The 72,089-nt window shown below is 42.1% G+C and overlaps 1 protein-coding gene across 4 annotated transcripts; it reads right to left on the bottom strand.

The window, feature by feature from the left end:
- Positions 1-29,930: 29,930 nt before the first annotated feature.
- LOC147460200 (uncharacterized) lies at positions 29,931-60,908 on the bottom strand. Of its 4 annotated transcripts, none has more exons than XR_015187944.1 (12): positions 60,747-60,908; positions 33,415-33,474; positions 32,983-33,022; positions 32,779-32,890; positions 32,587-32,656; positions 32,397-32,435; positions 32,219-32,305; positions 32,086-32,146; positions 30,965-31,089; positions 30,738-30,810; positions 30,527-30,649; positions 29,931-30,446 (listed from the first exon to the last, which is right to left on the bottom strand). XR_015187944.1 is itself a non-coding variant. In XM_086511290.1 (12 exons), exons 1-11 carry the CDS (start codon positions 60,792-60,794, stop codon positions 30,535-30,537), a joined length of 849 nt encoding a protein of 282 aa, XP_086367416.1. In that variant the 5' UTR covers positions 60,795-60,905; the 3' UTR covers positions 29,931-30,446; positions 30,527-30,534. The 4 variants fall into 4 exon arrangements, 3 of the variants coding, with proteins under 3 accessions (XP_086367416.1, XP_086367417.1, XP_086367415.1); XM_086511290.1 differs by having other exon boundaries at positions 30,738-30,829; positions 60,747-60,905; XM_086511291.1 differs by having other exon boundaries at positions 29,931-30,649.
- Positions 60,909-72,089: the final 11,181 nt, after the last annotated feature.

Below are 72,089 nucleotides of genomic sequence, written 5' to 3'. Positions count from 1 at the left end.
CTCAATATTATCCCATGCTGAAATCTACTATGTTGTATGTTGAAATCTACTATGTTGTAAGTAGAGTTGTTTTCCTTGCAAACATTTGGCCATTAAAGCTCAAATGATGTCTCTCGGTTCCTTGAGGGACCAAATATACGATATAGGGCTACGCAATCCCTGAAATACTTAGAGAGTTACATTTGGCGGCTAGTGGGAGTCAAAATTGAGAGGGCAAAGATTGCTTGACCAAGAATGGGCCATCATGACATGGGATATGATTGATAAGGCAAAGCTTTATCGCTTGTTTTCTTATGCAATAAAAGAGTACTCCTTCTCTTGGTCAAACATAAAGTCATTTTTTAAGGCTTTTTTTTTTTTGTGTTTTTTCAAACAAGTGTGAGTTGTATATTAGAAGCTCCACTAAAATAATTACATCAACAGGGCCCTCCAAGGTCTTACTAAGGGGCTTAAGCCAATTTGTGAGGTTGATCTGGTTTGGAAAACCTGACAGTGGTCCATGCATAGAAACTCCACCAAACCGCAAACCAAGTCAATCAATTGCAAGCTTGTGCTCAAAATAGATTGGTTCTCCCCATTAAATAAGTAGTAGAGGAAGCAGTGGCCAAAATCCAAATGCGCATAGGCAGCAAACGACATTTGGGACCCTGAGTGGCCCTCAGGAATGAAGATCTTCCTATGGAAGGTTCTATTGGAAGCTATCTCTTGGGAGGAAAGAGTTGGAAAAACCAAGCCATCCTTATTTACATGCAAATTATACGATTCTGTTACTTGAAACAAGTATGGAAATATAGGAACTGGAGTGTCTTCAAAAATGACCAAATATATGCACGGATTGACCATCAAACCGCGGCTGACAATAATGTTGCAAGAACATTCACAACTAATCCTCAAAAAAAAATCGAAACCTTGACCAAACCATGAAGGAGAACGGAGGAAAAATCATCCCTAGAAAACCCATGAGTCTCCATCCACATGCTAATCAATTAACAATGAAAAACCTCCCCAATTAGCAAACATCCACATGGGGGCACCCTTGTAGTGGAGGCCTCTCCCCACCTCACCCCCCTTGGCAAGTCAAGGCTATAGGCGAACCCTTTCTCTTAATTATTTGTTGTGGTTGTTTTCTCTATTTATTTGGCTCTTTATCCTTACTTTTGGCTTTGAGTCTTGAAATTTTGCACATTATTGCCAAAAATCACAGTTAAAAAACCTATGCATATATCCATTCCAGCATCACTTCCACCTGAAACGACAGATTCAATAACAAAGGGGCACAAGAGCACTGTCATCCTCCCTATGCAAAGAAGCATATAAGAATCTAGGAGGAAAAAACAAGCAAAATTAAAGTCCCTTACAGACTACTCATGCTCATTAACGTTGAATCAATGACATGTTTTCTTCTTCTTTTTTTTTTGCAAAACTCACAATCGTGAGTGAATGTATTATAACCATCAAAAGAAATACATAATGGCCTCAAGCTCAAACCGAGCTTTGAGGTTCGGAAGATGACAAACTAGATGCCTTTACAACATATTTGAGCTAACCTTTTAGGATTTATCTTATGGGTGCCAACATGGCTTTGATAGTCATAAACCAATCACTCAAGTCTTGTTTGCATCCAATCATGCACATTGTTACTCTGCTCTCTAATGACGTGTTTTCTATAAAAGGCCGTATCAATGTATAGGTTTTGTAATTTCTACTTGAACATGCATTTTTCAAAAATTCTAATCTTTTATTTCCTTTGCCATGGTGAAAGAATACGCAAGTTGTTAGCTACCTAAGTTGGCAGTGACAATGTGACATAAAGGTATTCATCTGGAAGTTGTTGTGGGGATCTTTGCCCACAGGGGTTAAGGTGCAAGCTAGAGGTCTTGGCTCAGGCACTTGCTCAACAAGCTACAGGTCAGCCTTGGAAGAACCCTCCATCTATTTTGCAAGTGTCCTACTTCGCGGGTCTAGCCACCAGAGTGTGCAAGTGGGTAAGAAGGACTTGGAAGATCACCTTTTTTTACAGATGACCTAATCTTGGGAGGGCGTGGTATCCGAATCCAGCAAGCCGGTATGATACGCACTCAAATGATCAGATTTTGCTACCTGAACCAAGCATGGAAGTCCATGAATCTGTGAGTCTTTGAGGGCAAACTAGATGTAGCTTTGTTTGATGATATTGTGCGATCAAGCAGTGAGCTCATTCACATGGTAGGTGCAAGGAGAGAGGTAGCGGACAAAGATGAAGGATGGATGCATACTTTGAGATGTTTAGAACACCCAAGAGGTTAGGAGTTAAACATCTGGTAGGTATTCTGTATAGAAGTCTTTGATGGAACCCTAGACCCCTCAAGGCACATGTTTTACTTGAAAGCTGTTGTATTCTTATCGGGTTAATATAAATTATCTCAACTCACAATTGTGAGTATGGCAAAAAAAAAAAGGCTTAGCTCTCTTTCGAAGTGTTTTCTTTGAAAGATCCCACATTTCCAAAAAGAGGCACATCTTTTTTTCTTTTTCTTTTTTCAAAACTCACAAGAGTGAGTAATGTTATATTAAAAAGATCAAACAATTACAAGACTGGTTCTGCTCACAATCCGAGCTAGGGCATCCATAGGATTAGGAAGATACAAGAGGGGTTTCAAAATGCACACAAATGACCCATGCTATCCCTAGCTTACCAACATCGCATTGACGGCCCAATCCCATTCTCTGGGGTCCTTGCTCTTACCAAATGAAGCGATCAGTTCTTTACTTTCTTGTATGATCTCCAAGAAGAAGGCACAAGAGAAATCGTTCTCAAATTCTTGCCCTTCCAAAATTGCTTAAACTAGCAAAATCTGACAATTTGTGTACAAATCAGCAACACTTGGCTTTTCAACCTCATACTGCCAACGAATAGGTCGTTCTTTTAGAACCCAATCTTCCAAGTCTTACGAATCCATTTGCATGTCTTCCCTGCCAACCCCGACGAGCACTCCTTGAAAAGGTGCACAAGGTCCTCACTCGCCACTTTGCAGCCAGAATACCTATCGGATCCAATCCCTATGGCTGAGATCTTCACTCATGTTGATAAATCCCCCCATAGCACTTTCCAAAGAAAAACCTTCATCGACAGCGGCCACTGTGGGCCCCAAATGTTGTTAATAACCACTGTCCACTTTGCTTCCGGCCATTGCTTACCCCAAAGTCTATTGAGGGGATGAAACCATTCTAGCGAGGCCAAGAGACAGTGGTAAACGTCTCTGGTCTTCGGTTTGCTTGGAGGTCTATTCTTGGGCCACCATCAGGCCTTCCATTCGAACGCAGACTCGCACACCGGCAAACAATACATGTCTGACCCAGCCAAGACTGTAATGACCAAAAATCTTTCAGTCTCGTTTAGAAGAAATTGGGTGGTCAGGGAGTCAGCATCTTTCCAAATCTTGTTCTTGTTATCCCACATATGGCAAAGATGATTGAGCCCTTTATTGTTGATCTTTCTAGCTACCTCTCTCGAGAACGGGTTGAGTTGTATACAGCCCACCTTTGATAACCATGGGGACCGGTAAGAGATGGAGTTGCAGAAGTACCTTGTCACCTCTCCCCATTCCAGTGCCTTGAATTCTCTATTACACTTTCGGACGATCTCACATGTTGTGCCCCCCAATCTTAATCTAGACCAATGACGGGCCATCCGCTTGTCGTAAACCTCTAAATTTTTCAAGTGGCCACCCTTAGAACTCAGTTTTGCCTTTTTAATCAAGTCCTCTACCATGACAGCCCATGCTTGGTCCTGTGTCGTAATTGATGTGAATAGCTTGGCCCACTTGGCCTCTGCATGGATAGAGGGGTTGAGAATCCCGATACCACCTCGCTCCACTGGCCTTGGAACAATCTCCCTGCCAAGGTGTCGTGAGAAAAAGAGGTACATCTTAAACCTCTATGAGGAGGTAAGCTAAATCAAGAAACTATTAACTTTTTATATGTATAACTCCACCCTAGGTAGTACCTAAGGATTACCATATTGTATAATATGGGGACTTTATAAGGCAAACGAGGGTCCAGGGACCAGAACACCCCAAGTAATTGCATTAGCATTATAACGGTTCTTTGCAATCAGACACAGAACATGTGAGGTGCATCAAATTTTTCACCTAAAACCCCTCCCCTTGTGGCTTTTGTTGCAATCACACTATACATACTCCCCTCAACCTCTTGATTCCCCCCATCACGAGTGAGTTTAGGAAGTAAATTCTTTGTCGATAGCAAGAAACTTGGTGAAGCTGTTTATAGGTCCCCATTGTATCATGCAAAGAAAAACACATGAAAAATGAAAAGCCCCCATTTAAAACTTCTTCAATCTGCTTTGCTAAGTTTGTCATTGAATAGAATGTTTCCTACTTACACTACATGTTGTCTAGAGGAGTAACCATTCTAAAGTCCATAAAGAGACCTTTCCTTAGGCACACATGCAATGAAATTTGACTATTAAAAAACCAATGTTTGGATGGATATGTATTACATATAAGGAACAGGCTATCATGCTTAGGGAAATACATTTAATGCTTAAAAAAGAGTTCGGCGGAGACTTGCCAAATCTATTTTGATGATATTTTATTGAAAAGATACATACTTTCTATTTGTGCAATGTAAAGAAACCACTAGAGATCTGTAAAAGGAAGGTAGCATGAGCATGAGGGGTACATATACAAAACGTGGGTAGGTATCTTGGTTGATTCCCCTTAATGAGACAATGTGACATTAATCAATGCTCCTCTTTTAGCCAAGCATTCACTTTTGTCCCTAAGGACTTTGATCTTGGTCCCATGTGCTATTTCAAACCTCAGGCAAGAATTTGTTGAACATTTAATGCTGATAGCACATGGATGTATTCATGAAAAGGATATGGAGAGAGAGAGTGCCCTATTTCTTGTGCTAATCCATTTCCTCCCCCACGTTTTTGGCAGCAGGAGAGGATGCCCTCCCAATTCCCTCTTGGGCGCAAACGGCATTCGGCTCTTCTTTGGTCCTTCGACATGGCCTGTAGCATGTGGTAGTGTCTTCCTCCCATGATGGCACTGTGGGTTTTGATGTGGTAGCATGGGCTCCCCTTAATCCCTATGTGTTGTTGTTGATTCGCCTCTAGTGGCATTGGCTTCAATGAAGCTGCATGGCTCGCCGCAATAGCCTGCTCTTTCCTAATTTTTTGCAAAGTTGGTGGATGGAGATGCTTTGTGAGGTGATGGAACTGATAGGATCCCCCCTTATACGGTCTTAGTTTAGTATGTTTTCTAGCTCCCTGTTTATCTTGTTGATGTACTATGATGCTAGGTTTGGTTATTTATGTGCACTATGGAACTTTTTGGTCTGCAAAAGACCATAGTGAGGTGGGTGGATTTTAGGTGCAAATTGTGGACCGTGGATGTAAATCGATCGGATGGAGGACACGTATACAATTTCTTGTTTTTTAATATTTTTTTAGGTTTTTGTGAAAGGTGTTGACATTTGTGTACCTCTTACTTTAAAGAGGACCATTGAAAATTGGGTCACACAGTCTTTTTTGTCCTCTTCCACTTTTTTTTTGGTTACTTTAGTCTGTTAAAAAATCATTCCATTCAAGAGCATGGGCTCGATTTTGTTTTTTAAAAAAAAATTATCTTTATTTATTTGGACTGCAAAATCTTAAAGAACAAAGCATTAGTAGTACATTCATAGATGTTTTAACCCTACTAGTATGTGACCCGCGTGTTGCTGCGGCCAAAGAAACATCGCTTCTATTTTTGTGGGGATATCTTTTCTTCCAAGTGAAACACTATCAATACTCTATTCCTACATGTATAGTCTATTGCATTTGTAAAAGTAATGCATTACACAACCTCTTGAATATTCTAACAAACATAAATATATGTAAGATTATACAAAGCATTCTTGATACCAAGCTTGGGAACTTCTCATAGACATTGTTTTTCATAAGATGCTAACCCTTGTTAAAAAAACTTAGGAGTGCTCTACTTCTATTGTGGTAGAGAGAGAGAGAGAGAGAGAGAGAGAGAGAGAGAGAGAGAGTCTTCTCCTTCTGGTGTAACTTGGTTTAGCAATGCTAGCAATGTTGATTTTATAGATTAGGTAAGTTAGCATGGTATGAAGAGATGAAAGCAGTTTGGAATCAATGTAGCAATAAACCTTTTTTTGAAAATAGAGTGCGTTCTAGAATTGGCTTCAACAGTAGGAACACAATTGAATTCAATGTCTCTACTCCACTCTCTTACTTACTTCTATCCTTGCGTCTTTCTTATGAGCAAGACATGGTAGAAGTGTACAGCATAACTTCTTATATGGAAAGAAGACCATCTTTCCCTTGGTCTACCTAGAGTTGACAAAAGTGCTACCAAGTCGAGAAGTACAAACTGGGTAAGCCAATAAGTTTTTAAAGATGAAGGCCCATAATTGCTACAGTGTGTAATTATGAAACTTTTCATGTTTAAGAGTACAGTTGTGAAAATATAAGGGCTCATAGTTTCTAATGTACCAAAAAAGCTTCAAGTCTCAAAGAGATGAGATGACGTTCTTTTAATATTAAAAATGTGCTTACATGTATACTGCTCTCTAGATGCTTCTCTTGGATCTCTATCTATGTTCACAGGCATAGTAATGGTTTACGTCATCACCTAATCACAACAATACATAAGCATCTTAGTATGATAAGGTGCACACTATTTGTTCATGTACATTTTCACATCATTTGCATCTTAAAATGTAGTAGAAATGAAAGCAAAGTAAGGTTGCTCAATTGTTTATTTTTGTAGGAGTTTTGGCCATTATGCTAAATTGAAGGACGTGGTGTAAAATTGAGGTTGTGACTAAAATCATGCATGCCATTGATATATCTATCTTTATCCTCTAATTACAAAACCATATTCCTCTTTGAGAGAGCAGATTGTATTCAACCAGCTTATACCTATTTCCTTGCACACAATCTATACTATACCAACCATTTGGCTTAATTATTGCTCTGTTAAATGTGTGATTGGACATTGAGGCAATGTAGGATAGCCTCTTTTTGTGTACACATTAGGTTCCTTGAAAATTTAAGAATATGAGTATCATACCCTACTTGAGTATACACACACACACACACACACATTATGAGCTCATGTGTGCATGTTAACCCTCACGGCACACGGACACCCTATAATCTATAAACGTTGTATTATTTAGAGTTAGGTACCGGGCTTGTCGGACCAATAGGAAAAGGGTAAGAGTGCTCGCCGATGAGAGGCGCACTCTAACTGGGACATTCAAGGGATTAGTTGGCTAAGCATGGGCGCCCAAGTGTAAATGGGGTGAGCTCCTATAAAAGCCAACTAAACCTAATTTTTACTCATTCTCTCATTTGTGCAATAGAAGAGTGCTCTTGCTCCATCTCCATCTTCTTCTTCTTCACCTCCTCGTGTGTGTGTGTGTATGTGTGTGTGTGTGAGAGAGAGAGAGAGAGAGAGGGAGAGTGTGTGTGCGATCGAGCATTACGAAGGCACGACAGCGGCGAAGCGGTTGAGCGCGGTACGACTGCAGCTTCTTCTTCATCGCGACGAGGAATCCACCACGAAGGCGAGCGTAGAGCGGTGAGTGACACACCCTTTGCTCTCTTGAGCTTGCTAGTTTAGGCTTGTTGTGTGCTTGGAGCCATTTGTGGCTCGTACAAGGTGGATCGGCAAGTCCCTTGCTTCGACAGTACGGCAAGGAGCGCACATTTTTGGCGCCGCTGTCGGGGATATGCCCTACACTAAGCTTGGTTAGCACTTTACGCTTTCTTGTGGTGCAATTTCTATCATAGGAAAGGTAGGGAATGAGTGTGTGTAGTTGTGTGGAGATTTCTGTTTTTTGCGTTTTCTACGTTTTTTGGTTTGCACTGCACAGTTAGCATTTCTTGCATTTTTGCATTTTCTGGTTCTGTCAAGTTTCAATTTCTGCAGTTTCTGCGCTTAATTTTCTGTCAAGTTCCAATTGTCTGCAATTTCTGCATTTTCTGTGCTTTTTCAATTTTCTGCATTTCTTGCGTTTTTTCAAATTTTGCGTTTTCTGCATTTTCTACAATTTCAATTTCTGCGTTTTTTGCATTTCTGTATTAAAAAAAAAAACTGCATTTCTGTATTTTTTTTATTTATTTTTTAAAAAAATTTAATTTTTTTGGAAAAAAAATATTCCAAAAAAAATTATTTTTAAAAAAAATCGGAAAATAAAAACGCGAGTGAGCGGGCGGTTAAATTTTCGAAAATAAAAAACGTGAGTTTTAAAACGGACGGGTTGGTTTGTATAAAAGATAGATCGGGATCGAGAAAAAAATATTTTTTAAAAAAAATCGGAAAATAAAAACGCGAGTGAGCGGGCAGTTAAATTTTCGAAAATAAAAAACGTGAGTTTTAAAACGGACGGGTTGGTTTGTATAAAAGATAGATCGGGAGCCCAGGCACAGGCCCAGGCTTCAGTCCTCAGTCTTATGATATATACTAAACTCACTTTTATATATATACCCTACTCCCTCAAGAGAGAATGAGAGCATGTGGGACAAGTCCTCCACTCTCCTCCTTTCTCTTCCCACTTGCACCCTTAGACTTTCTAGTTTGGGCCTAGTTCCCTACTGAAAATTGACAGTTTTAGGGATTCCGAGGGCATAGAGTGACCAAACGGAGGGCTGTAAAGCACGGCACGACCCTCTGACCGAGACGCTCGTTTTGAGCTATCATACGCTCTATTCTATAGCCGGGTCAGAAAAAAAAGGACCAAAAAGTCAAATTAAGGAAAGACTTGGGTTGCAAAACACCCAAAAATACTAAGTGAGCAGCCTTCACGGGCACTCACTGACACTTCTAGGGGATTGAGTCATATGAACCTATGCTCTGGACGAGTGTTAGAGCACGATCACATTGGTAGTGCCTCTGTTCATACGGACAGCCATTACCCATCTACGATAGGCTCTAGACCCTCAGCGGGGACACAAGGTAGCACCACCCAAGACCCTAAAATAGCCGCCAGTGATTCCTCCTCCGACTCAGAAATCATGGAAGCATACCCTACCCAAAACACTGAGAGAGAAGGCCATGCACCTCCCGAAGCTCCACAGCCTAGTACTAGTATGTTTAGCCATTTCATGGAAACATTAGGTAGAGCTACTCGCTCGGAACCTGATGCAAATGAAGCACACGAAGGGGGTGGGGAAGTGGACTCTCCTTTCACATCGCACGTGGACCCCACACCCCCAAAGAGTGTCCATGTGGATATCCTGCCAACTTCTTACCAAGAAGGCCCTGTTGAGCTGCCTCCTTCGGAAGTTCCCTCTAGAGTACCGTTGGTGACAAGTAAAACCACGGGGAGCAACATTGCTTCTACCTCACAAGAAACCGTTAGCACGTCGACTCTAGAAGGATTGTTCATTAATGATCATTGGACATACGACCTCCACACTGAGGTGTTGACGGATCTACACTCTGACCACGCCTACCATGTAGGATGGATAGAGATTGTACAATCCACCTCTAGTGCCACGAGCATCGAAGATCAACAGAAAATGATCTGTAATGTTATCCATGGCATTATTCAATCAGAAAGGCAAAACCGAGGGGTAAATATACTCTCAACTGGCCCCATGAGATTTCTGGGTACGAGCAAGGCTCAACAGCCTACTCTATCACAAATGGAGACTCCTCTAATGAGCCCCATGGACCCATCTTACGTCATTTCACCTGGGGTCTCTATGCAATCTGAGCCTCCGAGCGAAAACTTTAGCTTCCCTAACTTGGCTCAACCCTCTATTAAGGAAAACACAGTGCTCACTCCAGGGATAAGCCTGACAGAGAATGTACCGATGACATCTACGGTTAGCGCAGTGCCACTATCTAGTGTCGTAGTACCTAATATGGGGCCTCGACCGTATGTGCCTCTAGCCCCTTATGCACACATGGCCCCCACACCTCCAATTGTACCACTTGCTTATGCTCCTCGAGTGCCGCTCCCTAGCTCTTATCCGAGTGGACCTATGCCCGGTTATGTTCCATATCCTGCATCATCCACACATATGCCAAGACCGGTACCCGTCCCTCTCCCACATATGATTCCAAGAGTACCTCCACCGGCCCTGCCTCCTCACATAGGTGACTTGGCAGCGTTTGCTCAAACCATAGGTCGATCTATCGCGGAAAATATGTGTCATGCATCTAATAGAGAGCCTAGAAGTAAGGCAGTACAAATTGCCAAACTCACGCAAAAATTCAATGGGGATGAAGATGCTAGAAAACACATTGAAGTGTTTGAACAAGTATGTGATTCCTTAGGGGAACGCAACGAACTACATAAGTGCAATGCCTTAAGCTTGACATTAAGTGGGAAGGCTGGAGATTGGTATAGGACCCTAAGGGTGGACGAGAAAACAATCTACCCTACCCTTCGAAGGTTGTTTCTAAAGGAGTACATAGGAGAAGGTGTGCTTTGGGGTGTAGCATCTCAGCTACAGAAGGCCGAACGTAAGGAAGGAGAGTCAGTAAGGGACTTCATTAGTCGTCTAAAGCACTTAAACTCTCGCTGCCCTGTAAATGAGCGCTTCAACAATAACCAACTGCTTGATCGATTCATTCGAGGGTTGAGGAATGAAGGAATCTATAATGGACTAGTGATTAGAGGTATCACAACCTGGGAAGATGTCACTGCCAATGCAATCCAATTAGAGGACAACTTGATGATAGCAGGCATGAGGGTGTCTACCGACACGAGATCCACTAGCTCACAAGCCATTGAATATGAACCCATGACTGCAAAGCCCATTGCCAATGAGCCAAACGTATTTGAAACATTCTTGACAGACCTCACCAAGGCAATCTAAGAGTCTCTTAAGGATAATCGACCCCCTCAAAATAGTCACATGTATCCAAGAAGGGAGCAACAATGGTGTTCCATTTGCTTAGGTCCAAATAGCACTAGTGAGTGCCCTACGTTTAGAGTAAAATTTAATGGAACTTGCAACGCATGTGGTAGGTATGGTCACCAAGCTAAGGATTGTTTAATGATCAAACGTATAATGGCAAATAGACCACCTGTAGCCTGGACGGATGCACCTCGAGCTCCTGTATTGATGCCTGCTCCACCTATTGAGAAACTACCGCAACACATGGTCCCTAGATCTCAAAATGTTGTATAAGCTACACCGCTACCACCTCCTATGCTAGGACCGCAGCCCCCGCATCCAAGAGTCGCCCCTATGAACCAAGTGGGTTGCGAGCCATCTAATGCTTATGCAGATGGCTGTGAGGAGGAAATAGACACTAGTATTGCCTACGGACTTGATACATTGGAAGAGTGTCCTATATACTACATGGAAGATTGTTGGGGGCAAGTCAAGCCGGTTTATCAAGCTGCTGCTCTCGCATCCAGAGGTCAAAATATCAACACCCAGGCTAGGAGGCCACCTCTTCAATGCTACGAGTGTGGTGGACCACATCGGGCAGCGGAGTGCCCTATTAGGCTGCAAAAGAATGCTGCACAGATGCAAATGAATCAAGGGAGCACTTCTGCAATGCCAATACTCACATGTAATCGTTGTGGCATAGATCACTTGATTGCCCAATGCCCCTATAACCCAAATGCGCCTAAAATCACACCCCTAAATTTGGTCGAAATTGCTAGTGTGACATCGCCAATACCACCCGTCGCACCCGCTTATGCGATTACACGGTCCATGCTTCAAGGGCCAGGCCATATCCTCGAAGAGAGAGATACCGCGTCAGTTATCCAAGCAAAGAAAAAGAAGACACGAAGGAAGAGGTCGCAGAATACGGAAAATTCAAAGCCAAGTTCCAAAACAAACATAGGAACAGGAGATGACCCCGTGTATATGAATGACCTCGAGGATGATTCAGATTCAATCGAGACAATGGAGACTAGAACCAATACCACAAAGGGAAAGACCAACAAAGAAAACCGTAACATGGAACCAAATGAAAACCGAATAAGAGAAAACCATAAAGAGCCTCTGAAAACACCACAAGTGTTTCCAAATCCAATCCAAGACCCCCAAGATAAACCGCAGGGGCAAAAAGGGAAGAATCGTAAAAAGAAGATTGGGATGTACCCAAACCCAGTAGACGAGATTGAGCAAGTGAAACGTCTAAGAGGTTTAGTGGAGGAGACTCAAAGGAAACTAGAACCAGAACCCATGCATGTCAAAATTCATGACACAGTGTTTTCCACGCAAGTTCATCCACCCCACATGAACCATAGACCGTTAGCCATATCTAGTATCATCCAAGAAGGGAGTGAGGACGGGACATCAGAAAGTGAGCATACACCTTTCTTGTTGGAAAGGATGTTTAATGAAGGAATACCTGATCCCATTGAGGAATATGAGATTCCATCCTCACTAGTTCCTAGTCAAGGACCTACACCCTGCAAAACGCCAATGAATGTTGCCAAACTAGTGGACTTCATGTCTTCTGAGGTCCGAACCACGATCATAGCAAAGCTGTATGGAGATCCTGAGTTATTCCTTGCACTTCGAGCATTCCTTAATGGAGAGCTACGAACGGGATTACCGCAGTTTGCGCAACCAAATAGGCCTGACTCGATTATGATTGATGAGGAAAATCATGTGCAATCACTTGACTTAGATGGACACGAGTCTGTGATCGAGGTACCCATTAACGAATTAGGGCAGTATTTTGAAGGCGACGAGTCTAATGCGACCCTACCCATAACTATAAAGGGAATTCTTGATGGTGGTGCAAGAGTTAGCATCACTACAAAAGATTGTTGGGAATCCATGGAAAAACCCCGCCTCCGTGTTACTAACATTGTGGTAAAGATGGCAAATGGTACCATAGCCAAACCTATGGGGATGCTCAAGGATCTTAAGATCAAAGTTCTAGGACACAAGGTACGACATACGTTCATTGTAATGGATTTCTCTAAACACCTTATGTCATATGAAATGATTTTAGGACGACCATTCATGAGGGAAGCACAAATGGTTCATGATTGGTCTAAAAATCATGTCTATTTGCAATTCCAAGACTCTGTCCTTAGAGTGGATTTGGTGACTGGTAAGGTACACCCCTTAGGGAGTAAAACCATTATTGATCATCGCTCTGACACCACAGTTCACTCGGCCCCACTACAATATTGTTACACTTGTAAGAAGGATACAGACATTGGCCAAGATTCTCCTTATATGGATATCCTACCTCGGATGACTGAGTCGGACAATGTGGATTGGGTCCACCTAGCATCAACCATAGACACTTGGGGAAATAGGGGGACGACCTGGGTAACACCTGAGGGGGATGAAATGCCTATACCCTTAAATATGCTACAAGCAATGCATATCGCTTCCGACAAGACTCATCCTAAGGTAACGAAGAAAACATACAAGTGGGTCCCTAAAGCTTCCTTAGCGACCATAGCTAGTGCTAAAAAACAGAAGCCTTGTAAGAAACGTACCACTCGCTCCAAGAAAAGTAAGAAAATGTTGCGATGGATCCCTAAACGACTATTGGAAGCCCAAGGCTACTATCAAGGAAATGATCAAATCTGGGTGCCAAAACGTAGATTGTGCTCTTACCTATCACCTGACCCAAGTGAGCCCAATCCCGTAGTTCCAAAACGAATCAATGATCGTGGAAAGAAAAGAATCACAGAATGCTACACACCCGCTCCCGAGCTAGTTTGGGTACCAAAGAAGGAACGATTTGTTCCACCTAGCTCAGGAAGGGGGGAGTCCCATGAAGCTTCTAGCTCCTCATGTAATACATCCATAGAGGTAAAAGCTCCTACACAGCCTCCATCTATAGCAGTAGACCTCCATGAAGCTACAAAAGAATCCACACCTCCCAGTGTTCAAGAATCACCTGATGAACCACTTCAAGTTCGATCCTGGGAGAGTACCTTACCACCCTTGCAACTTGACGAGGCACCTAGGGTAATAGAAAACTATTGGCAAAAATCCTCACCTATTACCAACTGGAACAATTGGTTTCAAAGGGTGACAAGCTCATTTTAAACGGTATGATCTACCCAAGGAAGGGGGAAGTGTTTGCTGACAGTCATCATTCATTTGTTCCCCTCTCAACCTTTTTCCCTGACCTCTTAATCTCCGATCTTAGGGAATGTACATAGAAAGCTTTATACTCACAAACAAAAAAAAAAAAGAGCAAGAGCAATTAGCAAACGAGTATGCACATTAAAAGTCAAAACATTGACTCAGACCTACACATGTCACATCTGGTACAGTGAAACAGAAACCTATGCCATAAAACACCTTTGATCCTCATCACTTGAGTGATGGAGGGTAGGTAAGATTAGTACGATAGGAGTGTTTCTGTTTTAGAGTTGCGTGATTCTCAAAGTTCTCTTTTCCCACTAATGTGCCTCCTGGAGGTATTCCTTTTGTTTCCTAGTGTGTACAGGAACGTGTTGCTGTGGTTAGGATTTGGACCTTCATGGAATCTTTCTCTCGTTCACACTTCAAATCAAGCGCGACCATCGACCCAAACAGGTGTTTCTTGTCCATTAGCATGCCCTTATCTTTTTGCATCCATGTTTGTCTGCTTTGATTGTGATTGGTAGCATAATATTCACCGCATTTTCTTACTATCAAACATTTAGTTCAATGTAATGTTTTGTCATAATCACTTGTCTAGGTTTAAAAATCAAGCAGTCCGACTAAGCTAGTTTGACCAAGCTAGGTATTAGAAATCTTCTCTTAATACCATGGGGAATGCCTTCCTAATAAGCAATGGTTACTTAGGTTCTTAATCCGATTTAGGCAGCATTGTGTGAAATGTACTAGGGATTTCTAGTGGGCTTAACCCTAGTGACCTTTAGCTTAAGTATTATAAAGGGAGTTTACTAATGTGATGAGCCTGGGGAGGGTAACAGTGTTATATGACCCCCCAAAGTTACAAAATTAAAATGTTGAAAATGAACAAACAAAATATCAAAGTGCCACAATGTAAAATTTTAAGCTGGAAGAGAAATCCCTGCTTAAATTTGTACTTCACTCACATGTATCGCCTATGGTACTAGAGCCCTAGAGGTTCCCAGTGTGGGCGCTTTTCCTTGAAAAGCAAAAAACCCAAGGCATATAAAATAAGCACACACATCATAATTGAATCAATGTGAAAAGACTTTGGAGGGTCAAAGAAAAAGTAATCAGTCAGGCGATGATTTCATGAGAAATTCCTTTTATGGTAGCTTAACTACAAGGTCTTCTAGATATAGCCTCTAGTCAGCCCTCGAACATGAATACTTGGCTCTCGCGATTAAACAACTTAATTGACCACTGAAAATTAAGAAGCTTACCCATGGTATTAATATTCGATCTCTAGTGCTTTTCGACCGTCAAATTAGCAACCCCAGACTTGTTTAATTTTTTACCTTTACATCTGTTTATGCATTTGATTACATTGCAATTTAATGTTCATTACTGACAAATTGTTTGCAATTCTTTTACCAATCAATTTGTCTACCTAAAACTGCATATGCTTTTTAAGAGAATGCAATTACTGTGCCAATGTTGTTTGATTTTGCAGTGACTGAAGAAGGCTAAGGACATTCATCTCAAATGCTCTTCCACCTCGACGAACCAGCTTCAACTCAATAGCTTCCGAGGACGGAATCTGCATCAGGAAGGGGGGCATATTAACCATCACGGCACACGGACACCCTATAATCTATAAACGTTGTATTATTTAGAGTTAGGTACCGGGCTTGTTGGACCAATAGGAAAAGGGTAAGAGTGATCGCCGATGAGAGGCGCACTCTAACTGGGACATTCAAGGGATTAGTTGGCTAAGCATGGGCGCCCAAGTGTAAATGGGGTGAGCTCCTATAAAAGCCAACTAAACCTAATTTTTACTCATTCTCTCATTTGTGCAATAGAAGAGTGCTCTTGCTCCATCTCCATCTTCTTCTTCTTCACCTCCTCGTGTGTGTGTGTGTGTGTGTGTGTGTGTGTGTGTGTGTGTGTGTGTGTGTGTGTGTGTGTGTGTGTGTGTGTGTGTGAGAGAGAGAGAGAGAGGGAGAGTGTGTGTGCGATCGAGCATTACGAAGGCACGACGGCGGCGAAGCGGTTGAGCGCGGTACGACTGCAGCTTCTTCTTCATCGCGACGAGGAATCCACCACGAAGGCGAGCGTAGAGCGGTGAGTGACACACCCTTTGCTCTCTTGAGCTTGCTAGTTTAGGCTTGTTGTGTGCTTGGAGCCATTTGTGGCTCGTACACGTTGTATCAGCAAGTCCCTTGCTTCGACAGTGCGGCAAGGAGCGCATAGTGCATACACATATAACTTGTCAGATCTCTGTAAAGAAAAGTATAGATGGCTATGATTGGTCTCTCTCTCTCTCTCTCTCTCTCTCTCTCTCTCTCTCTCTCTCTCTCTCTCTCTCTCTCTCTCTCTCTCTAAGGTCTTGAACTTGAGACCATCGAATAGATCTTTGAGATCTCATTGGATCGCTCCTACAACATTTTAAATTCTACTTCTTTCAAAATGTGTGTGTGTGTGTGTGTGTGTGTGCGCGCGCGTGTGCGTGTGTGTGTAAGAGAGAGAGAGAGAGAGAGAGAGAGAGAGAGAAGAATAATAATAATAATAATAATAATTTTAATCCCATAGGAACAATCCCAGAAGATATATATGGCAACTTTATTCTCACCCAAGTTGCCATATATATCTTCTGGGATTGTTCCTATGGGATTAAAATTTTTATTATTATTCTTCTTCTTCTTCTTTCTCTCTCTCTCTCTCTCTCTCTCTCTCTCTCTCTCTCTCTCTCTCTCTCCTTCATTTCCATAGATATTCAAGTATTAAAGACTTGTTGTGTAACTTTAGCGTCTTTTTAGATTGTTCTTACACACTTAAACATTTTATTCTCTCTTTCTCCTCTTCTCCCTTCTGCTTCCTACGTCATTCGTTCGACGCTAAAACATTTTTCTCTATGTGTGTGTGTGTGTGTGTGTGTGTGTGTGTGTGTGTGTGTGTGTGTGTGAGGTTGATTTTTTATAGGAACCTTTGCCTATCAAAATTTAGAGAATTTATTGTTTTTAAAGCATTTTCCACGGTTTAACTCTTAAAAACGAAAAGGACAAAATATCCAAGAACTGGTAAAAGGTACGTTAACTTGACAATCTCTCTCCCTATTTGGGGTGCCAATGAGAGGGTTGATTTTTGTTTGGCATTTTATTTATTTTCTATGGGTGAAAAATGTTAACTACCCTTTTGAAAATAAACTATTATTCGAAGAAAACCATATTATCTTGGAAATCTGACTTGGTGTATCACTAAATATAAATTTTGTATATCACGTGCGTTCAAGGACTATTTTTGAACTCCTTATCTGCAAAGTTTTGACAAATAATTCAATCTATAAAAAAAAATATTCGATTAAATTTTATGGTATCTTTTTGTATGTGAAAATGTGAGAAAAAAAATTAATAACCCCTTCTGTTGTACTCACGTGATAGTCGCTTAAATATTAAGTGACTGTCCCGAGAAATTTGAAGGGCTCAAAGGGTATCCTTGGTGAGACGGAGCCCTATGACGAAAGGAAAATCTCTCTCTCTCTCTCTCTCTCTCTCTCTCTCTCTCTCTCTCTCTCATGGTCAATAACATGGATAACTACGCCTTCATTTGCATGTATGTTCTCAAAGTGAAACTACCCTAAGTAGACACCACACAAGCTGGTTGTTTTTTACAATCTCTTTAAAGAAATAAAAATTTTAAAAAAACGTATATCAATATTGGTCTTGAAAAAAACTTTTTGAAAAGAAAAAATCAAATATATCTTCAAAAATTAAATTCTCTTTAAATAATAAAATCTCCACTAAATTTATCTCCTTTTTGTTATGTGCATTTTAACCAATACATTTATTCTTTGTAGAGGAGAAAGTATTTGACTTTCTATGACTAAAGCACTTTCTACTACTAAAGAAAAAGAAATTCTTTTGATTTTACATCCTACAAAAGATGAAAAGCTGTTGTTTGTCGTTTCTTACAATCTTACTCTCCCTTTTGCATTTTAGAGAGGTTTTCTCTTAAGTGAAGCATTGAGCGACACATGGAGGGTCTCTCCTTCTTTGAAAAATTTAAGCTGCATTATAAAGAGTATAGATGATGTAAAATAATGTTTTGATTTGTAAAAAAATCTTTTCATTTAAGACCTCTTAAAAGGACATGATGTGAAATAATGTAATATTTTGATTTGTAAAAGAATCTTTTTATTTAAGACCTCTTCAAAGGACATTTCATGAAAATATTTTTTTATTTTTTATTCTTGTTGAACGTACTTTTTCTTAAGAATTTGTTTAATTATTATCTATGCTTATTAGATCTACTTTTTAGTTTGTAATGGGGTCTCTTTATTTTGTTGTTTTTTTATTTTTTTATTTTTATTTTACTTTTTTACTTTATTTTATCTTAAAATGTCAATGTGATCTTTTTACCTTGTTTAAGTAGATCCATCATAACAGACAAGGCATCTTTACTACTTCTTTATAGAGTTTGGAAAAAATAACTGTCATCTTAAGGATGTTACAATTTTTTTCATTTTGAAGGCCATAAAAAACTCCCCTTTTCTTTCAACATTTACACAAACTTTAACCTCACTATTTGTTGACCATTTCACCTCTATGTAGATGTGTGTGCATTTGTGTGGGGGGGCTGGAGACAAAGGGAAAGTGTATTTCCATTATCCATAATCCGTTGCCGAAGGCAGTGGTGGGGGCCATACCAATTGACATGCCAGTTTGGAACCGCTAGTTTCTAACACCCGTGTCACATTGGGACATGCAGACAAAGTTTATTCTCTTCCCAACCAATCAACAGATGTGCCGACGGAGTCACCTGTCACACTGGGATGTTGTCCATGTATCCCCAATTTAGTTGGCCATCTAGCTTAGCGACGCACATTTTCCAAAACTGTATCGGCCTCCCATGCCCGCCCAACTTCAATCCCAACACTAATCCTACCGTTTCATTAGACGCGTAGGAACTTTTCTAATTTCTCGCACGCGCTCACTATGATAGCATTTGTGCTACTATTGTAATCCGAACTCTTCTCACGCAAGGGCATGTTGATCATGGTCATCCAACTCATGATTGATACGCGGCCCAGTGTGATAGAGGCCTAATTACGTGTGTGTGTGTGTGTGTGTGTGTGTGTGTGTGTGTGTGTGTGTGTGTGTGTGTGTGTGTGTAGACAATACAATTCTATATCAAAACAATACAATTGCACAACTGATTGAGACCTACTTTCAACAAATCTTCCCCCTCCCCCTTACCTTCAGCAGGCCATCGTGACTTCTCACCTTGTTTGAACACCTTGTTGTTACCATTTGTTGGACATATATGGCTAAGAGCACGTGGATGCATTGATGGAGAGAATTAGAGAGAGAGAGAGAGAGAGAGAGAGAGAGAGAATAAACTTAAGGCTAATTCTAAAGAGACTTCTAGTCTCACAATGAAAGGTTCGAATCATTTACAAAGATCTACCTTTATAGGCTCTAACTCAAGGGCTTACATCATCACAAGAACGGTTCTAGGTTGATTTGATTATTGTCAGACAAAGGCTTAACACGTGGACATTATAATGTCATAAAACTAGAATAGATCATTTGTATGCTCCAAACAATGTCAAATGGATTTTTCTAGGAAAGATAACAATGGAGAAAACTTTAATATACAAGAAAAATCTATTTATGTTTTATAAAAAACTTTTTACAACTTAAATGGACACATCAATGTCCTGTGTTTTTTATCTATTTTTGCCCTACCCACTCATATTGAATGGATCTTGTTTCTAGGTCAAATGAATTTTAGTTGTCACTATACTTTATGTGCCACTCTATATACTTATAAACATCACATATTCATGTAATTCAAAGCCAACAAATCTTAAATACTAGAATCCACATGCACTTTTGTAGACATGGTATTAAAGAATCTTAAATAGTGATTCTCAAAACTACTTTGTAGTGTTTTGCTTATGAAAGTCTTCTTCATAAGTTTTTCTTATACCCATTGAGCAAGTCACACACTATGTAAGTTGGTAGAAATTCATCACTATTTTGCCTTGGTATTTTCTACAAAATGATCCAAAAATAACATTGTAATGTCTGGTTGTGGTACCAAACTAGTGTTAATGCACAAAATAACCAAATGCAAAGGTGGAGACCTAGGATAAGGGATAATTGTTATGACCAAAACCCAAAGAAAAACCAACGCTCTCAATTGGCTATGCATGTTGTTTACTCCTTTGACTCACACTTCAAAATGAAGTCTTACTATTTTATAAATCCTTCAAGTTTGAATTCATTTGGGACATTTCCATTTGACCTTATGACTTTTTCCAAGGATGAGAGAGAGAGAGAGAGAGAGAGAGAGAGAGAGGATTAAGACTAGAGAGATAAAAAAAGGGGGCCTTTAAGGTGAAATTATAGTCATGTCACAATTGAAAAATATGTGTGAATTGTAAAGATGTTGGGAGATCCCAAAGTGTATTACCAAGCTGGGTTAGGCAATTGCACCTCTTTGGGTTGCAGTTCCCCTTTCAAATTATTGAGAACAAATATTTTTACTTGTGTGCTTGAGGTGATGGGGGTAATTCCAATTGGATATTAGATTTCCCCCGTGTGGGGGGGTGTCTACGCTATGTTTACCCATCAAATTTTAGAGAGAGTTCTTGCGAAGACAATGCACAATGTCTTGAATAAGCTTTTGTATCTTCAATTAAGTACACTTTTTTTAAAAGTAGAAGCTTCCTTTTACTCTTTTTTGAAATCTATACTCTTTATAATGCAGCTTAAATTTTTGAAGGAACAGAGACCCTCCATGTGTCACTCATTGCTTCACTTAAGAGAAAACCTCTCTAAAATGCAAAAAGGAGAGTAAGATTGTGAGAAACAACAAGCAACTTTTCAGCTTTTGCCAGAATGTAAAATCAAAAGAATTTCTTTTTCTTTTGTAGTGAAAAGTGCTTTAGTCATAGAAAGTCAAAGGATAAATGTATTGGTTTAAATGCACATAACAGAAAGGAGATAATTTAGGTGGAGATTTTATTATTGAATAAGAATTAAACTTTTGAAGATATATTTGGTTTTTCTTTTCAAGAGGTTTTTTTCAAGACCAATATTGATATATTTTTTAGAAAAAGTTTTTATTTCTTTAAAGAGATTGAAAAAAAAAACAACTCATGTGGTGTCGACTTGGGATAGTTTCACTTTGAGAAAATACATGCAAATGAAAGAGTAGTTATCCATGTTATTGACCGTGCGTGTGTGTATGAGAGAGAGAGAGAGAGTCGCATTGCATGTGTGTGCGTGTACGTGCACCTGTGAGAGAGAGAGAGAGAGAGAGAGAGAGAGAGAGAGAGAGAGTTTTCTTTCAAGCTCATAGGGCTCCGTCTCACCAAAGACACCTTTCAAGCCCTTCAAAATTCTTGGGGGAGGGGGAGGGGGTCACTTAATATTTATGCGACTATCACGTGAGTACAGCAGAAGGGGTTTTTTTTTCTCACATTTTCACATATAAAAAGGTACCATGAAATGTAATTAGAATTTTTTTTTACAGACTGAATTATTTGTCAAAAATTCACAGATAAGGAGTTTAAAAATAGTCCTTCAATGCACGTGATATACAAAATTCATATTTAGTGACACACCAAGTCAAATTTCCAAGATAATATGGTTTTCTTAGAGTAATAGTATATTTTCAAAAGGGTAGCTAACATTTTTCACCCATAGAAAACAAATAAAATGCCCAACAAAAATCAACCCTCACATTGGCATCCCAAAAAGGGAGAGAGATTGCCCAGTTAACGTAACTTCTACATGTAATTCTTGGATATTTTTTCCTTTTTGTTTTAAAGAGTTAAATCGTGGAAAATGCTTAAAGTTCAATAAATTTTCTAAATTTTGATAGGAAAAGGTGCTTATCAAAAATCAACCCCCACCCCCCCCCACACACACACACATAGAGAAAAATGTTTTAGCGTCGAACGAATGATACAGCAAGAAAAAGGGAGAAGAGAAGAAAGAGAGAATAAAATGTTTAAGGGTGTAAGAACAATACGTTAAAGTTACACAACAAGTCTTTAACATTTGGATATATATGGAAAGGAGAGAGAGAGAGAGAGAGAGAGAGAGAGAGAGAGAGAGAGAGAAGAATAATAATAATAATTTTTAAAAAAATTAATCCCATAGGAACAATCTCAGAAGATATATATGGCAACTTGGGTGAGAATAAAGTTATTTTTGTTTCATCTTCTAACTCTCTCTCTCTCTCTCTCTCTCTCTCTCTCTCACACACACACACACACACACATGTCTTGAAAAAAGTAGAATTTAAAATGTTGTAGGAGCGATCCAATGATATCTCAAAGATCTATCCGATGGTCTCAAGTTCAAGATCTTAGAGAGAGAGAGAGAGAGAGAGAGAGAGAGAGAGAGAGAGAGAGAGAGACATATATATGTATATGTATGTGTGTATGTTTACACATACTATAGTATATATACACACACACACACACACAAATACACATATATACATGTATATGTGTTTGTGGTGTGTACACACACATGTATATATATGTATGTACATATCTTTATACATATATGTAGTATGTATATGTGTGTGTGTGTGTGTGTGTACTCAAGTAGGATATGATACTCATATTCTCCAATTTTCAAGGAACCCAATGTGTACACAAAAAGAGGTTGTCCTACATTGTCTCAATGTCAAATCACACATTTAACAGAGCAACAATTAAGCCAAATGGTTGGTATAGTATAGATTGTGCGCAAGGAAATAGGCTCAAGCTGGTTGAATACAATCTGCTCTCTCAAAGAGGAATATGGTTTTGTAATTAGAGGATAAAGAACCTTACTTTACTTTCATTTTTATCACATTTTAAGATGCAAATGATGCGAAAGTGTACATGAACAAATAGTGTGCACCTTATCATACTAAGCTGCTTATGTATTGTTGTGATTAGGTGATCACGTAAACCATTACCATGCTTGTGAACATAGATAGAGATACAAGAGAATCATCTAGAGAGCAGCATAGATGTAATCACATTCGTAATATTAAAAGAACATCATCTCATGTCTTTGAAACTTGGAAGCTTTTCTGGTACATTGGAAACTATGAGCCCTTATATTTTCACAACTCTACTCTTAGACATGAAAAGTTTTATAATTACACATTGTAGCAATTATGGGCCTTCATCTTTAAAAACTTGCTGGCTTATCAAGTTTGTACTTCTTGACTTGGTAGCACTTTTGTGAACTATAGGTCGACCAAGGGAAAGATGGTCTTCTTGCCATATAAGAAGTTCTGATGTACACTTCTACCATGTCTTGCTTATAAAAAAGACGCGAGGATAGAAGTAAGTAAGAGAATGGAGTAGAGACATTGAATTCAATTGTGTTCCTATTGTTGAAACCAATTCTAGACCACTCCATTTTCAAAAAAAGCTTTATTGTTAGATTGATTTCAAATGGATTTCATCTCTTCACACCATGCTAACTTACCTAATCTGTATAATCAACATTGGTCGCATTGCTAAACCAAGATACACCAGAAGGAGGAGAATCTCTCTCTCTCTCTCTCTCTCTCTCTCTCTCTCTCTCTCTCTCTCTCTCTCTCTCTCTCTCTCTCTCTCTCTACCACAATAGAAGTAGAGCACTCCTAAGTTTTTTGAACAAGGGCTAGCACCTTGTGAAAAACAATGTCTATGAGAAGCTCCCAAGCTTGGTATCAAAGAATGCTTTGTAGAATCTTACATATATTTATGTTTGTTAGAATCTTCAAGAGGTTGTGTAATACATTACTTTTAGAAATGCAGTAGAATATACATGTAGGAATAGAGTATTAATAGTGTTTCACTTGGAAGAGAAGATATCCCTACAGGAATAGAAGCGATGTTTCTTTGGCCGCAGCAACGCGCGGGTCACATACTAGTACCTTTGAACAAGAATTACTTTTCTCCTTTGCAATGCTCAAATCAACTAAAATAATAAATAAACAAATAAAAAATGGAAAATTTACAATTTCATACCACTAGTGGGATGATATATGCTAAGTCTATGGTTGAATAATTACTTAAGCTCTGCAACACGCTACCTATTTTATCTCCTAAATTTACATACCGATAAGTCTTTTCGATTGATGCTACGTGGCTAAGGTTCCTACAACTCTCTCTCTCTCTCTCTCTCTCTCTCTCTCTCTCTCTCTCTCTCTCTCTCTCTATTTATTTATTTATATTTATTTACTTATTTATTTATTTATTTATAGACACACACACACACATATGCCTAGGGTGAGCCCTAACTTCGTACTCTATCATGCGACAAACGACATTGACTTAGCAATTGCTCAAAGACAAAGTTTTGCAAACAAGTCATGTGCAACTATTGCAGCTATGAAGAAAGCCAGAATTTGGTGTGATCAATTACTTTCAATGTTGCAACAATGCCTTTCATATTGGAATTCCCAGTTGCAAGTAGTTCTAGTTAAATCTTGCTCCATTCTATCCCCATCAAATGCCTCCCATGGCATTTAGGGAACTTGTCCCTTTCACTAATTATGTTTTCTTTTCCACAGCTTACCAAAATGTGTCATCTTTGTAGTGCAATCCATTTAAAACTCACAATTACACTATCTGCACTCCACGGCCTCTTTTTAGCTTGCTACAGTTTATTTTCTTTTCATAATTAAAAACCACAAACCACTACTCAAGATTTCTTGACATTCATGAAAAAAATGAAGTTGAAAACAGAAAAAATGCAAACATTAGAAATTTATAAGGCAGAATATAAACATATATCTAGCTTGGTCTCTAGGGTAAGGGCTTTGTGAGCCTAGGAAAATTACATACAAATCATCCAAGGTTTCCAACACATTCGGATGAGTGTGTGTGCATGGATGCGTGCGTGCACGGTGTGATGTGTGTGCGGGAAGGAGAGAGTACATAGTGTGTGGGTGGAGCAAAACTTTCCAAAATGAGATGTCCCTTATTCTTTGTATATGTACACAAGAATAAGGTATCAGTAGGTGGGCGTCCATATCATGGCTGACTGGGCAAGGCACGTGTGTCTGTACCCCAACAACCTTCACTTAAAGGCGAATGTGTTGATAAGTGGGTCCTACTAGCTAAACTACTAGTATGTACAAGAAAACATGTGAGAGGCTCTCTCAACCTAAGCCCATTGGCTCGCTCAGTCGGTCTACATGCAGTCGTATCGGCTCTCGTGGTAGGCGAGCGTGTGTACCCACGCTAGAGCTTGCATGTATATCTCGCAGACTACTCTATATGGTCTGCAAAACTCCACTATGCATCATGCTAGTGTCAGTCATCACACAAATAACAATTCCTATTTTAAATGCTCCCATTGCAACTGCTAGGTCGGGCCTTGACACTAACAGGTCGTAGAAGAGAGGAGAAGAGGAGACCTTGTGTTTGCAGGGGTTAAAACTCACTCTCAATATGTGAGTCCCCTTATTCTATTATGTACATAATGAATAAGTATAGTGGACGGGCGCCTTGCCTAACCGGCCACATGGAGCTTAATCCCAACAACCTCCCACATAAAGGCCAATGTGGCCGTGATGAGAGAGAAAAGAAAACCATACCAACTTGTACAAAGCCATCACAAGTATGACCTCAGTCAACACCCATTGGCTCACTGAATATGTGTACATCCAACTCTAATTGTAAGGGAAAGTATAGAGCGATCGACCTCATACTCCTCACCAAAGCCGCACACATCTCGCAGGTATCTCACTATATGCTGCAAAGTACCCCTATGATCAAGGCCAATATCAGCCACTCCACAGACTGCTATCATTGCAAATGCACCTACAGCAAATGCAATATCGAGTCTCGAGATCAGTTTTCGTACATGAGACTCCCAAATGTTGATGCAATCCTAGCAATCTTTGTCAATCTGATCATTTCAGTCAAATCTCGCTCAGAAGTCCACTCATGGCAATCACCCTGACACCCGAACTCCAATCCCTTGAATCCATCCTCGTGTCCATCGCATATCACATGTGCACCAAGAGCATTTGTCTGTCCTGAACCCTGTGAGGCAAGAGCAATGCCTAGCTCCAACTGACACGCATCAACCTCTGGCCTAAGCATATTCATGAATGATTGAATCACGACGGAATCCTCAGCGCTCAAGTCAGCCATATCCGCATCGTATCCACAAATGACATGCCGTGTTGCACAACTGCCTCAATATGCTCACAAGCTGGAGCATCATGAAGCCTATCCACATGTCTCATCTCTCTGCATGGTTGTGTACTCACAAAGATTGTGTCGTCTCGCACGAGACGTACTCGCATCGCACGAATCGTGCCAACACTAGCACCTCTCGCTATGTCTAGCTGTCCACAATGCAATCTAAAACTATTCTCATCCAGCACTACCTAGCATACACTGTCTTGTAGCTGACTCACAGAGATCAAGCTCTGTGTCAAACCGGACACATGACGTACATCTCGCAATACGTATGATGCACCACTCGACAACAATAGTCTAACCTCTCTTGCACAAACTATGTCATGCATTGAACCATCAGCTAGACACACACATCCAAGCATACCACTAACATATGTGCTAAACCACTCACAACTCTGCGTGACGTGAAACCTGGCACTCGTATCTAGTATCCAATGCGAAAGAAATGAGTCGTCAAAAACCGACATAACAAAGTCAAGAGTAAACATGGAAGTAAAGTTGACATCTCCGCCATGCGTAGCCACATACGCTACATCTACTCTCACATCATCCAAAATGATGGCATCTCTCTTGTGTTGTCTCTTGCGTTGTCTCATCCGTCGAAAACAAGCCTACATACATGCCATGTATGACCACAAATCCAACACTAAACATCTCTGTGTTTGCAAGATCGCCCTGTGACTGTAGGCATCTCTCTAGACTCATTTATGCTAAAAGTATTACAGAATCTTTGCCAGAAATCTCTAGTTGTACATGCATCCAAACCAGTGCGATAGACAAATTCACCAAGGTGTAACATGATCATCAAACGTACAAGCTCATCCAAGTCCTCCCACTCATCGTTTGTCATAGACTCTGGCCTAACATCCATGCATAGTGGTAACACTTGGCCCAACTAAGTCAATGCATCATGCATACCTGCTTTCCAATGCTCAAAGTTTGAACCATCAAACTTCGTATGGAAAAGTCTAAACCCTTACAATGATGTACATGCCAAATCCATCGCAATAACTTGTTGCAAGATCAAGCACAAGTCGATCAATTGACATAGCCAAAACCTGGCTAACTCATACATCAAGCACTGTCAAAATACAACATAAGCTAAGAGAACTGTCAACCAATATGGCGATCAATGTAACGAAACAAGTAAAAAACCGTGCAAATGATGCCAAAAACCGCCGCTCTAATCTAAGAGCACTATGCGGTAACCAATGAATCTATCATCAACAATCTCCCTCCTAAAGAGATTACCGCATACATGTCAAATGACATAATCTAGTGAGCAAACACTCTCACAATAATGCGATACCAAAACACTATGGCAAAGCAACCACTGAGTGTCAAATACAATCAAAATACGACTGTAAACCGTGCGCATAAACAAATAAACTCGCAAGAAAAATTCTACAGAGTTTCGATAGTATTTGGCTATCTAACCATAATAACCATACATGCCATAAACATGCTCAAGACGATGAGCAAATGATGCGCAAAATCCGCACTCAAGCATACATGAGATGCCTCGAAGTCTCAACTCCCGAACCATAAACCATAACACTACTCAATGTCAATGAGTAGAAATGTGAAAATGGCTCCACATTTTCACAGACAATGGCAATCCGCACTCAACGGAGTGACCACGCATAAGCAAGTGTCAAAGAGTTGCAATCCAAAAATTTAATCAATACGAAAACAATGCTCTCAAGAGAGCTCACGGGCACTTGAAAGTGCTCGCCAAAATGCATGTACAATGGGCATCAACCATGCACCGTCACCATATACAAATCCATTCGTAAGGACCGTGAATCAAAGCACAGAATCACTACCAAAGTATCATGCAAAAACCTATGAAAGAAGCTCCACTTGTGTGCTCCAAAAACCCGCTCTCTCAAAAGACCGCTTCGAGGGTGTGTAAACACCTCCGTGACTCTTTGCTCAAATCTATTAAAAACTCTCAAACCACAAGCTTTGCATAAGCTGCAATTGCAACATCAGCTCAAAATGTATGCACCCAACTTGGAGCATCTCTCATGCTTCCAAAAGTGCATCAAACTCGCACACTATGTTAAAACAAAAAACCTACACTTTTTGTATACAGTCAATCTGAGTTGAATATCAACAAAACAGTGAGGAATTTGTAAAAAGTTTCTTCTGCAAAGTCGTAGATCACGTCGAAAGGCTTGGGTTCAGCAAGAAGAATATTCAGATCTGTCTTCTTCAAAGAGAAAAACGAACATGAAAACAATGTTGTTGCGCACAGTTTTTTAGGACAACACCTTCACTTACACACAATCTTCCACACTCATTTCTGAGTTTCCATAAGAGCGTACATCACTCTCAAATGAATTCTCAAGATCCCATTGCATTCTCACAAGGCTTCCAAGCTTTCTTGATCTCTCCACTATCAAAAGCGAGCGAGCTATCGCCTCAAAGCTCTCAAAGCCGTCGTGCTCTTCACGATCACCATGCGCTCTGATATCCGTTGAAGTGCACGAGCAAGAGCATGTGTGTGTGCAACAATGGCAAAGAGAGGAAAAGAGGAGACCTTATGTTTGCAAGGGTTAAAATTCACTCTCAAAATGTGAGCCCGCTTACTCTATTATGTACATAATGAATAAGTATAGTGGACGTGCGTCTAACCTAACCGACCAAATGGGGCTTTACCCCAACACATTCGTTCCTATTCCGGCTCGGAAAGAGAGTTCAATTACATAGCCTTGCAATAATACAATCACATCTCTAGCTTGGTCTCTAGGGTAAGAGCTTTGTGAGCCTAGGAAAATTACATAAAACCATCCAAGGTTCCCAATACATTCATTCTTACATTGCGGCTCAAAAAATAAGGTTTAGTTTCATAGTCTTGCAATAAAATAGCATCGTACCATTAGATCCATTTCTAACACTCACAACTACACAAATCCACACTCCATGCCTCCTCTTTTTATCACGCATATTTTCTATATACGATTGAGAACCTCAAACCACTACTGAAGCTTTCTCGACATTCATGGGGAAAAAAATGAAGTTGAAAACATAGAAATGCAAACAATGTAAATTTTTAAGGCATAATACATTTACACCTATAGGGGACTATATGGTTATTGGTTGCAATCATAGTTTTTCATTGCAACTAAGTTCTAACCACTGTTTTATCCCAGTGACATCAATAGATACTTTCCTATGTAAACTTGATATCATATATATTAAAAAATGAGAATTCTATTTCCATGCTCAAATACCAAAGGTGCAAGATTTCTAAACCATAAGTAAGAATTGTAAAATATCTAAAGGTAACATGAGTAAGAATTGTAAAATGAGATATTTTAAATTTTACTAAAATCCCTTCAATAGAACCCTCAAGCTCAAGCTGCTAGAATCCTAATATCTAACTGTAACAGATGGCTTTTCTTGGTCTTTAATCTGTGCAAGGTGGCAACCACACATGACTAAACGTGTGTGCACACACCTTGCTCTTGGTTTATCTTAAAGACTAACCTATGACGACACAATGACATGTCGCCATATCCTTGTCATTTCTCCTCCGTAACTACTAGTAATCATAAATGTGTCCAACTTTGCTCAATGCACGACCACAGCTTCTTTTAAAGCTTAGCTACTACAAAATTACCTTGCACTCCTTAATTCTTTCAGTAACAAAAAGAGAAGGCAGTCAACTTCCATGCTGAACATGACATTAATTTTCTTATTTAAGCATCCAAAAAAATGAAGAGGTATTGCACAAAGCTTTCCTGTAAGAAATGTAAGGTAGGCCCATTGAAAAAACTGCAACACTCACCATATATCACTCGAGGGCATTTTATCAAGCTACTGATGTTAAGTGTGTTTAGTTGACCTTGACTTCAATGAACGAGTGGGTGTAGTGCGTTGTTTTCAAAGGTACATGAAGGTGGAAGTCCTTCTCACCATCCTTTACAAAAGTATGCATCCCGCAGAACAGGCCACGATAGCTAGTTCCACATGAGTAAGTTGAACCAATAGTCTTTTCCTGAACCTAAAAAACGAGGGCTCATCATGTCATATCCAGCAACAACCCCAGGCTATGCAACCTTTCTTTTAGCCTTCATTGTGGGGAAGAAAAAAGAACCGCTCCACTTCTAGGTCAACAGCGCTACGGACCACCGGAGACCGTTTCAGCTCTGCACTTTATTCTGTATCTTCTCTCCTTTGAATCTTGCGATCACCGAATAATGAAGTGAAGCAGAGTGACAGCCCATTGCTTGACCAAGTTCTAAAAATATCATACTACTTACAGTGCAGATTAAATCTCTGTGAGAATCAAAAGATAAAGCACTATCACATAAACAACCAGAAGCGACACAGCTACATGAACTAGAAACCGAGGATTATCCCGCAAACTCGGAGCTGCGACAGACCTATTTCCATGGGCAAAGAAGGCAACGAACAAAGAAGTAAAAATCATTTTACTAAGTGAGCAAGGGGACAACAGTGCTTGATGCTTACCGGGCAATTTTGGACGCAAGACGATGAAATGGCAAACTCTGAATAAAAACAACCCCGGGTCCTGTAAGATGAGCTGCGTAGGAGCCAGCCATCTGAAGTAAAAATTGGCACAAGAGTGCAGAATGGCATGCTCAGAGGCATTAGCAGGACAAAATGCACCAAATAAAGGTAAAATCAACTCTTTCGGCAATTCATAACTGGCCATTGAACCGGTCGTGAGGCCTTACCCCAAAGACTGTCCGTCTCATACCACCAAGATGCCTAATTTGCATGTCGATAGAGGTTGTCATAGCAATTACACAGCCTGCTTCGACTATTATCACCTCTCCCTGCGCCAGATTCTTTTGCACGACTGCACGAAGAAAAGCTTATGAGAGAAACATTGGATCAAACAGCAACAATAGCGCACATAGCATGGGAAAAAACTGAGACATTTATAAGGAACTTATCATCTGATTTATTAGTTACTTTTACTCCTTGAAAGAATACCCCAGTGGAAGAACCCACAAAAGGATATCGGAAAATAAAGTAATAGGAAACAAAATCTGTGCAACGGAATGCTCCTACCTACAGAAACAAGTGCGCTGACTATCCAGCCTCCACAGTAGAGGGGGATACCGATGCATGAGAGGAAGAGGTGGATAGGTCAGTGGCTCGCTTCTTCTACTAGGACCAGATTGCCTTTCATGCGGCTTGGATTCTTATTTGTTTTAGGTCTCCATATGGCATATTGACAAACACAAAGTAATTTGAGCTGTGACACTACTCTGACTGTCTCAAGATGATAGATGACCTCTAAAGTTGGACTTGGTAACTACTAAAATAGACTAACGGAAGTTATAAAGCCACATATTGTAAACAAGATATCCACATTTACTGATTTGTGAATCACATCCAAAAATTTGCTAATATATTGGAGCAAAAAACCCACCAACTATTAGTTAGTGCAAACTTGTCTGTAAAGAGCTGGGATTGACATGCTCAAAGAATGACCAAGGCAACAAAAAGTAAGATTGACTTGGCTCTGATAACATTGTATCCTCGGGATCACAGCTACACCTTTGTCCATGCTCTCTCAACAAGCTGCCTTGACAAGCTCCTCGGTGAAAACGTCCTTATAATGGTCTTGCCACAGCAATAGAAAAATCCTCACAAGCAAAAGCATAATCACAATGACGCTCAGCTATTCTAACAGTCTATGAAGCTCCACCACATTTGCAACTAATGACACAATAGCATAATCAAACTATAGTCTATGGTTCTTCAATCACAATGAAATGGCATCAAAAAAATGAGATAAATTTGGACACTTTGTTTGAATTAAATCCAGACAAGCAGAAAAACTTACTAGACCCGCCAACAGCTATAAACGCAAGTCCTTGCCCTGTAAGTTTGTGCATAAGAAAACCCTGCAATCCAAAACCGAACCAGTTAGCAAAGACTGCGGTATTGTCAGCGCAACACAAGCTTTGTTTCGTTACCTCTCCACCAAAAATTCCTGTCCGCGCCCGTCGCATAATAGTCGGTACCACGGCAACATCATTAATAGAGCACAAGTATGCATCTGGCTGTGCCATCAAAAACGTCGTTCTGAGTTGTTGACAACTAACAAGACTTCTGGTCATGAAAGAATGGAAAGTGGTCCCACAAGAAAAAGACCTGACACATGATCTCTCCCCCAAACATAGCCAGATCAATCTGAAAAGAGGAAGAATATGAACTAAGGTACAAAATTTGCCAATTGGAAGCAGCTTCATGAGAACGAAGAACACAGAGATTGTGGTCTGCATATGAAAGCACTGAGTACACATTTGCAAAATGAAGATAACCGGAAGTAGAAAGACAGAACTGGTAATATTCTGGAAAGTGATGGTGCTGCTATGCCAATATAGCCATCTTGAGTTCCCACATTGGTGAACCTGTCGTTTGATTACTTTTAAATCATTATGAAAAATTAAGACAGCACAATCTGATACTGATTTTGCCAGAGAGGAAAAGGTAAAGTGGACGTAGAATCCACACGAACAAGAGAGAGGCATACATGGTGTTGTTTGGACTCCTTCCAAAGACCAACTGCCAAACATTAACACCAGCATTTTCAGGAGGTAGAATATTTTCCATTTGTATCATTCCCGACATGTAGCACATTGACCCTGCCAAAATCCCAAACGATAAATGTACTTGGTATTATGATAGATAAAGCCCTTCTAGCTACAATGCTTGAAAAATACAGGATGGAAAATACCTGGCTTGGCTAGTATCTTTTCCTGAAACTTCAGCATGATCTGCTAGCCCATGACAAACACAAAAACGTGGCTGAAGGAGCTTTATAATTAAGCAATGGAATAGCTGGTCTATACTCACACCAACATGCATGTCAGCGAGAAGAAACAAGATGAACAGTTAAGTGCATGTGCAAGTAGTTTTTCAAAATGATGAAAAGATAACTGTGTGTCCATGTATGTAGTTGGTTCACAGACAGTTACATGTACGTGTAGCTACTTCGTAGACAGTTGATGATTGCTATACAACAAAGATGGCTTGAGTGCATCCAGAAAAGGATCTATAATTTAAGTGTGTACAATACAAGAAAGGATAACGTCATCAGCAAGGACTCAATAAACACCCAGATAATCCACTTAATAATACATGTTTGAGCGATATAAATGCCTAAAACCTGCACAATTTGAGCTTCGCCACCAAGAATTTGAAATGGGACACATGCAGCCTGTGGACTCTGCAAGAAACATCAGAAAGCACAATTTAAGGTTGTTCAACATAGCAACATGTTGAAAAATTGTGTGCACATGTGCCCTCATATCTGTGTGTGTGTGTGTGTGTGTGAGAATTTTTCTTTTCTTTTCCAAGCAGAAAGGAGGCAGGTGTGGGGGGGGGGGGGGGGGGGGGGGGGGGGGGGGGGGGGGGTTTGTTGTCGCAAAAGGCCTGAATTACCTATTAGACCAAAAAACTACGTTGTGTCATGTAATACAAATATCTAATACAAAATATTAAGGAAACAAAAACGAAATGTCACGTGCACATCTAATGCTATGTGCATGTGGACAAGCTATCTCCTGAGAAGGTCTAAAACAGTGGCATTAGCGATTTTGCTTTGACCATCTGTTTGAGGATGATAAGCTGATGAAAAATCAAGATTAGTTCCCAAATTCTCGAACAATGCTTGCCAAAATAGACTAGTCATGCGAGGATCTCTATCACTGACAATAGTCTTTGGCAATCCATGATGTTTAAAAATATGAGCTAGAAATATTCTAGCCATGTGACCAGCTTTGATTGTCTTTTAAACTGGAAGGAAATGTGCTTGCTTACTAAATATGTCTACTATAGTCCAGATTGCATCATTTCCATTCTTAGATCTGGGAAGATCCGTAATAAAAACCATGGCAATACTTTCCCATGGCGTGTTAGGCACAGGGAGTGGCTGAAGCTTGCCATAAACTTTATGTCTTGTCATATTTCACTTTTTGGCATACTAAACACTCCCGTACATGTTTTTCAATGTCCGCCCAGAGTGTTGGCCAAGAGAAATATCTTTCGAGAGCACTAGTGGCAGTAGAAATTCCCTGATGCCCGGCATAGGGAGAATTACGTGCTTCATCGCTTCATCCATCACCTTCTGTCTTAAGGGCTGAGCTATGCATATCGCTTGTTGATGATAGAGTGTATTATCCCTAATGGAATAAGGTGGCCTTAAGTAACCAGCTTGAAAATCTGCCCAAATTGTAGCGAAGTCTGGATCTTGAGGATACATCTCACCAAGGTTGCATCCGTATGTACGTACCGATTCTACCCGTACAGTAATGATCAATACGTATTGTCATGTGACACATCCAACCCTATGTGTCCGTGGACAAGCTACAGCATTATCAGGGTTCAGTCAGTCAAATCAGTCTAGATTTAGAAGTGATCTGGCACTTTTGTGAGTCTATTCGTAGACCCTGCATGCCCAGTCACTTAGTGTAGATGCATATCCTTTGGTTGCACACAGCATGATCATAAGCATTCCCATCAAAATCCATCAGAATCCTTCAGCGGAATTTTCCAATGCATTTAGCTTATTTTACCTATTTTTGACATTTCACACTTACTATTTTTAAGTGACTTTTGTTAGAAAGTAGGTAGGGCAAATTGAGCAAGTTTGTATATAAGCAAACCTAAACTAGCACTAACTATTTTTAAGTGACTTTTGTTAGAAAGTAGGTAGGGCAAATTGAGTAAGTTTGTATATAAGCAAACCTAAACTAGCACTAAATGGCAGAAGAGGCAGCAGGAGCCCAAGCTCAACAGGCAACTTCTCAAGCAAGAACCCCTTGGCGGTACTTCCCTCCAAGCAAGAATCAGCCCTGGCGTTTCCATCAAGGTGGTCATCGCCATACCTCCCAGCACTTTGCGTTTTGCATCAGGTAGCCATCGCCAGCAAGCCTAGTACATAGCGTTTTTGCATCAGCATCATCGCCAGCAGAACCCAGCAAGCTAGCGTTTTTGAAGACCATAGACCTAGCGTTTTGATCCCAGCAACCTAGCGTTTTCAGCAGATACCACCTCAGCCTGCAGCGTTTTTCAGCAATGAGATACTTGCAGATTCAGCCCTAGAAAAGTAGCAGATTCAGACCGGAAAGACCATCAGTTTTCAGCCTAAGGAAACCTCAGTTTTCAGCCCTAAACCTGCAGATTTTCAGCGACAAAGACCCACAGAAACAGCCCCAGAATCAGTGTTTTTGGACTAGCAACAGATTTCAACCCATAGCGTTTTTGGACAGCTGTAGAAAGATTGCAGATTTCAGCCCTTAGGTCGGTCTCGTCGTCACCGTCGTCATCACCGACATAGCCTAGACTTGCATCAGTCACATTCCTGTAACTGGCCTGTTAAATCCAAAAAGGGCGGTAGACTTTACTTCAAATCTTGATTTAGCTTTCACCCATTATTAGTCGTCTATTCTACCTGTGCTATAATGACACAAGAGAGGGGAATGGGATACAGATGCTAGAATGCATCTATATGCGAGTCAGACACCAGATTGGCCCCTAAATAGGCGTCCCTTTCGGTATTTCTTTATTCTTTAAAAGAGGGAATAAAAGTTGTGGTTCCCTACAAGCTGCCCCGCACAATCTGGGCTGAATTTCTTCTGTTTCGGCCCGATTTCGGTAGCATAACTGTACTAGGACCTTTCACAGTCAGTATCCCCACGCATTAGATGACTTTCCCGACGCATACGGACACTTTGCAAAACCTGGCGAGAATCTGCAGCACGCTGAATTCTCTGTTTTCTGCCCCGAAAATGCGCCAGATCACCTGTACAACGGTCCCCTTGCGTTCCCGAACCTCCTGGGGGTATTAGGGTCCGTTTAGGGCCACAACCCTAAACCTGCAAAAATACACAGCAGGCTGTAATTCACTGTTTCGGACTCCGTTTCGCGTGCCGGTCGCATCCGTAGCAAGTCCTCGAGCTCCCGCACCTGTAGGGCTACTTGCCCTTTGAATCGGACGAGATTTCGCACGTGAAACCTCTCCGAATCACCTGTACTTACGGGGGATTAGTCGCTAGCTAATCCAGTACCTGTGCAAGAGGCTCTTGCCTTGGCAATCGCGCATGAACCCACACAACTATACATTGGTCAATTGAAAAGCCCACTAAAGGGGCATAACCATAAAGAATAGGGGAGAGAGAGAGCAGTGAGAGGTGTGCAGGTCATGACATCCTGCACCTCACTGTACATAGAGGGTAAGCCAGCACTCCATTGAAGCTCTCCCACCTGTGACAGCACTCAAAAACGAGCTCACAACTGAAAATCACGTTTTTGCCTTCTCTTTAAGTAGTAAACTGGCCTCAGAGTGCCAAGTGTCACTCATTTGTGCATTTTCCCGCTTTAGACCCTCGGGTCTAAAAATATCTCACCTGCAGCCTCTGTTGACTTGGCCACAGAGTAACAAAATGATCCCCATGTCAAACTGCACGTAATGACGCGAAGACATTTTGCCGTCCAAAAATAGCAATCCCTAAAATTTAGGAGTTTCTGCCATTACATTCTTCTAGGTCATCTGACCCTCTTTGTACACTGCAGCCACACCCAGAACTGAAATGTAGCCTATGTAGCAAAGGATTCCGCTTTGGCTGGCCAATGACCCCACTTTGGCTAACCATAGTCCTTGTCCAACCTTAGTGCTCTTTAGCCCTCAGGCCTGGACTCTCTCTGAACAGTTCCAACTCTCTCTGAACAGTTCCAACTGGCTATGCAATGCACGGCAGTTAGATTTCTAGAGGGGTATTTCCAAAAGATAAAACAAACGAAATTCCCCAAAGAAAGAGAAATAAACAAAAATGGAATTGCCACTGGCTGGTGACATACCCCCCTCTTGAAATCTCAAACGTCCTCGTTTGCACCTATGTCGTACATGGTCACAGTCAACCCTGGTGTATTCAACACCTCGTCGACACATGTATTGCCTGTGTGTGAACCCTGTCCCAATGACATAGTGGTAGCTTCGCACTCTGCCATTGCTTTGAGTCCATAACTTTCCAATGACAAAATGGAAGCGTCACATTTTGTCACTGTCTTTTAGTACACGTTGGATCCAGTAACACTTTCGAGCATACCCAAACCGACAGTTTAAGAATGCAGTTACACATGTACCCTTTAATAGAAGCAATTACTGTATCCTTGACAAACTGACAAGAAATACTCACTTCTATAGCACTAACCAAACTTTTGGACATTCCATAAGAGCAATTGCCAAACTGACAATCTGTACAGCTCTAACATTCATGTAACATGCACTTCATTTGAGCTCACTGTAAGTAACATGTACATTATTTCTTTCAGAAGCCATTGTCACACTGACAATCCATGTAGCTCTGAATCTCAAGGGGTCAAGGTAAGTTGCAAACCAAGGTTTTAAGTTCCCATACTCTTAGTGACTCTGCAAGTTCACTTTTTTCATCCACTTGACATCTAGAGGTGAATAGCTTTTGAACTTTACCAAACAGCACCTTGCAACCTTGCCTTTTCTTTTCTTTCTTTATGTGCCAAAATCTGTTCCGAGACCAAGATCTCGTCAAGTTCCTCGACTTTCGGCTGATCTTCAACTACATAGAGTCTGAGAAGACTCACATGAAACGCATTGTGAATCTTCCAACTCTCAGGCAATTTCAGCCTTTATGCAATATCACTGATTTGCATACTGAGCATCGAAAACAATCTTTCTCTGCTCTTCATCTTGATCTTTGGAGATTAACCTGTGATCTACCCTTATGTTGTCACTTTTATTGGGCTGAGAATTCTCTTTTTGACCCAATTTTGACAGCATAACTGTAGTAGAAACCTTCACAACCAAAAATCCACATATCCAAGTGATTATCCACGCATAATAGAGCACTTTTGCAAACCTGTCCTGGAAATTCAGCACACTGAATTCTCTGTTTTTAGCTCCTAAAATGCTCCAGATCACTTGTATTACTGTCCTCTAGCTTCCTCGAAGCTCTTGGGACAAAAAGACATCAAATAGAGTCAAAACCCTAAATCTGCAGAAAAATACAGCAAGCTGTATTTTCTTCTTTCGGGCTCTGTTTTGCGTGCCAATCGCACCAATTCGTAGCCTTTGATCTTCTGCATCAGTAGGACTACTTGCCCTTTGATTTATACGAGATTTCTCGCAAGAAATCTTGTTAAATCATCCTGTACCTGTTTTGAATTAGCCTTTAGCTAATTCGGTACCTGTATGAAATCATTCCAAGTGGAAGGAATATGTCCTTGTAACAACAATGTATTCCACCACTGACTTGCATTTTTTTTTCAGAAAAGTGACAGCTTTCCTGACTTTAAATGCTCCTTCCAACAAATGCTTTGTCAAACTGTTCGAGGAAAGAGAAAACCTTTGTCCTCTCATGAAAGCCATTGAATGTGTCAATGGACTCACTGATCATCTTATTTGTATGGCTTTAGCTTATCCATTGACTCCAAATTGTTAAAAGAGACAGTTTGCATAATGGGTACACCTGTGGGAGCCATCTTTACTCCCTGGCCAGTAACATGTTGATGTCCAGGTGTCATATTCACTGATGGGATTGAAAAACCAGCCATACCCAAGTTGCCTTGTGACACCCCAAACTGACCTTGTGTGCCCTGAAATGCTGGGTACAAACCAATGTTTGCATACATGGGGTTGGGCACCATGCCTTGCATACCCCTAAACCCTATTCTTGGCATGCCAAAACTGCCTTGAACTTGATGTGCTATTGATGAAGATGGTATGAACTCCATAAATCTTGGGTTCTCCATCAATAGCTTGAACATGGTCACAGCAGTAACAACCTGCAAAGCTTTCTCTGCTTGGCCTGAGCTCTCGCCAATTTCATGTGCAGTTGGAATAGGCTGTCTATCCTCTGAAGAGGAACCCTCTTCCTTGTTGCCATCCATCTTGTATCCAAAGAAAGACTCGTAGCCTTTCTCACCTGTATCCAAAGAAAGACTCTCATAGCCTTTCTCACCTGTAAATCCAAAGAAAGACTCGTAGCCTTTCTCACCTGTATCCAAAGAAAGACTCTCGTAGCCTTTCTCACCTATAAATCCACTCGATCTACTTTCAAACTCTCTATGTTTTCAAGGTCATCCCAAACTCACTCTATGTCTTTAACCCAAACTGACCAAGGCTCACTTTTTGAGGAAAAAGTGATTTAATCCCGTCGATGGAACCATGTAACCGGCCTGTTAAATCCAAAAAGGGCGGTAGACTTTACTTCAAACCTTGATTTAGCTTTCACCCATTATTAGTCGTCTATTCTACCTGTGCTATAATGACACAAGAGAGGGGAATGGGATACAGATGCTAGAATGCATCTGTATGCGAGTCAGACACCAAATTGGCCCCTAAATAGGCGCCCCTTTCGGTATTTCTTTATTCTTTAAAAGAGGGAATAAAAGTTGTGGTTCCCTACAAGCTGCCCCGCACAATTTGGGCTGAATTTCTTCTGTTTCGGCCCGATTTCAACAGCATAACTGTACTAGGACCCTTCACAGTCAGTATCCCCACGCATTAGATGACTTTCCCGACGCATACGGACACTTTGCAAAACCTGGTGAGAATCTGCAGCACGCTGAATTCTCTGTTTTCTGCCCCGAAAATGCGCCAGATCACCTCTACAACGGTCCCCTTGCGTTCCCAAACCTCCTGGGGGTATTAGGGTCCGTTTAGGGCCAAAACCCTAAACCTGCAAAAATACACAGCAGGCTGTAATTCACTGTTTCGGGCTCCGTTTCGCGTGCCGGTCGCATCCCTAGCAAGTCCTCGAGCTCTCGCACCTGTAGGGCTACTTGCCCTTTGAATCGGACGAGATTTCGCACGTGAAACCTCTCCGAATCACCTGTACCTGCGAGGGATTAGCCGCTAGCTAATCCAGTACCTGTGCAAGAGGCTCTTGCCTCGGTAATCGCGCATGAACCCACACAACTGTACATTGGTCAATTGAACAGCCCACTAGAGGGGCATAACCATAAAGAATAGGGGAGAGAGAGAGAGCAGTGAGAGGTGTGCAGGTCATGACATCCTGCACCTCACTGTACATAGAGGGTAAGCCAGCACTCCATTGAAGCTCTCCCACTTGTGACAGCACTCAAAAACGAGCTCACAGCTGAAAATCACGTTTTTGCCTTCTCTTTAAGTAGTAAACTGGCCTCAGAGTGCCAAGTGTCACTCATTTGTGCATTTTCCCGCTTTAGCCCCTCGGGTCTAAAAATATCTCACCTGCAGCCTCTGTTGACTTGGCCACAGAGTAACAAAATGATCCCCATGTCAAACTGCACGTAATGACGTGAAGACATTTTGCCGTCCAAAAATAACAATCCCTAAAATTTAGGAGTTTCTGCCATTACATTCTTCTAGGTCATCTGACCCTCTTTGTACACTGCAGCCACACCCAGAACTGAAATGTAGCCAATGTAGCAAAGGATTCCGCTTTGGCTGGCCAATGACCCCACTTTGGCTAACCATAGTCCTTGTCCAACCTTAGTGCTCTTTAGCCCTCAGGCCTAGACTCTCTGTGAACAGTTCCAACTGGCTATGCAATGCAGGGCAGTTAGATTTCCAGAGGGGTGTTTCCAAAAGGTAAAACAAACGAAATTCCCCAAAGAAAGAGAAATAAACAAAAATGGAATTGCCACTGGCTGGTGACAATTCCCATTGTACGAGATTGTGCAATCATAAGTAGACCACTCTCGCCGACGAGAGTGGGGCCTTCGGAGGAGGGTTTTACAACGTCTCTGGTGTCGTATCTCTCTTCTCTCTCTATCTCTCAGTCTCATACACTTGCACGCACAGTGTCCATTCACTTGTTTGAGATCATAGCATTTTCTCATTAAGAACGGAAGACTCTACCTTCCATAAGAACGAAAGAAACCTTGAGCACAGGTTCGGAGCACTCATCTTGAGCAAAGCGCAAACATTCATTCCGCTGCACCTAACATTGGTATCAGAGCTTTGGCAGCGTTCTGTATAACTCAAGGAAAGAACCACACGTTTTTTTTTTTTGCTTGTTGAGGTCGCACGAACCCAAGTTCACTTGGGCGTGTCGATTCCTAATCGTGTTTTTGAAGAGTGACATGAATCCCAAGAAAGAAGGGCTTGTCCAACTTCCCCTTGTGTCTCTTTTCACTCATTGAGAGCAGACCGTGCACTTAGCGGCCGGCCAATCGACGTGAGGTGGGAAAAAGCAACCTTGGTGTGAGCGCAAGGCCGCCAAGGGGTACGCCTACAGAAAAGAGTAGAACTCGGGTGAAGAGATCCTTCTCAAACACAAGTTTGCAAGCGATAAGAAAACCTCAAGAACTCAAGACCCCCAAGAACCCAAGTTCCTCGTGAACTAAGAACCCAAGACCCCAAGAACCCACAAGAACCCAAGACTTCAGAATGGTCATCACTCGAAGCGGAATGGATACTTCGCTTGGAGGTGATGAGCATGAGAGAGGCGCAGAAGAATTTTCCCCACCAAGAGGTTTTTCCGACCCTCCCCCTTCCCCATCTACATGACGGATTGCACTAACTCCTATGGAGGCGTTAGACCAGATGTTTATGGGAAGGAAGTTAGAACGCGAAGCAAGACATGCAGAAAGAATGGCAGAAATGGAACGCACACACGCAGAAAGAAAAGCAGAAATGGAGCGCAGACACCAAGAAAGAATTGCAGCCGCCGTCGAAGGAAAGAGCGACCAACACATGAAAGAGTTCTTGCGACTCGTTTCTCAAGCTCAAGCACAGATGCAAGAGATTCGAGAAAAGGAGACTCTCTCAATCTCTTCTTCTCCCAAGCATGACACACAGGATTTGCATGATTATGAGAAGCATGATGATTTGAATGACAATGACAAGCATGATGAATTGAATGACAATGATTTGCATGATGATTTGAATGACAATGATTTGCATGATGATTTGAATGACAATGATATGCATGATGATTTGGATGTTAATGATGAGCATGATGATTTGCATGATCAAGATGTGATTTCTCACAAGCATGATGATTTGCATGATCAAGATGTGATTTCTCACAAGCATGATGATTTGCATGATCAAGACGTGATTTCTCACAAGTATGATGATTTGCATGAAGAAGATGTGATTGTTCACAAGAAGGATGAGTTAGTGAATGCTTTTTCTAGCGAAGCTAACCTCGTTGCAGATTCGATCAATCACGAAGAATAGATCTTGGCTCTCGAGCCTAGGTCCACAGAACCCCTTCAGGAAGAACCGATCTTGGCTCTCGAGCCTAGGTCCAAAGAACCCTCACAGGAAGTATTATGTGTTCGCATGATTGATACGCACGCATTGTTCGAGTGTTTCATTCGTTACCGTTTCCTGTATTTTAGTCAGCGTCTTTGTGTATTCCTTTTCCTAGGCATTACATATTGTACGTTGAGCACGTTTCACTCATGAATGAGCACGAATGTATGCGGATTGTTCATGAAAAGCTAAAAAGTATGTATGTAAGGAAGTCACATTCCATGTCTCTTCCTTGGCATGACACATTCGTAGAACGAGCACATGAAAGTATGAGCACCAAGCATGGGCATTTCCGTTGTGAATTGCCACAGTTGATTGCTCTAGATCATAAGAGAAAGATTCGATCTCATTGTTTGCGTGTGTGTGGTGAACCGTTTGGCACTCTGTCTATTTGTTCATCTACATTGCATGCACAGTCTTTGAGAAAGACAAGATTTTTTCCGGTCACTTTACATGGAATAGGTATGTTCATGGTTTTGTGTTGGAAATGGTTTCAGGAATTTTCAGCCATGGAGATTCTTGAAGAAGAAAGAAGCATGACTCTCGACGAAGTTGAAGCATTGAAGGAGCCACAGAAGACTGTGTCGCTTTCGGCGCGGCCCAAAGAAGCAAGCGTTGCAGACCTTTATGAAGTTCAAGTACCGCACGACCCACACATCAGAGTGGGCCGGCAAAGAGTCCCTTCCAGGATTCTGGATGCTATTGGCGATCTCCCTCGACGCCATACAGTTCGGTACCAGTACCTCACTTTGAAAAGAAGGGGATGTCACGTGACATCAGACACATCCAAGCCTATGTGTCCGTGGACAAGCTACAACATGATCACGGTTCAGTCAGTCAAGTCACTCTAGATTTAGAAGTGATCTGGCACTTTTGTGAGTCTATTCGTAGACCGTGCATGCCCAGTCACATAGTGTAGATGCATATCCTCCGGTTGCACAAAGCATGATCATAAGCATTCCCATCAGAATCCATCAAAATCCTTTAGCGGAATTTTCCAGTGCATTTAGCCTGTTTTACCTATTTTTGACATTTTTCACTTATTATTTCTAAGTGAATTTTGTTGGAAAGTAGGCAGGGCAAATTGAGTAAGTTTGTATATAAGCAAACTTAGACTAGCACTAAATGGCAGAAGAGGCAGCACGAGCCCAAGCTCGACAGGCAACTTCTCAAGCAAGAACCCCTTGGCGGTACTTCCCTCCAAGCAAGAATCAGCCCTGGCATTTCCATCAAGGTGGTCATCGCCATACCTCCCAGCACTCGGCGTTTTGCATCAAGTAGCCATCGCCAGCAAGCCCAGTGCGTAGCGTTTTTGCATCAGCATCATCGCCAGCAGAACCCAGCAAGCTAGCGTTTTTGAAGACCATAGATCTAGCGTTTTGATCCCAGCAACCTAGCGTTTTCAGCAAATACCACCTCAGCCTGCAGTGTTTTTCAGCAATGAGATACTTGCAGATTCAGCCCTAGAAAAGTAGCAGATTCAGACCGGAAAGACCATCAGTTTTCAGCCTAAGGAAACCTCAGTTTTCAGCCCTAAACCTGCAGATTTTCAGCGACAAAGACCCACAGAAACAGCCCTAGAATCAGCGTTTTTGGACTAGCAACAGATTTCAGCCCATTGAGTTTTTGGACAGCAGTAAAAAGATTGCAGATTTCAGCCCTTAGGTCGGCCTTCGTCGTCACCGTCGTCATCACCGACATAGCCTAGACTTGCATCAGTCATATGATTGTGCAATCATAAGTAGACCACTCTCACCGACGAGATTGGGGCCTTCGGAGGAGGGTTTTACAACGTCTCTAGTGTCGTATATCTCTTCTCTCTCTCTCTCTCTCTCAGTCTCATACACTTGCATGCACTGTGTCCATTCACTTGTTTGTGATCATAGCATTCTCTCATTAAGAACGAAAGGCTCTACCTTCCATAAGAACTAAAGGAACCTTGAGCACAGTTCGGAGGACTCATCTTGAGCAAAGCGCAAACATTCATTCCGCTGCACCTAACACGTACGGATAGGTTCCGTACACTTTTTTCTTTTTTTTTTTGGAGCTGTCTATCTCGGCCGATTAGGCCTCTCTTTTTGAAAAACGCCTTGCTGTAGCTGAGAGTGATTGGTTTTAGCGGAGATACAGGTACAGTGCAGTGTGTGCTCCTCTCTTGCAGGTGCCAGCTTTGAGTGCAGTGTGCGGTTTGTAGTACTTACTACTTAATAGAGTCAAGACTTTAAACTTCAGTCTTGGATTATGATGATTCATTATGTATTTATATTGATATATTGATTCTCTTAGTTTTAACTTTTATGTGACCATGTCAGCAGACATCTGACACTATTTGGTTAGCTAAGCTCAGCTTTGTGTTTTCATTGTTCGGTTAGAGTTGTGGACTCTAGTTTTTGGCATTTGCAATGGTCTATTGTTGATTTGCTAACCTTTATTAAAAGTCTTGGTGAATGCATATATAAATGTGTATGAAGTATTCTCAGTTTTAGGCTTTGTGAAAAAAAAGTACAAATTTTTACGTACCTAAAAACTCAATCCATTCTGTACTACGTACCTTACGAAAGGAATTTGTACCGAACACTACGTACCTAACTACCTTGCATCTCACTAAGAGATTCTAGTTCCTCATGATAAATAGTTGTCATTGCATTGATCTTTGGACGCCTGAAAAAAGCATCTACAACCGCATTCTTTATTCCAGAAGTGTGTAAACTCTAAAAATGGAACATTGAAAGAAAGTTGGTCTATCTCATCTGTTTTTCTGATAGCTTTCTCTGTGTGAGAAAGTAGCGAAGACTGATGATCCATCTTGATTATAAAATCAGCTCCTAACAAATAATGTTTCCATATGGAAAGAGTATGAATTATTGCCGTCAACTCTTTCTCATAAATGGAAGCATGCAACTCTGCATCTTTAAGGCGCCGACTTTCGTAGGCTATGGCATGACCCTCTTGGTTCAAAACTGCTCCTACACAATCTCCAAATGCATCGCAATACACCTCGTACTTTACCATGGAGATCTCTCGGAGGTTCGGACACCCCAGACTGCCGCTAAACTCGTAGAGTTCGCCGGAGTATTGTTCTTCAGTGGACATCGCAACAGACATCTTCATCATTTGCCTCATATCTTCGGCTTCATACGGTTTGTTCAGCATCAGGTGCTAGAGGGGGTGTGAAGACTTACACCACTCTCTTTCACGGATCTAGGGCATACATGTATGGCTAGTATGTCTCTGGGTTGGTCACCCATAGTCTAGGTTATACCTGGTCCAGCCGCCCAAGTTTAGCCGCCCACCTTTGTCCAGGCGCCCTCATATATTTCCATATATCAATTTCTTGTCGGGTTGTGGGAGAATTTTCCCTACCTCCCCTTGGGCACCTATTTATGGGGCCAAGGGGGTATCCACTTCCAACACATCTGTTGTATTGAGGTTCTCATGCTCTTGTAGTCAGTGGGGTGTTGATCACCCCTTCTTCCCTACTCCTAGCGTTTGTGGTCTCCCATCTCTCTCTCTCTCTCTCTCTCTCTCTCTCTCTCTCTCTCTCTCTCTCTCTCTCTCTCTCTCGTGCACTCCCACACATACAACTTCCAAATCATCATCTTTTACATAAACATTTTGTGTGTGTGTCTCCTTATTTTTAGGCCCCATCTGACAGGGTCCCATAAGTTGTTGGGGGTTAGAATTAAAATGGGGGTTAGGATTTTTAATCCTAACCCTATTCGATAATTGCGCCACTTGGCGAGGATCTGTAAGTTGGTGAGAGCTTCATCTTCTTTTGCTTTTTCTTTTTCTAGGGTTTAGGCCCCTCGGCTCAAATCTACACATTGACTAGGGTTAGGGCTAGGGAGCCCTACCCCTCTGGGCCTTCAATGGCTTGACAAGTCAGCAGTTTGTGACAATGTTCATCGGCAACTATGTGTTTCTATGTCTTGTAGCATGCATATGTAAGCATTTGTGTTGCATCGTGAGTGCTATAGTCCTACTCGAGTGAGATTGTTTGGTAATGCATCGAGACACCCGTTACAAATCAAGCGGTCTATGTGTGATGGCCAAGGTGGAAAGGTACGTAGTGTACGGTACGGTTTAGGTACGTACGGAACGTACTTTCATACTGAACCAACCTTTAGGTACGTGATAGGCACGTACCATTTGTAAAAAAAGAAAATTACACTAAATTTAAGTTCACAGACCTTTCAAAAGAGAGTCTTTTGTAATCCTGGTCGATTAAAAAAGCCTAAGGCTCTCTCCCTTTCACCCTATTATCCCAATCTGAAAGCGCCCCTAGCGCGAGTGGTCCATGGAGAAAATGGCCCAAAAAAAAAAACAAAAAACACCAATAGAAAAAGAAAAAAACAACTTGCCGTACGGTACGTACTGTACGTACGTATGGATTCCACCTTGGCACTGATGGCTAAATTTTGCTGCGTCAGAATATCAAGAGCTCCGATATGGAAAATTGAATGTTGAGCCACCTTGAGTTGTTTCGCACATATAATCGCAAACGATTACTCTTCTTTCAAGAAGGGGGGATGTCACAAATTGCTGACGTGTCAAGCCATTAAAGACCGAGAGGATTAGGACTCCCTAGCCCTAACCCTACCCAACCTGTAGATCCCAGCCGAGAGGCCTACACCCTAGCAAAAGCAGAAGAAGATGAAGTCCTTACTAACTTATAGATTCTCACCAAGTGGCCTATTATTAAAATAAAGTTAGGATTGAAATCCTAACCCCCAACAACTTTTGGGACCCCGGCCATGTGAGAGTGAGCAGCGGAGAGAGTGTGACCCATGCGCGCCAGAAACGCTGCACAGAGAGAGAGAGAGAGAGAGAGAGAGAGAGAGAGAGAGAGAGAGAGAGAGAGAACGCTAGGAACACAAGTGCTCTGCAAATGATGCTCTCAATACACAATGAATGTCACAAACTGATGACGTGGCAGTGCCCACATACACGGACACACATTGTTGACATGGCAACAGGTCTCGAATTATGCATCCAGGCTGACACGTGACAGATTGTACGGATCCTCGGAATTTGCGGCAAAAATCACGCTGTTGACTTGACAGGCCGTACGGAATTGCGTAGATTGCGTTGGCCAGCTTTTGGGGCTGAATGCTTTAATTTTTGGAGAATTGCTTTTGAGTGAGAATCTGTCACGTGACACATCCAACCCTATGTGTCCGTGGACAAGCTACAGCATGATCAGGGTTCAGTCAGTCTAGATTAGAAGTGATCTTGCACTTTTGTGAGTCTATTCGTAGACCGTGCATGCCCAGTCACTTAGTGTAGATGCATATCCTCTGGTTGCACACAGCATGATCACTATTCCCATCAGAATCCATCGGATTCCATCAGGGGAATTTTCCAGTGCATTTAGCCTATTTTACTTATTTCTGACATTTTTCACTTATTATTTTTAAGTGACTTTTGTTGGAAAGTAGGTAGGGCAAATTGAGTAAGTTTGTATATAAGCAAACCTAGACTAGCACTAAATGACAGAAGAGGCAACAGGAGCCAAGCTCAGCAGGCAACTTCTCCAACAAGACCCCTTGGTGGATTTCCTCCAAGCAAGAAGCAAGATCCTTGCACTAGCGATTTCTCATCAACAACAGATCACCGCGACGGAAGCAAGCTCAGACCTAGCGTTTTCACTCAGCATCATCGCAAGAAACCCCAGCAGATAGCGTTTTTGCAGAGCCTTGACCTAGCGTTTTTGAGATCCCCTGACCTAGCGTTTTTGCAAAGATATGCAGCCCTAGCGTTTTTGAAGACCTCAGCCTTTGCAAATTTCAGACATCGCCATCTTCAGCAGTAGAAGACCATCAAGATCAGCCCCTAAAGAAGTAGCAGGTTCAGCCCAACAAGACCATCAGTTTTCAACCTTAAGAACCTCAGTTTTCAGCCCTAAACCTGCAGAATTTCAACGACAAAGACCCACAGAAACAGCCCCCAAAATCAGCGTTTTTGGACTTGCTGCAGATTTCAGCCCATAGCGTTTTTGGACAACAGATAAAAGATTGCAGATTTCAGCCCTAGTGTCGGCCTCGTCATCCCCGTCGTCGTCGTCGACATAGCCTACACTTGCATCAGTCACATGCATTCAGTTTGTACCAGTTTGTGCAATCAATAGTAGACCGCTCTCGCCAACGAGAGTGGGGCCTTCGGAGGAGGGTTTTACAACATCTTTGTTGTCGTATCTCTCCTCTCTCTATCTCTCAGTCTCATACACTTGCACGCACAGTGTCCATTCACTTTGTTTGTAATCATAGCATTCTCTCATTAAGAACGGAAGGCTCTCCCTTCCATAAGAACAAAAGGAACCTTGAGCACAGTTCGGAGCACTCATCTGGAGCAAAGCGCAAACATTCATTCCACTGCACCTTGGTATTAGAACTTTGGTAGTGTTCTGTATCACTCAAGGAAAGAACCACAAGAATCACAAGAAAATTTTTTTTTGCTTGTTGAGGTCGCACGAATCCAAGTTCGCTTTGGGATGTCGATTCCTAATCATGTTTTTGAAGAGTGACAAGAATCCCAAGAAAGAAGGGCTTGTCCAACCTCCCCTTGTGTCTCTTTTCACTCATTGAGAGCGGACCGTGCACTTAGCGGCCGGCCAATCGACGTGAGGTGGAAAAAAGCAACCTTTGTGTGAGCGCAAGGCTGCCAAGGGGTGCGCCCGCAGAAAGGAGTAGAACTCGGGTGAAGAGAAGATCCTTCTCGAACGCGGTTTGCAAGCGAAAGAAAACCTCAAGAACCTCAAAACTCTCAAGAACCCAAGAACCCAAAACCCTCAAGAACCCAAGAACCCAAGCACCCAAGACCCTCAAGAACCCAAGTTCCTCGTGAACTTAAGAACCAAAGATCATAGTGCATGGTCGTCACCCGAAGCGGAATGGATACTTCACATACAGGTAATGAGCATGAGAGAGGCGACGAAGAATTTTCCCCACCAAGAGATTTTTCCGACCATCCCCCTTCGCCATCTACGCCACAAAGTGTACCAAACCCTATGGAGGCAATGGTCAAGCAGATGATGGACATGATGGCCAAACAAGAAGAGACTCGCATGAAAATGATGGCCCAACAACAAGAAGCGAATCGAATTGCATTGGCACAACAAGAAGCAAATCGCATTGCTTTAGAACGCGAGCGCGATGAACGAAACGAAAGAAAAGCAGAAAGAAAGGCCGAGCGTGAAGCTCAAAGAGTGGCCTTGGAGGTCGAGCGTGAGGCTCAAAGAGAACTACGCACTCAAGAATTGGTTCGACAAATACTTGCCTCGAAGTCCGAACCAGCCAAAGATCATGGGAGTTCCTCAAGTGGCGCAAGCCACAATGCGGATTCCAACCATCTAGTCAAAGAGAAGTTGACTTTCAGTAAGTATGATGGTAAGATGGATGCTATGGTTATTCATTCTTGGTTGCATCAATTTAATGCTTATTTTGCGACAACTAAGAAGACAGGAAATAGCAAAGTTTTGACGGCAGCCATGTACCTTGCCGGTGATGCCATCAATTGGTACCACGCATGGCAAGAAGCACAGTTAGCCGTGCACCTAGAGGAAGCCGACGAATTCACGCCCCTTTCCTTCAATTGGGCTGATTTCCAAGACAAGCTCAAGGCGCGGTTTATGCCACCTCAGTACCTCGCACAATTAAAGGATGATTGGCGCGCTCTCAAGCAAAATGATATGCTGGTTATGTACTTTTCTAATCGTGTTTTGAAGCTAGGTACCCAATTACGCAAGTCGGATGATGAACGCAAAGAGGCATTCCTTTATGGATTGGATGAGTATATCAAGTACGATGTCGAAGTGCTCGATCCAATCAATCTCAACAAGGCAGTAGCGATTGCTCTCGCACAAGAGATGAAGCACAACAAGGAAAAGCCTAAGGAGAACAAGACTTCCACGAGTACCTCGCAGACTTCTCAGAACCCTCAGAACGGTAAGAATGGTAAGAATGGTAATTCTTCTAACCAATCTTCCAACAGTCTCTCAGAAAAGAATTCTTCCAATGAATCTAAGGGTAAGACTAACACAATTGCTAAACCTAAGCTTACTCCAAAGAAAAGGTAGCACAAGGAATTGTAGAAGGACACATCATGTCGGAAGAGCAAAGCACTTATTCTAAGAAAGGTCGTTGTTTTCATTGTCACATTAAGGGTCACATAAAAAGAACATGTCCTAAGCTTGAGTCGAATGAATCTAAAGAATCCACAGAACCCACTTCCTCTGTCAATGCAATTAATGATAACACGAGTGTGCCCCAAGTTTCTCTTGACCCTCTATCACGATTGTGACTATGTTAACAGCAATACATCTACTCCTAGTTGCAGATACGCGAAGTGCCATGCCAAGGAGGACCCCTGCGCTTGGATGGTCACACCTCTTCACCCAAAGGACGTGCCTATTCGCCAAAAGCCACACTCCTTCGACGACTGGTCACACCCCTTCGCTCTACGGGTGCGACTCTTCGCCCAATGGTTGCAGCTCTTCACCGAAAGGATGTGTCTTTACGTCTAAAGTCATGTCTCTTCACTAAGAGACGTGTCTTTTCATTTGTCTATTCGTCTCTTATATAAGGAGCCCTTGTATCACACAATCAATCAATCAAGCACAGAGTCTTCTAAGTCTTTCTTTGAGTTGAGTTCAGTTTCTTTAGTCTTAATCATGAGTTTAAGTACTTAATTAAGGATTAGCACCTAGAATCCTCACAGTGGTATCAGAGAAAAAAAATTTCCCAGGACCCAAAGGTTGTGAGCCCCTCACCCTCGTCGCTACCCTCTTCCCCCTCCCCCCTTTTTCCCGGAGTTGTATGGAAGCAGAAGAAAGATGGAATTCAACTTCTTTGCCGATGTTTTGAGGTAACTGATTTAATTCTACGCATATAAAAGCAGCATAAACAGAACGGGACAGCAGTGTGTGTGAGTGTGTGGCGTACCCAGAGTATGTGTTGCGTACCCGGAGAATTGTGCACGGCGTATACCCGAAGGCTCGTGTGTACAGCCGGTACATGGAGTGTTGTGCATTTTCGCCGCACCTTTTCCCGAGCAGTAGAGCACATCACCAAGGGGCACCTCTCCAAGCGGCACGCTGAAACGCTGGCCTGGCTGATTATTACGCTACTTGAAACCTTTCGCTGGCAGGCACCCTTCCGCACCACTGCTGAAATTCAGCAGCCAAGCTTTTGTTGGTGGCTGCACCTTTTCATCACAGAGCTTTGCACCTCTTGGAAGTGAAATACTACACCCTTTGGCATATGCAGCAGTGTACCCCTTGGAGCCAACTCTTCACATGCTCACCCCTTGCGTGGGCAGCCCTTCACACGTGCCCTTTCACACTGGCGCTGCCCCTTCTCTGGCGCACCCCTTGCATGAGTAAAAAGACCAGCGATCTGGGTTTTATTTCCACGCGCTGGCTGGCCTCTCTTTTTACGCTGGGTAATTTACTATGGCAGCAAGTCAATTTTCGGATTATTAAAGCCCTTTAGTCAAGAGATTTAAGTTGGTCGCCCAAGATCCAAATTTTTAAACCCATGTGAAAACACCCAAATTTTTTAAGCCAATGTGAATTCACTTATAAATTTAAAAAATAAAAAAACTCCCATGAGACTACATTAAAAAAATAGAAAAACCTATGCTGCCTCTCCCTTGCTCTGCTCTGTGTGCACCTCTGCGCAAGACGTATTGCACACATGGCGACGCGAACCAATACACGAGATTTCTCAACAAAATTTTGCGGGTAAATTTCCGTACTCAGAGCCGGCAGCGATAATTATTCCCGATTCCCCGACTCCAAAGCACCAACTTATTGCAAACACAGTTTCCGCTCACGGAGCACCCGTCCCAAAACCTATTCCCAACCCAGAACTTGCACCTGTTCGAGTTCATTTAAGGCGTAACCATGCCGAATTCTCAGGATGGAGGTAGTCAGTCTGACGATGCTCTTACTCTTATTAAGGAGCAGATGGCCACACTTTCCATAAGCCTCGCATCACTCCACACTCGCTTGGATGAGATGCACACGGAAAACACTTCTCGAAGTCGACCTGCTATTTCTCGAACTACTAATGCAGCATCTTCAACACATTCTTATGAAGCTTCAGTGGAGGAACCAAACGAACCAGATCCAACTGAAGAGGTAGACAATCGCGAACTTCAATTACTTTATAAAAATTTTAATGTTGCACACAAGAAGAAGCTTGATGTTAAATTGCCGAAACCGTACAATGGTCGCCGCGACAAGTGCGTGTTGGACCAATGGCTGTTCAAAATGGAGGTTTACTTATCAAACACAGATTTGATCGAGAGTAAAAAAGTTGCACTTGCTAGTTCTCTGCTCAAGGACACAACATTTCTTTGGTGGCAACGACAGGTTGCTGATGGTAAACACACCTTCTTGGGATAAATTCCGGCGTGCTATTCGCAAGGCGTTAGAACCTGCCAATGCGGATTTTCATGCCCGGTCCTCTCTTCGCCGCTTGAGCCAGACAGGTTTCTTGGCCGCGTACATCACAGAGTTCCAAAGGCTAACTCTGGAGATAGAGACCCTTAGTTCCTCTGATAAACTTCACAGCTTTATCGACGGACTCGAACCCAACCTGAAGGATGATGTGCACAAATACAACCCTACCACCTTGGATGCTGCAATTGCCTATATGGAGCGCCTTGGCGATAATCGACGCCCTACACGGAATTTTCTCCCTGGTAACAGATCTTCAAAGAGCGCTCGCTTTTCACAGCGCGATCGCAGAGACAACTATAGCCAAAGTCAGCAACATCAGTCTCAGTTCAGACGGCAAGCAACGCAACCTTATTCAACTTCAAGGTTCTATTCTCAAGATTGACAATCTCAAAGCAGATCTTCTTCACATGCTCCTCCACTTGATCGTGGTAAAGAATGTGATTTTCCTCAAGATCGGCATTCCAATCCTCAACAAGGCTCTTCGTCAAATGGATCTTCGACTTCAAAGAAGGAAGGATTATGTACAATTTGCAGTGGTGACCATAGATGGTATCAATGTCCAAAGAGACCAAATCCGTCTAATTCGAAAAGAAATTCCAGCGCGAAAACATCATCGAATTTTGAACCACCAGACTTTGCTAAGGATAAAGGAAAATTTCTGGTCAATACGATTCGTGTCTCAGAGGATACGACTATTCTTATGAAGCATGCTCAGTGCAATTTGTCAATTTTGGAGCCTCTCTCAAAGCAAATTTTGAGCCTTCTTGGAACACTCAATGGTCGCTCCATCAATATTTTGGTCGAAAGCGGATGCTCGAATAATTTCGTCAGCACTCAGATAGTTCAACAGCTTGGCTTACCAACTCAGAAGACATCTCACTTATATGATGTGGAATTAGCAGATGGATCAATTTTGACTTGTGATCAGACAGTTCGACAGTTGCAGTTTGAGATTCAAACTTATGCAGATCAATTGGATTTCGAAGTCATGTCTTTATCTTACTACGACATGATTCTTGGTCAACATTGGTTATTCCAATACGATCCAGTAATTAGCTTTCGAGGACATACTATCAATTTGTTCAAAGATGGACGTGAATCGACTTTACACGCGCTTTCTCATGCGGAAAGAGTGATTCAAGCCTCACGTGTACTAGTCAAGCGACATGATACAGTGGATTATGAAGAGAATATGATTTCCGATACAGATGCAGATATTATTATTGATGAATTTTTGAATTCATTAACTTCTCCTGAATCAATTGATGAAGACAAAGATAAAGATATAGTTGCAAATTCAGAGTCTGAAGACGACTATGCTTTCTTTGATTCTTTACTGGATGATGATATGCCAATTACAAGTCATGAAGTTACAGTTCCAGAAGATGATTCTGAAGAATTTTGGGATTCATTATTGGAAGATGATTACACTCTCAAGCCAAAATCCTCTCCAGTGATTCATAAAGTTGAAGTTACCCCTTCTGAAGAGTACCTTGAGAAGATTTCCTCTTCCCCAAATATTTCACAGTTAGTGGAAGATTTTCAACCAGAAGGCTTACATCACACGAAAGATTTTGAAGATCAACCTCTTGTTGCAGTCAACCTGATTAAGCCAGATTCCTCTAAAAAGTCTTTGAATAATGCAATGATATGGGACTTAGCAGTCAAAGCAAAAAGGTTTCGCAAGAAGCAAAGGTTCAAGACAAAGGTTTTAGATAACTCAAAGATTGAAGATTTTCGAAGATTCAATGCTTTTCCAGAGTTCTATCAACATCAGAAGTCATTTCTTTGACATGGGCTCTCATTTTAAATGGGAGGGAATGTCACGATTGTGACTATGTTAACAGCAATACATCTACTCCTAGTTGCAGATAAGCGAAGTGCCATGCCAAGGAGGACCCCTACGCTTGGATGGTCACACCTCTTCACCCAAAGGACGTGCTTATTCGCCAAAAGCCACACTCCTTCGACGATTGGTCACACCCCTTCGCTCTACGGGTGCGACTCTTCGCCCAATGGTTGCAGCTTTTCGTCGAAAGGATGTCTCTTTACGTCTAAAGTCATGTCTCTTCACCAAGAGACGTGTCTTTTCATTTATGTCTATTCGTCTCCTATATAAGGAGCCCTTGTATCACACAATCAATCAATCAAATACAGAGTCTTCTAAGTCTCTTCACCAAGAGACGTGTCTTTTCATTTATGTCTATTCGTCTCCTATATAAGGAGCCCTTGTATCACACAATCAATCAAATACAGAGTCTTCTAAGTCTCTCTTTGAGTTGAGTTCAGTTTCTTTAGTCTTCATCATGAGTTTAAGTACCTAATTAAGGATTAGCACCTAGAATCCTCACACCCTCCCATTGATGATTCTCTCATTAAATGTTATGGTCAGGTGTCGGGGCAGCGTTTTGTCATATTGTTTGACCCAGGTAGTATGCATGATGTGATCAGTCCCTCTTGTTGAGAGAGTCTGCCTAGAAGTTAGTCAGAAATCTCCCTCGAGGTTTCTGGCCTTGTTCCCGGTATGGACTCTCTCATCACGCAAGAGTGTCTTGGTGTGTTGTTTGCAATTCAACAAGCTGCCTTCACTAGAAGATTTGTTGTCTCTCCTCTCTCAGGATATGATATGATTTTGGGCATTTGATGGTTTCGTGATCTTAACCCTCTCATTGATTGGGAGGCTAACACTCACTCTCCATGCCAAAAGTGATTCTCCCATTGTCATTCGTAGAGAGGACATTGTTCATTCTCCATCTCTCATTGCTAATATGCACGACAAGATTGAACGGATTCAGGAGAAGGAGACTCTCTCAATCTCTTCTTCTCCAAAGCAAGACACACATAATTTGCATGATGAGTTGAATGACAATGACAAGCATGATGATTTGCATGATCAAGATGTGATTTCTCACAAGCATGATGAGTTGCATGAAGATGATGTGATTGTTCACAAGAAGGATGAGTTAGTGAATGCTTTTTCTAGCGAAGCTAACCTCGTTGTAGATTCGACCAATCACGAAGAACCGATCTTGGCTTTCGAGTCGAGGTCCAAAGAACCCCCTCAGGAAGAACCGATCTTGGCTCTCGAGCATAGGTCCATAGAGCCCCCACAAGGAGATTCGATAGATCCCGACGAAGAATCGGTCTTGGCTCTCGAGCCTAGGTCCAAAGAACCCTCACAGGAAGTATTATGTGTTCGCATGATTGATACGCACGCATTGTTCGAGTGTTTCATTCATGATCGTTTCCTGTATTTTAGTCAGCGTCTTTATGTGATCCCTTTTCCTAGGCAAGACATATTGTACGTTGAGCACGTTTCACTCATGAATGAGCACGGATGTATGTAGATTGTTCATGAAAAGCTAAAACGTATGCATTCAAGGAAGTCACATTCCATGTCTCTTCCTTGGCACAACACATTTGTAGAAAGAGCACATGAAGGTATGAGCACCAAGCATGGGCATTTCCGTTGTGAATTGCCACAGTTGATTGCTTCAGATTCATGTGCTCTTTCTACAACTATGTCATGCCAAGGAAGAGACATGGAGTGTGACTTCCTTGAATGCATACTTTTCAGCTTTTCATAAACAATCCGCATACATTCGTGCTCATTCATGAGTGAAACGTGCTCAACGTACAATATGTCATGCCTAGGAAAACGGATCACATAAAGACGATGACTAAAATAGAGGAAACAATCATGAATGAAACACTCGAACAATGCGTGCGTATCAATCATGCGAACACATAATACTTCCTGCAAGGGTTCTTTGGACCTAAGCTCGAGAGCCAAGATCGGTTCTTCCTGAATGATCGACGGGGTTCTTTGGACCTCGACTTGAAAGCCAAGATCGGTTCTTCATGATTGATCGAATCTACAACGAGGTTAGCTTCGCTAGAAAAAGCATCCACTAACACATCATCCTTATGAACAATCACATCATCTTCATGCAACTCATCATGCTCGTGAGAAATCACATCTTGATCATGCAAATCATCATGCTTGTGAGAAATCACACCTTGATCATGCAAATCATCATGCTCATCATTGTCATTCAAATCATCATGCAAATCATTGTCATTCAAATCATTATGCAAATCATTGTCATTCAAATCATGTGTGTCTTGCTTTGGAGAAGAAGAGACAGAGAAAGTCTCCTTTTCCCGAATCTCTTGCATCTTTGCTTGAACTTGAGAAAAAAGTCGCAAGAACTCTTTCATGTGTTGGTCGCTCTTTTCTTTGATGGCTTTGTTCGCGCGATCAAATTCTGCTTGTCTTGCTTTGTTCTCGCGATCAAATTTGGCTTGACTTTCTTTTTCTTCCAAGTCGTACTGACGGTCTATGGCTTCCATTCTTGCATCGTATTCACGATCTATGGCTGCCCATCTTTATTCATAGTCACGATCTATGGCTGCCCTTCTTTCTTCGTGTTCTAACTTCCTGTCCATAAATAACTGCGGCAACTCCTTCATAGGAGCTAGTGCAATCCTTGTAGATGGGGAAGAGAGAGGGTCGGAAAAACCTCCTGGTGGGGAAAAGTCTTCTTCGCCTCTCATGCTCATCACCTCCAAGCGAAGTATCCATTCCGCTTCGAGTGATGACCATTCTGAAGTCGTGGGTTCTTGTGGTTTCTTGCGGTCTTGGGTTCTTAAGCTCACGAGGAACTTGGGTTCTTGAGGGTCTTGGGTTCTTGAGTTCACGAGAAACTTGGGTTCTTGGGGGTCTTGGTTCTTGAGGTTCTTGAGGTTTTCTTTCGCTTGCAATCTGTGTTTGAGAAGGATCTTCTCTTCACCCGAGCAAGGTGGAACCATACGTGTTGTACAGTACGTGGAAGTACGTACTGTACATAGTCCCGTATGGGTAAATTTTTTATGTACGGAAAAATACGTTGCATTGGTAAAAAAGAATAGAAACCACAAAAATGACTATCAGTTTCAGAGACAAAGCTATCAAATTGGTCAATACAACTTTGATTATGTCTAAATTCTATATACAACAGCTAGAGACTCAAGATCGCATACCTAACGTGCGATATGCGCTTGCAGCGGGCAATGAAGTTTGAACTTGTACGGTGTACCTGTTTACCTATTAGACTCATCACTTATAGACTGCTATCATGAGTCATGACATCAAAAGAGCAAGACAATTATGAGTTAAGACAACTGGACAGTCACAAGACAATGAATATATGGGCCTCAAGCGAATACAAACGGCTGAAAAAATCCCAAAAAAAAAAAAAATTAAATGATGCACGTACGGTACGATCTGTACGTACACAATATGTTGTGTACGGAACGTCCGTCCGGATTCGTACCGTATGTACGTATTGGTCGTACCTTGCACCCGAGTTCTACTCTTTTCCGCGGGTGCACCCCTTGGCGGCCTTGCGATCACACCAAGGTTACTTTTTCCCACCTCATGTTGATTGGCCGGCCACTAAGTGCACGGTCCGCTCTCAATGAGTGAAAAGAGGCACAAGGGGAGGCTGGACAAGCCCTTCTTTCTTGGGATTCCTATCACTCTTCAGAAACACGATTAGGAATCGACACACCCAAGTGAACTTGGGTTCGTGCGACCTCAACAAGCAAAAAAAATTATTGTGATTCTTGTGGTTCTTTCCTTGAGTGATAAAGAACACTGTCAAAGCTCTGATACCAATGTTAGGTGCAGCGGAATGAATGTTTGCGATTTGCTCAAGATGAGCGCTCCGAACTGTGCTCAAGGTTCCTTTTGTTCTTATGGAAGGTAGAGCCTTCCGTTCTTGAGAGAATGCTATGATCACAAACAAAGTGAATGGACACTGTGCGTGCAAGTGTATGAGACTGAGAGATAGAGAGAGAAGAGAGATATGACACCAGAGACGTTGTAAAACCCTCCTCTGAAGGCCCCCCTCTCGTCGACGAGAGTGGTCTACTTATGATTGCACAAATTGGTACAGACGATATGCATGAGACTGATGTAAGTCTAGGCTATGTCGACGATGACGACGGTGATGACGAGGCCGACCTAAGAGCTGAAATCTGCAATCTTTTATCTGCTGTCCAAAAACGCTATGGGCTGAAATCTGCGACTAGTCCAAAACACTGATTTTGGGGGGCTGTTTCTGTGGGTCTTTGACGCTGAAAATCTGCAGGTTTAGGGCTGAAAACTAAGGTTTCTTAAGGCTGAAAACTGATGGTCTTTCCGGGCCGAATCTGCTACCTTCTTAGGGGCTGATCTTGAAGGTCTTCTACTGCTGCAAATCTCTGCATTGCTGTGGCTGAAAAACGCTGCAAATCTGCATATGCTGGGATCCAAAAATGCTAGGCTGAAGTGTTTCCAAAAAACGCTGATGAAGGTCTTCAAAAACGCTGGCTTGTTGGGTTCTGCTGGCGAGGATGCTGATGCAAAAACACTATGTCTGAGCTTGCTTCTGGCGAGGATCTGCTGATGAGAAAAACGCTAGGGGCAAGGGTCTGATGGCGATGGTCTTCTTGCTTGAAGGAAATCCACCAAGGGTCTTGTTGAGAAGTTGCCTCAAAGAGTGCTAGTCTAGGTTTGCTTATATACAAACTTAGCAAAATTGCCCTGCCTACTTTCCAACAAAAGTCACTTAAAAATAATAAGTAAAAAATGTCAAAAATAGGTAAAATAGGCTAAATGCACTGAAAAATTCTCCTGATGGGATCTGATGGATTCTGATGGGAATACTGATGATCATGTTGTGTGCAACCAAAGGATATGCATCTACACTAAGTGACTGGGCATGCACGGTCTATGAATAGACTCACAAAAGTGCCAGATCACTTCTACTCTAGACCGACTGGACCGACAGAACCCTGTTATGTTGTAGCTTGTCCACGGACACATAGGGTTGGATGTGTCACGTGACACCAAAAGCATAACATGCTAAAAATAGGTGCCCCGAACGCTAAGCGCGAAAAGCACCCCAAATCTTTTCGTACTGCTATGCATACGAATGCCATGTGGTAGCTCTCAAAATGTGGCACATTTTACAGCACACAAACTTTGGGCTTTTCTTTTCACTGAAAGTCCAGCCAGGGTTTAAGTGGTCCCTTTGGTCCGCGGAGTTGTGCCACGTCATCACAGTTGTGACAAATCCCTTTGCTTGGAAAGTTATTAAAGCCTAAGTCTATGTCTGAGAATGATTGGGATGATTTGGATGCATTGTCTAAGTTTACTATTAGACTACACCAAATGAAAATGCCATTTAATCAACTGACTGTTAAATATGTTGCACACTATATAGAAAAAGTCTTTGACAGATCACGTAGGCATGCTAAAAGCTACAAGACCAAACTAAAGGAAGGTGTTGGCGAAACTGGAAAAAGAAAATGAATTCATAGAGGTGGCTCTTTAATTGCAGACCCCACACCGCCAAATTGCCATTAGTTTCCAACACTTTGAAACCCTACAACGCTAGGAGATGCACAATTTTTGAGGTTTCATCACTGAGGCCTGTTTTAGCAAGACAAACTTGCAAAGAAAACACCAACAAGTTCATAAAGGAGGTTAGCATGCTGCAGCAGAGACTGGAGTGAGGAAAATGAGCTCGTTGGATCAAACTTCTCAAATTTTCGAACAAATTAGGCAAACAAGACAGTATGGATTGCAAGCACCTCATTAAATCATTGAAAGCCATCTACGCAATGTGAGTGTAGTATGTGGTCTCAGGAGAAGATGCAACTATGCTGTTGTGTACGATTTGATCAAAGCACAATCCACACTGGTAACATTCAGAAGGATGCTTACCTGATAGACGTAAGGCTGGAAAGGCGTTGAGAGAGCAGGGGCCGCCATGGACGCAAATATCGCTGCAGCCTCGGACGTAATTACGTCATTGTGAACACAGATCGACCTTCTCTTCCTCTAAGGAGTGTTCGCTACAATGTAACATGTAAATTTTCATGTTGAAAATTCGACAGGTCGTTCAAGAATGGGAAAATTACCAAAATACCCCTCTAATTTGAGGAAATTCCCAAAATACCCCCAATATGCTGTCATAAATTCCCAAAATGCCCTTCAAATTTTCAAAATACTCCTGGTTGTGAGAGTAAATTTCTCGAAAAATAAATTTGTTTGTAGATCTTCACAAGAAGAGTGATTGCCTATCGTACAAGATGCTAAAACTACAATTTGAGTTGGTTACGTAGGCTTTGGAGATGAATTGCTTCATTATTTTGAAACATAATTGCCTTTTTTTCGATGGTAACTGGTGACAAATTACATGCTGAGCACTCAAAAACGGATCTCAATTGTCAAATACGAATGAAGATTAGAAAATCTTGAACAATCCAACCAAAATAGATACAAGGGTATTTTGGGAATTTCCTCAAATTAGAGGGGTATTTTGGTAATTTTCCCTTCAAGAATATAAAATTTGGGAGGTGAAAAGTCGAGTGAGGTGCCACCGAGACAAGGATTTCACAAAATGAAAACTTTATAGGCCTCCTTATCTAAGTTGGTGTAACTGTCTAAGGGTGGTTCAAACTACCGTCGAGCCCAAGCTATCTTTTAGCCTTTCCAGTCAAGTGTGGCTCGCACAAGAGACGGACGAGGACAAAAATATATTTTGGCGCTTAAGCAACAGCCAATAGGATTCGGGCTCATGGCTAGAGCCCTTGTCTTTCATGCGTGGGGTCACAGGTTCAAGATATTGCCACGTTTGGCGCTGAAAAGGTGCACATCCTTGTGTATGTCCGAGGATAAGGGGCCGCCCATTTTGTGGTAGGTCTGAAAAACATGCTTTTTTCCCCCTCCAATTGCCTTTCGTCACGCAGGACTTCCGCTCAGAGTTTCTCTACTTGGGCGAGCAGTCTACATCGAGCCTAAAGGTGGAATATTATCCCTTAAGACAGATACCAAGGTAGTGTCCAATGATGATTATAACACTAACCACACTAGCTTCCCATGTCATTAGCAATCTGACCAATCACCAAACGACAAACAGAATCATAATTTATGACACTCTGAGGATCAGTTGCCTCCAAAGTCTGATCGGGCTTTCCATATCTAATGATGAAGTGTTGGAAATCAATGTAGCATCATGGGTGGCCCTAGCCCTTGTCTCTCATTCCTACAGAGACTCTCTCTCTCGACTCAATTCTCACCCAAGTCCTCTCTCTCCTTCTCTCGATCTGAAGCAAAGAGGTTCCCTCTCTCTCTCTCTCTCTCTCTCTCTCTCTCTCTCTCTCTCTCTCTCTCTCTCTCTCTCTCTCTCTCTCTCTCTCTCTCTCTATCTATCTATCTATCTATCTATCTCTCTCTCTCTAAATTTGCACACAAGGCAGAAGCCCTCTAGGCTCCCTCTCTTATTATGATGCAGAGAGAATCTCTCTCTCTTTCTCTTCTTTTCTCGACAACAGAGAGATTCTCTCTCTCTCTCTCTCTCTCTCTCTCTCTCTCTCTCTCTCTCTCTCTCTCTCTCTCTCTCTCTCTCTCTCTCTCTCTCTCTCTCCTCTCTCTCTCTCTATCTATCTATCTATCTATCTCTCTCTCTCTCTAAATTTGCACACAAGGCAGAAGCCCTCTAGGCTCCCTCTCTTATTATGATGCAGAGAGAATCTCTCTCTCTTTCTCTTCTTTTCTCGGCAACAGAGAGATTATCTCTCTCTCTCTCTCTCTCTCTCTCTCTCTCTCTCTCTCTCTCTCTCTCTCTCTCTCTCTCTCTCTCTCTCTCTCTAAATTTTCACACAAGGCAGAATCCCTCCAAGCTCCCTCTCTTATTATGATGCAGAGAGAATCTCTCTCTTTCTCTTCTTTTCTCGGCAACAAAGAGATACTCTCTCTCTCTCTCTCTCTCTCTCTCTCTCTCTCTCTCTCTCTCTCTCTCTCTCTCTCTCTCTCTCTCTCTTCAGAGGTTTCCCCTTTTCCTTTCGGATCAAGAGAAATGGGAGTCTCTCTCTCTTGACAGCCTCTGTCTTATAAGACAAAAAAAATTGATCATTTAAAAGAAACATTTACATTTGCTTATTCTAATGTAGCATTGTAAGCATTGACAAGGTTCATACTATCCTTAAGTTGTATGCCTTGCATCCATCTAGCATCTTCAAAAGGGTCATTTTTTAACTTAATAAGATATCGTCGAATAATCTTACCATGTCGTAGTACCTCGTCTCTTCATGCCAAAGGATAGCTTCGGGTTGTAGCACCTCTTCTTGGTCTTCGATTTCTTGGAGGTCTTTAATAATTGGTTCACTTGGCGGCTCTCCTTCATGAAAAGCATTGTGTATGAGCCAATGGTTGGGCAACTTGAGTTGATAAGCCATGTCATTGGTTGGCTTCAAGATTTGAAAAGGACCATAGTATCTTTTTGATAGTTTAGCATAATACTTTTGGTGGCCCATAGGATTTTTGCCCGTTGTTTGCCTCAATTGAGCCTTGGGAAACTTGAGTTAGACCCAATCATTTTCCTTGAATGTTAAGGCCCTTTTTTGCTTATCAGCAGAAAGGAGCTTTTTGTCTTTGTTGAGAGATGGATATAGCCTCCTTAATTATTTGGAGAGCTTCTTGTAGGTCATGGCTATACTCATCGGCAGTGAAGATCTTCCCATGTACTTTAAGTAGCAAGGGACTTTTAGGTAGACTTCCCTCTATGATCTCAAAAGGTGCCTTTCCTATAGTAGTACGGACAGTATTATTGTGCGCATACTCTACAAGCTGTAAGTACTTCTCCCATTGTGAGCATTGATCTACTTCTGTAACATAAGTCTTTAGTAGATCGAGAATTGTAATATTGGCTATCTCACTTTGGCCATCCGTTCGTGGATAATAGGCCACAAAGAAATTCAATCTTGTACCTAGATTTTCAAAGAGACCTTTCCAAAAATTACTGGTCATTCTAGGGTCTCTATCTGATACAATGGATGTTGGCAATCCATGGTGTTTGAAAATCTGAGATATGAAGAGAGTTGCCATTTGATGTGCCTTAATAGTCTTTTTGACAAGAATAAAGTGTGCTTGCTTGCTAAACCTATCGACTATTGTCCATATTCCCGTATTCCCATGGATAGACTTGGGTAATCCAAAGATAAAATCCATGGATATACTCTCCCATGGTGAATTAGGGATTGGCAATGGTTGAAGTAATCCAGGTTGCTTCCCTCTATCATACTTGATCTTTTGGCATACCACACATTTTGAAACATACTCTGTATGTCTACTTTCATGGTAGTCCAATAGAAGTATGTCTCTACTCCTCGAAGACTAGGTTGAATGCCTCTATGCCCCGCATAGGGAGGAGCATGGGATTCATTTATGACTTTCTCACAAAGGGAGTGGGTAACACATAGCCTATTGCCATGGAGAAGATAACCATCCTGCAAGGTGAATGATTCTTCTTTCTTTCCCAATGCAAGGGCTGACATTATGTCTTTAAAGTCAGGGGTTAGGAGCATACTCATCTATCGTAGAAGATAGATCATTTTGTGAGTTACTATAAACACCGGATTGACTCCTGGTCGTCATGAAAGTGCATCGGCCACTTGATTGTGCTTACCAGCGATGTGAGCAATATGAAAATAAAATTGCAAAAGAAAATTTGCCCACCTCATTTGTTTGTCGGAAAGCTTGGTTTGTGTCATGAAGTACTTGAGACTTTGGTGGTCCGCTCGCAAAATAAATGGAGTCCCCAATAGGTAGTGCTTCCATGTGTCTAGGGCATATAGAACAACTAAAAGTTCTTTTTCATATATGTCCAAGACCCGTTCATCCATATTGAGCCTTCGGCTCTCATATGCTATGGCATGCCCTTCTTGAAGAAAGGTTGCTCCAAGGCAATCATCACAAGCATCACATTGGACCTCAAATGGCTTTGAGAGATCCGAAAGCATAAGGATTGGCTAGGAGGTAAGCTTCTCTAGCTTGTCAAAAGCATTTTTCTCTTTAGCAATCCATGAGTACTTAACGTTCTTCTTTGTTAAGTCATGCAATGGTCCTGCTATTTGAGAGAATTTGGCTATGAAGCGTCTATAGTATGCACACATACCTATAAATCTTCTTAGCTCATGTAGATTCCTTGGATTAGGCCATGCTTTTATTACCTCCAACTTGGATGGATCCATATGGATACCATCTTGAGAGATAATATGACCTAAGTATTGAATCTCTTGAAGGAAAAATTCGCTCTTCTTTTGATTGATAAAAAGCTTGTTCTTCCTCAAAGCTTGAAAAATTACCTGGAGATGTTTCTTATGCTCCTTCAAGGCCTTGGAGTAGATGATGATATCATCAAAGAACACTCCAATGAACTTGAAGTAGGGTCTAAATATTTTCTCCATCAAACGATTCAATGTGGCTAGTGCATTAGTCAAGCCAAAAGGCATGACTAGATATTCTAAAGACCAAATGTTGTACAAAACGTGGTCTTTACGATATCTTCATTCAGTTTCCTTATTTGATGATAGCCACTTTTAAGGTCAATCCTACTGAAGTAGGTCAAACATTGTAGCTTATCAAACAGATCTTTGACCCGAGGTACGAGAAATCTGTTTTTGATAGTGATATGGTTTAGCGCTCGATAGTCCACACACATGCGGTATGTACCATCTTTCTTTTGCACTAAAAGGACTAGAGAACAAAAGGGGGGAGGAACTAGGCCTCACCATCCCTTTGTCTACCAATTCTTGTACTTTCCTCATGATCTCCTCTTGTTGAGCTTGGGAAACTCGATAGGAGGCTTGTTAGGCGGTGAGCTTCCTGATAGGAACTCAATTCGATGGTCATCATCCCCTCATTTTGGAGGTAAGTCCATAGGGATATCATCGATAAAAACATCTTGGAATCCATTTAGAAAATTAGACAAGCCTAACTCTTCTTGATTCCTACCATCTTCATTTGATAAAACATTAGCGTCATTTAGAGACTCTATGACAAAAATAGGTATGCAAAAGATGAGCTTTTCATTGACTTATCAAAAGCAAGTGAATTTACAAGTGGTATAGAACAATCGGACTCATGCTCTTTTCCTTGTAGGTGAAGTAGATTCTCCTTTTAGGGAAATTCATGTTGGCATCCATGCGGTTGACGGCGCCCCTAGGATAACATTCTCATGTTGGAGAGGAGAGATGAAAAAGTCTTCTTTGTCGACGTAGCTTTGGTCATGAAGCCTCAACTTCCCAATCAAGGGAGTAACGGAGACTTGGTGTCCCTTGAAAGCTCCATCGGCAGTTACAGTATCTCCCATCTCAAAAGCTTGAATGCCCAACTTAGTGGCCAAATCTGTTGATATGAAGTTGTGAGTAGATCCAGGGTCAAACAAGATGAAGGCATCATGCTCCCTTACCTTTCCCCAAGCATAGGAGAGAGGTGATCCTTTGCAACGAGCATCCTCTTTTGGAGCTTCGAACGTGGAAGCTCTAGGAGTCTCACTGCGGACATTTCTTTTGGGGCAAGAACGATAGCCATGTCCTTGCTCCCCACACTTAAAGCATTTGTGGTTCTTACAAAAAGCTTCTAGCTCTTCAGGAGGGAGTTTATTTTTACCTTCGTAAATTCCCTTCACCTTGGACCAATTGTTGTTGTTGTTGTTGTTGCTGCCTTGGGAAGAATTTTGAGCATTGTTTTTCCCCTTTGCATCACTTTCGTCTTTGCTTTCCATGGGCTTGGCATTCCTTCTAGCCCCTTGTTGAAAATTGATGTGCGAAGCAACCATAGTGTGGTGGATTACTTCGGTGATAGAACCAGGCCATTGAGAGTTGACATACTCGACCATTTCTTCAGGTAATCTCGCACAAAATTGTTGCTTTTGCTCAACGAATTCTATCTTTTGAAAGAAAGTAGCCTTGAGATGTAAATCTCAAAACTTGTCCACATATTTGTGGATAGACTCGTTACAGAGCAGCTTCAAACTCCACCATTCGGTAAGAACTTTTTCCTTTGCATCGCTTGCAAGGAATTGCTTCATGATGGAAACTCATAGACTTTTCCATATCTTTGGGGCTTCGCCATTGCCACGAAGGCTAGCCCACCATTGACGAGCAGATTTCTGAAAGTGCATAGCTACATGGCAAAGCTTGGAGGACTCTGTGAAGCCCTCGTCTCCAAAGACTCTGTGACTGCTGGATGAAGGCCAATACTTTGTCGGTGGCACCAAAGGTGCCATCATATGTGAGAAAAGAGATACTCTTTGCTCCCTCTTTGAATTTCTTTAGTTTTTGGGACCTTCTCCATGCAGGGTAGGATTTGCGATGTCCTCTCCTCTTGTATTCTCTAGGAGAATATCCGTTGCTTTCATCGGAAGAGGAGGAAGGTGAAGAGGAAGGAGAGGAGGGTGACCTCTTTCTTGCCCTTTTCTTCCTTTGTTTCCTCTCTTCCCTTTCTGAGTGACAAGGAGAAGGACTGTGGATTGACCGTTTCCTCTTGGGAAGAGTTGGCGACCGTCTAGACCGCCGTCTTCGTGGAGCCACATTTTTAGAGAAACTAAGGGATTTGCTTCTTTCTCGTGCTTTGGATTCCTTTTCTCTTATGGGAGAGAGTCTTATTTGGAAGTAAGCACACCCCCAACTTGCTGACCCCTTATTGTAGCTAAAGCTTGCATTTGATTGGACCCCTGCAATCCTAGTCAATCACATGCATAGTGCATATCAAGCGACCATGGTAGCATTTGGACAAGTGTCCCCTTTCCCCTTTGAGAGAGAGGGCTTGGAAAATGCTTTGGACAATTAATTAAATAACTAAATGCTCATTGGACCCCTCTTTACCCTAGCCAATAGGATTCAAGCACCCCATGTAGCTAAGCATAGGGAGAACTTGACATGTGTCCTTGTGCCCCTTGAGGAAGGGGTGACCTTTGGGTGAGTAAGAGGCTGGTCAAACTTTTCCCTAGCTTTGGGGCTCGCCCCCTCCTTTGTAGGACATCTCTTTGACTCAAGCTCCTCAAGACCTTACCTTCCAAGCATGGAGAAGCTTCTCAAGCCCCTTAGTCAGCAAGTATAGGCTTAGCATCAACATGGGTTCACTCTCTCTCATGCCCCTAGCTTGTAGACTCGCCCCCCTCTTTGTAGGGCTCAACTTTGACTTGTACTTGGACACCTCAAGCACAGGGCGAGCTTGGCCAAGGACCTTAGCTATCTATCATGCCAAACACCTTAATGAACCTAGCTTAACCTGGTCTAAGGACTTTTACACTAACCATTGAAGGTCTTTAATGAAGCTAACCCTAAGGTCTTTCAAGCGCCATTAGCTAGCATTGCTCTTTGACATACGATCTCTCATTTGGGCCCATTAACTTTGGCCCCGTGTCGAGATAGATCCATAAGCACATGTCTATATTCTAACCCTTGTTCCTGTTTATTCTCCCACATTAAATGATCAGTTTAATATGAGAAAAATCATTTGGGTTGGTCAAATATTAGATTTTATGACAGCCCATCTCCCTTTTGGACCTTGATGAGAAGTAGCCTTCTTTCCCTTCTGGTCTCGTGCTAAGATAGACTCAAAAGCACATAACTATATTCTAACTCTTGTTCTCTTTCATTTTCCCACATTAAATGATTAGTTGAATATGAGAAAATCATTTGGGGTAGTTAGATATTAGATTTTATGACAACACACACACATGCACATTATTGAGCATATTCACCCACTTTTGTGAGGAGAGAGAGAGAGAGAGAGAGAGAGAGAGAGAGAGAGAGAGAGAGAGGTGCGGAGGGGCCGTGCTCTCCAACCTTGTTATTCTTTTTTAGGATGACGTTTTGACGACCTAGGCTAGTTGAGCAACGACCATTGCAAGTTGACCACCATTGCCACTGTTGCCGTGCTATGATCATTTGTAGGATTTGCTAGCCCGTTCTTCATCTAATCCTTGCCCTTGTCCTTAATTTCCAATACAATTGTCACTGTGCTTTGATATGAAACCCACAACCCGTAAGGATCAAGAATTGCAGCCAAAGTCCACCCATGTCCATAGCCTACAAAGCTAACAATTCAAGAGATTCTCTCAACATCGTCCAGCTACAATTGAAACCACTTGTGAGCTCCAAGTTCCCTATGATGAAGGACTCTCTCTCTCTCTCTCTCTCTCTCTCTCTCTCTCTCTCACACACACACACACACACACACACACACACACACACACACACAAAATCTTCATGTGCTGGGATCTTGACGATTTCACTCTCTCTTGCTAGATATAAAATGCCAATTGCCACACACCCATTCACACACACAGGTACCAATTTCCAATCGCTCTCTCTCTCTCTCTCTCTCTCTCTCTCTCTCTCTCTCTCTCTCACACACACACACACACACACACACACACACACACACACACACACACACACACACACACACACACACACCAATTGATAGATACGTCTCTCTCTCTCTCTCTCTCTCTCTCTCTCTCTCACACACACACACACACACACACACACACACACACACATGCACCTACAACATGTAAGTCATTCATAAAAGGCTTAGAACTAAGTGGTGAGGTGCATTTACATAGAGCGTGAACATTGGAACTCAAAGACACAGCATCCGTGCAAGCACTCAAAGAGCTAACGTGCTCAATGATTTTAGGCTCCTTCGATAGTGGCACCGTTTTCAGTGGGCGAGAGCACCGACAATGAGTTGAGATCGAGAACATGAACAGTGAACGAAGCTCGAATAGTGGGCTAGAATAGGGACACGCAACACTTTCCGGATAGGGGAGATAATAACGCGTGGCGGAGGGGTTACCGGAATCCCTCCTCCTTTTTACAAAAATTTGGAAAGTGAGCAATTCAAATTAGGATAGGGGAAAGTCCTTGCTAAGCTAAGCCAACAGACATGAAAGATTATCATAGGCCAAAATAGTAACTCTGGATAAGATACAATCTTGAAGGATATGCTTCTATCTTGAGAGTCAAGGACATCCCTCCTCCTATTATACATAGTATAGATAAAGATACCTATCCCTCTTGTGTGCATGCCAGCATTCTCTCTCTCTCTCTCTCTCTCTCTCTCTCTCTCTCTCTCCCCCCCCCCCCCCCCCCCCCCCCCAACATCTGTCTTCATAGCACACCACTTGGCCTATATTGTGAAGATACTAACATCAATGTCATATATGTACATTGTAAACGGTCAGAGAAAAGTAGACAAAGAAAGATTTTCAGTTGAGATTTAAAAAAAAAAAGGGTGATGAAGGTCGTTGTCCTTGCGTAATCGACAAGTAGAGCTAGATGACTAAGAGAAATTCTTTATATCCAATACTCCAAAGCACACACACATACACAAGCAGTTAGTACCGGTATTGTACATTTACATAAAATTAGACCCGCTTGACAAAAGAGATGTTTTTTGAGAAAATGCTCAGTTGAGATTGAATTGCATAAAAACAAGAAAGTTACAAAGAGCCTTGGCATATCCTTTGCACAAGGTTATCCAAGAAAAAATACATCAGAGGTGATCCGAACATCCTTACATCTTAACCTTATTACAATGTATTCTCCACTAGCACGCTTCTAGAACAACATTAGAGTCCAAGGGCTCACACTTTCCTTGAAACAGTAACACATTCCTCGATTGCCAGATAACTCTCAATATCGTGGCTCTTCCTAGGCATATGTTAATTGGAGGTTCCAAATCATCAATGAACATGGAACCCATAGCGAGGTGACACCTAAAGAAAGGAGTTCCCAGATGTGAGTGTACCTTACTGCAGATTGTACCCATGAAATCACTGATTTTTGGACATCCCAAAAATAGGTGTGCGAGTGATTTTTTTGGGTGCTCTCTGTGAGCGGCCCCCTTGGAGCCTTGGTTCTAAAAATGTAGGGTCACAAACACCGCCGAGCATGAGAAGAAAGAGGGACAGTTATGGAGCGAGCTCAACAGAGTGAGCTTGGGTTTTTTTTCCATCCCACCACCACTACCTCCCATTCCCGGCCCTTAGCACCCATTGCCACCACCAACTTAGCCCACCACTGGTGGTTAGCGGTGCTAGCTTACTACCACCGTGTGCTGTCCCCAATCCTACAACCATAGCCCATTGCTTCCCCTCCCTCTAGTGGAGTAGCCAAGGACCTCCTCCTCCTTTTGTGTGTGTGTGTGTGTGTGTGAGCCCCTACCCTCGTCCCCCCCCCCCCCCCCCCCCCTCTCTCTCTCACCCCTTCTCTCTCTATCGGCCCCTCTATCTCTCTCTCAGTCTCTCAGTTGGCCCCTTCCCTTCTCTCTCTCTCTCTCTCTCTCTCTCTCTCTCTCTCTCTCTCTCTCTCTTCCCTCCCCCTCTCTCCCTCTCATGATCCCTCTAACCCATCCCCTCTACTGCCCCCTCTTCTCTCTCTCTCTCTCTCTCTCTCTCTCTCTCTCTCTCTCTCTCTCTCTCTCTCTCTCTCTCTCTCTCTCGTCGACCCCTCCCCTCTCGCTTATCTCTCTCCATCCCTCATCTTTCTCTCCCCATACCCTACCCTTCTCTCTCTCTCTCTCTCTCTCTCTCTCTCTCTCTCTCTCTCTCTCTCTCTCTCTCTCTCGTGTGTGTGTATGTGTGTGTGTGTGCGCGTGCGCGCACACATGCTAATAAAAAGAGGAAAATGGTATAACCTTTCTATCACCCAAGTGTGGTAGATTGTTTATTCCATTTCCCTCTTGAATAACAGGTCTTGAGTTCAACTGCCGTGTCTTTGAGGTCTCTTGGGATAGTTTCCTACGATGTTGAAATCCTCTTCTTCGCAAGTCTGTGTGTGGGTGTGTGTTAAATAAAAAGAGGAAAACGGTATATAACCTTTCTATCACCCAACTGTGGTAGATTGGTTATGTCATTTCCCTCTTGAATAACAAGTCTTGAGTTCAACTCCCGTCCTTGAGGTCTCTTGGGATAGTTTCCTACGACGTTAAAATCCTCTTCTTCTTCTTCTTTCCCTTCCTCCATATCTTCCCTCTCTCTCTCTCTCTCTCTCTCTCTCTCTCTCTCTCTCTCCCCCCCCCCCCCCCCCCCCCCTCTCTCTCTCTCTCTCACTCACACACACACACACACACACACACACACATGGATAGATTACCCCCTTTCCATGTGTTCACTGGACACACCCTCCTTGTCTCTCACACGGACCGAGATCACTTAGCTCATTAGAGAGGACTTGATTCAGTTAGACACTAGGAGGACATGGATAC

The sequence above is a fragment of the Adiantum capillus-veneris genome, chromosome 4 (genome assembly GCF_014529385.1).
Source record: "Adiantum capillus-veneris isolate H3 chromosome 4, ASM1452938v2, whole genome shotgun sequence".
In the NCBI taxonomy this organism is placed as follows: Eukaryota; Viridiplantae; Streptophyta; class Polypodiopsida; order Polypodiales; family Pteridaceae; genus Adiantum; species Adiantum capillus-veneris.
The sequence above is the reverse complement of the archived record's forward strand: the minus strand, read 5'-3'. Positions and strand labels throughout refer to the sequence as shown.

Bases quoted from the DNA above. Each gene is read 5' to 3' on its own strand.
- LOC147460200 (XM_086511289.1), bottom strand. From the start codon at position 60,794: ATGGCGGCCCCTGCTCTCTCAACGCCTTTCCAGCCTTACGTCTATCAG. The intron at 33,475-60,746 runs GTAAGCATCCTT...TGTTTCTTGCAG, and splicing joins TCCAGCCTTACGTCTATCAG to AGTCCACAGGCTGCATGTGT. The intron at 32,891-32,982 runs GTATTTTCCATC...GGATTTTGGCAG, and splicing joins AAAGATACTAGCCAAGCCAG to GGTCAATGTGCTACATGTCG.